Source organism: Copadichromis virginalis, linkage group LG1 (assembly GCF_057382275.1).
Source record: "Copadichromis virginalis isolate Kocher_CV1m ecotype Utaka linkage group LG1, C_Virginalis_male_GT1.1, whole genome shotgun sequence".
NCBI lineage: Eukaryota > Metazoa > Chordata > Actinopteri > Cichliformes > Cichlidae > Copadichromis > Copadichromis virginalis.
In genome coordinates, this window is record NC_140618.1 from 29,358,968 (window position 1) to 29,410,690 (window position 51,723).

Here is a 51,723-nt window from a genome sequence, read left to right on the forward strand (position 1 = left end):
GATAACATCCAAAAGAGTTACCGAACAAAAGGCTTCGAGTGTTGCTGTTCTTTAGATATCCTATCAGTGTTTGTCGCTTTTCTCTCGGTTATTGGCAGAGCAGTTTATTTACCCATCAACCGCCAGTTGTTCCTCAGTCTCAGCCTGGCAAACAGTGCTGAAGGTGATTAGTGTGGGAGAGACCCTCCAAGTCTCTCTGAGAGGGCAGCACAGCCCCAAACAGTCCACTGCATACTTTGAGCATACAGTCATTTTCTTTTTACTACACCGAAATCTACAAGTGACAGGGTGCTGAAATCTGAGGGAGCAGCGCTGCAGTTGTTGTTATAGGCTGTTTATTACCAGCTATTTTCACTGATTTTTCAGACACATCTGTGTGAATATCATTAAAACAGACACTGAAATGCAAAAAGGTTTCACTCTTTGTATTTAGCTCTTGTGAATTTGCTTTATATTGCATATAAGATTAAATGGAGATACAGTTTTAGAAAACTATCCAGATCTATTTGACCAATCAGGGGAAAATGTGCTGGCATAGTATAGGATGAAGAGCTCTTGTAAAGACTGATAGCGCCACCTTGTGGTGTGAAATATCCAGTGAAACATGGATGCAGTGAAACATCCTTTTGTTTTCTTTCAGTAAAGAAGAAATAATTAGATATTATATGCAAAATTTTAAATAAAATGAAAAATCATAATGACTTTTAAGAAACACACATTGTGTAAAAATGTTGATTTCTTTATATTTTCCAAGTGGAAAGTAAGTTAATGGATTTATTGAAAGATCTGCAACTATACATGGAAATATAGTACATAAGGTAAAAACTTAGACAGCCGTTTTGTCATTTCTTTAACCAGTCTTCAGGAATAGTTCTCCAGGCTTCTAGAAAGGCCTTCAAAGCTCTTCTCTGAATATGTAATAATGTGTTAAATAAATACGCTACAGTGTTTTTGATAATGCGATTAATGGTTTGATATTCACACCTTTTGACTAGGATCTGATGTTCTGGGGTTTTCTTTAAAGTTGGGCTCAATTCTGTCCACTTTAGTCCAAATCATTTGAGGCCACTTATTTGAAATGCAAGGGAATTTTTTTTCTCCATGTTTCTTTTTTATCTATCACAATCAAAAAGCTGGTAGTGTTTAAATTTAGTAAACTAATGAAACAGAGTAAAACTCCCAAGGCCAAACCTAATCATGTTCAATAAAACAGCCAGAATCTTTAAAATTGTTGCACAAAGTTGCAATTACCATGCTGATCCTAAACATGGAGTTTACGAAATAATAATAATACATTTTATTGGCTCTTGCTTTCAAGCTTCACCATGTGAGCTCAGCCCATGAAGTACAGAAGATGAATCATCCATAACATCAACTTTTCTTCTTCTTCTTTTACCTTCAGAACTGCTTTAATTCTTCATGGAACCGATTCAACAAGGTGCTGGAAAGATTCCTCAGGGAGTTTGATCCATATTGACCTGATAGGATGGCATGCCAATATGATTCAAAATCACTATATGTACATGTGGATGTGACGATTTGTCAGCTGCATATCCACAATGTGAATCTCCCAATCCACTAGAATCTCGGTGAGTCAGCTGGTCGTATTATTCTGAAATAATAAGATCAGCCCATCTGACAAAAATAACCACACCACATTCAAAGTTACTTAAATCATCTTTCTTTCCCATTCTGATCCTCAATTTAAACGTCATCGTCATCCTGGGAATGTCTACATGCATGACGAAGGGGTTGGTGACTGTATGTGTATAACAACTCATAATTATGCAGGGTATCTAAGGTTTTTGTAGTAAATGGGGGAAAAAAAGAAAATTTCAATACAACCAAGTTATTCAGTTAAATGTTATCGTGAATACAATGACATCTGAATGCTTTTAAATTGAACAATAATGTGGGCAATGTTGTGAGGAACTGTTTATTTTGTGGTACAATCCCTAGTCACTCGAAGCTAATTCCATTAGTTTGATATCTTTTTGTTGTGGCGTGAATTGACTGGAACTCTTGGATGGACTGCAACACGATTTCAAAACAAAGTTCTGTTATTCTGGTTAGAGGTTTAACGTCAAATAAATCACCAACAAAATCCGATTTAATCACTTGTGTAAAAGACCCAAAGATGTGTTTAACCACATGTAATGTGGACCTAAATGGGGCTTCTAGATACAAAGACCACTGCAGTTTCATATTCAGTATGCAACAAACAAGTGGGATGAAAAGTTATTTTTCTCAAGTTAAGCATGGAAAGTGGGAACGAAAACAAAAGAAAATCAAAACTAATGAGCACGAGACAAATATAGTATATAGAAAAGGATTTGGAAAGCCTGCCAACATTCTGGTTATTTCCTGCCAACACCAGAGACTGTGTTGAGACACTGAGTAAATAATAGCAAACTGCCTGAGAGCGAGACAGGATGTTCTGCAGGCCAAAGGCTGTTCTCAATACAGGCACAAGCAGTGACTTGAGAGTTTACTCAAACAAAAAACAAAACACACAGTAAATAATATAATGGGCAAATAATGCAAAATTGTCCCAACAGTTTGGAAAAATGATCTCACTGGAAATTATGTCCAGGGGTGCTCTTCTCTTGAGGCAGCTGAAAGTGTTTAAAGGTTTAAAAGTTCTTCTTCTTCTTTTTGTTGTTGCTAGGCCTCTCTGTGTTTCATCTCAAAAACCACTGCTAATTCAAGACCATGCATCTGGCAGTCTGTGAATGTTTGTGTGTTTGCAGGATCGGCTGTTTCAGGCACAGCTCGCTGCTTCCAGCAACAATGGGCATCTGATTCTCCATGTGGAATCGCACCAGGTGGCCAACGCTCAGAAACACCTGATCACGGGTCCGCACCTGGTCAATAAATGGAAAATATGCTTAAAAGTTGCTTTCTTTCTCTTCTTTAAACGATATTTGAAATCCACCAGCAGAGCTGTACCTGTCCATGTGGATCAACCAGCAGTAGGTGTCGCACAGTAGCTCCCTCCATACCGCTGAGTACATACTGACCAGCGGCAGAGCTGCTCTCTCTGACCAGGAAATCTCCGCTACAGGTGAGAAGCGACTCCGCCTGCTCTCTTCCCAACCTGTGATGAAACAAACAAAATTCCACGGGAGAGAATGACCTTGGAATTAGCAGCATTTTGACGCATCACTCATAGTCAAACAGATATTGATTACCAACCTGCCGTGGAACCATCCTTCTTCCTGGATCAGCTTCTGGACCCGCGTCTCAGTGAGCAGAGAGCGTTGTTCAGTATTGATCTCAGACTGCTCTAAATCTGATGGAGATTAGATAGAGGAAGAAAACAACAGTTGAAAAGCAACAGCTTTAAACCCCAATTGAAGCACTGCTCACTTTATTTGATTTTTATAACCAAGTTAAAGTAAAGTACAGTTTCCTCTGAATCATAGAGGCATAGAAGTCATAATTGTACTTGAGGGACACATGCATTATATGGACAAACTCGAAACTGGACTCGGATAACGCAGTTGATTTTCACCTGCAGGTGGAGCTGGAGTCTCATCTGTGATGGAGCAGTTCTCATAAAGGGAAACAGGCCGAGGGAAACAGACCTGCAATGGCACACCATGAGTCATACACACCAGACACATATTGTTGGCTGTGCACGTTTGAACGTGTGTGTGTGTTTAGGGGCAACTGCGCTGGTAACATTTTAGAGATGAGCAGTCATGACAGGAAATTATCATCTGGTAATTCTGGGAAGTGAAGAAAACTTGTGAGGTGATGTTTGGTGAGAAGTAGCTCAAGTGTTTCTCCTCTGGGATCAACCTTTGTGCTCAATAACAAGACCATAAAATGTGCTAGTGCACTGTGTGCCTGCTATCATATTTAATTATAACAACATCATTTCTATATTTCTTCACAAAAAAACCACGTTTTGGCTGCCATTTAAAAATGACCTTGTATAAGTTACAAAGTCTCCTGGAAAAGCATTTCAGCATTTACAGCGATTACTGCAAAGTAATCAGATCCAGCTTATCTGTTGGCTAAATGCTAAAACTTTTAGCCAATTGTATTGTATTGTATTGTATTGTATTGTATCTTTATTTGTTTCAGACATATAAAACAAAAAACAATATATACACACTACATATATTTTCATTTACAGATACGAATATATATGTAGATATACACACACACACACGTATGTGTTCAGATAAACAAAAAATATATAATGAAATAAAACAAAATCGTCTGACATAATGTAACAATGTTTGGTCTGAAAAGGAGTAGGAAGAAGTATGAACATACTTATTAATTCCTACCCCTGCTCAACATCTTATTGATCCCACCTAATTCACCTAATTCCCATCATCACATACTTCACACGATACACGAGGAGAACCTATATAAACTTGGCTACCGTGACTGATATAATTTGGATATAATTTGATATTTTTATACATACAATGGGTGATCATCTTTATCGGTATCATATTCTTCCAAAATCAGTTTTCGAAGTATTTTCATGAACTTACTAATTCCTGAGCATTGCTGTAGATCTATAGTAAAACTATTCCACAGTTTTACCCCATAAATAGTGACACAAAAGGTTTTAACCTTTGACCGTGCTTTAAGAATCCTTAGATTCAATTTCCCCCTCAATTCATAGTCTCCTTCTCTGTCATAGAACATCCTCTGTATATTTCCTGGTAACATATTGTATCTGGCCTTGTACATAATTTTTGCAGTTTTATATTTTATAAGATCCATAAACTTCAGTATTTTTAATTTCAAAAACATGATGTTAGTATGGTCTCTAAATCCTGCTTTATTAATCATCCTGATTGCTTTTTTTTGAATTTTACATATTGGTTGAAGTGCAGTTTTATATGTGTTTCCCCAAATTTCCACACAGTATTCCAAATATGGCAATATAAGTGAACAATAAAGTACCCGGAGTGATTTGGAAGGCAAAAAATATTTAACTTTACTTAGTACGGAGATGCTTCTTGACAGTTTGGCTTGTATATGCTTTATGTGAGGTTTCCAGCAGATTTTGTTATCTATTATCACACCCAGAAATTTTGTATCCGAAACTTGCTCTATTTCAACATTGTTTACTAATAATTTTGCTCCTGCATCTTTTTTACAATTTCCGAATAACATAAATGTAGTTTTTTCCAAATTTAATGATAGCTTATTTCTATCAAACCATGTTTTCAGTTTAATCATTTCTTGTGTGACAATTTCCAAAAGCTGCTGTAAGTTCTCTCCAGCACAAAAAATATTTGTATCATCTGCAAATAGAATAAACTGTAGTATATCTGATGTTCTGCATATATCATTGATATAGAGGATAAACAGCTTTGGTCCCAATACTGACCCCTGCGGAACTCCACAAACAATGTCCATACACTCTGATTGATATTCCCCAATTTTCACAAATTGCTGCCTGTCTCTCAAATAACTCTTTACCCATTCTAACACCACTCCTCTAATGCCGTAGTACTCCAGTTTATCAACTAATATGTCATGATTAATTGTGTCAAAAGCTTTTTTTAGGTCAATGAATACACTAACTATACATTGTCTTTTATCTATATTGTTGGTGATATTTTCGATCAGTTCCATTAATGCCAATGATGTTGATCTATTTGATCTGAAACCATACTGACTATCCGTTATTATTTTGTGTTTATCTATAAATTTGTCAAGTCTATTACTAAAGACTTTTTCCAGTATTTTTGAAAATTGAGAAAGTAGAGAGACAGGCCTATAATTTGTGAATTGGTGTCTGTCACCATTTTTAAACAGTGGTGTTACTTTAGCTGTTTTCATTTGTTTTGGGAATGCACCAGTTTGTAAGGACAAATTGCAAATGTGTGTTAAGGGTTTGGAAATGCCCTCTATCACTCTCTTAACGATTTCCATATCAATGTCGTCAGAGTCTGTAGAGTTTTTTGTTTGTGATTTCCCAACAATATCAATGATTTCCATTTCTTCCACCACCGTTAAGAACATTGAATGAGGATTGCGGTCAATGAGTCTAGTTTCTTTCTCTACAGAATCTGTTATATCAGGAATTGTTTCAGCCAAGTCTGGCCCAACACTTACAAAGAATTTATTGAACTCATTTACCACATCTCTCATATTAGTAATATTTCTATCATTATTTGCGAAATACGAAGGATAGTCTGCCTGCCCCGAGCCCTTTTTGATGATGGTATTTAATGTTTTCCAGATCCCTTTAATATTATTTTTATTCATAATCAGTAATTTTTCATAGTATTCCTTTTTACATGACCTTAAAATACTCGTTAATTTATTTTTATATTTCTTGTATTTATTTTCAGCTTCTGTGCTTCTGTTCATTATAAATTCTCTGTATAAGGTATTTTTCTTCTTACATGCATTTTGCAATCCTTTTGTAATCCATGGGCACTCTGCATATTTTTGTTTTTTACTATATTTCTTTACTGGGCAATGACTATTATATAACAGTTTAAATTTTCCTAAAAAAATCTCACTTAGCCAATGCTAAGTTTGTGAACTTAGTCCATAGATGTGATTATAGTCTACAGTACATCCTATACAATATAAGTTTAAATAATGCAGTCTCATGCATTGCAACATAATATGTTTCAAATTGTAATGTGACAAGCTATGACATAACACTATCAAAAACTAAACTGTATTCATGCTAGTCGACCACTTTAAAAATGCTGAAAAGCACCAAGAGATGTGGTTTTAAGCTTTTACAACAACAATGGGAACTTTTCTTTCTGAACAAATTGTGTTCAAGGTCCTGTCCTTATATACACAAACTCAAGTGACTGTAAATTATTAGTGCTTTGGTGTTACAGGTAAGTCTTACCCTGTGAATGTTAGCATCTTCTTTGCTCTCCTCTTCTGTGACCTGAAAGTCTTTTATTCCACCTGGGTCTCCTGGGTTCACATTGTAATAGTCACGGTGTTCACTGAATTCTCCTTCCCGGTTTGCCTTTTGGTTTATTATTAACTCTTCTGGGCACCATTTGTGACAGATTCTCAGTGCCGGTCTGAATATACACAGTGTTGAGGTATTGGTAGAAGGAAGGAAGGACAGAAAAGACAGATACATTTTAATATCAGATAAAGATACCCTGATATGCCTTCCCTTGCTAAACCATGAATTAACCGTAATTAATGACATTTTTTTGAAACCTGGGTTCAGTTTCACTTGCCCAGGCCTGATTACCGCCAGACCTGCTGAATCAACAAATCACCTAAATAGAACCTGTCTGACAAAGTGAAACAGGCTAAAAGATCTCAAAAACAACCGATAAACAAACTAATTTACATATATCCGGGTGAGATAGTGAGAGATAGTGGTGAACCTTCCCAGGAGTGGAAGGCACACAGGCTCATCTCACATTTGCCAATTAGCATCTTGATGACCCCCAAGACTTTTGGAAAAATATTCTGTGGCCCGATGAGATAAAGCTGAACTTTGTGGAAGGTTTGTGCCCCAAACATGTCGGTGGTAGTGTAGTGGTCTGAGGCTGCGTTGCTGCTTCAGGAGGACTTGCTGAAACTGCTGGAACCATGAATTCTGCTCTCTAGCAGAAATACCTGAAGGAGAACGTTTGGACATCAATTTGTGCCCTGAAGCTTAATGACGCTTTGGTTTTTTCAACAGACCATAAAGTCCAACGCCGAATGGTTCAAAAAAATATTGATGGGTTATTCAAAGTCTGGACTTTCATTAGGCCAAAATGATCTGATTGAGATACTTAAGCATAAATCATGCTTGTTTAACATGAACAGTATGTCTGAATTAAAACAATTCTTCTAAGAAGAGTGGGCCAAAATTCCTCCACACCTCAGTTATTCTAGTTATCACGAGTGCTTGATTGCAGTTCTTGTCGCCAAGGGTGGCACAACCTGTTATTAGATTTAGAGGGCAATTACTTTTTCACAAAGGCCCAGTAGGTTCAGGTAGTTTTTAGCCCTAATAAACCAAACGTATCATTTAAAAACTGCATTTTGTATTGATTATGGTTCTCTGTCTCATATTAAAATTTATTTGTTGATCTGAAGCATTTAAATGTAACAAATATGCAAACATCAGGACGGGGGCCAATACTTATGGCACTATATACAATCATACATATACACATATATTCAGCTATACTTATATGTACATATGAATTCACTCAGAGTCACTGACATAATAATAATAATAATAATAATAATAATAATAATAATAATAATAATAATAATGTATACTTTATTGATCCCCGTGGGGAAATTCCTCTCTGCATTTAACCCATACGCTCTGTGAAGCAGTGGGCAGCCATTGGGCGCCCGAGGAGCAGTGTGTAGGGATGGTAACTTGCTCAGGGGTACCTCAGGGTAGCTGTTCAGTGGATTTCGAACTCCCGACCTTCCGATCATGGGGCCACCACCACTATCCCTGCCCCATACAGTAAATACTGCATAATATTGTTTCTATATTTAATAGCAAATCCATAATATACTATAATATTTATGTATATATACACACATGCATATATATATATATATATATATATATATATATATATATATATATATATATATATATATATATATATATATATATATATTCACATATATACATGTAAGAGCTATAACCTGGAACTGGTGGACAGGACCGATGGTGTCTGGCTGAGAAGGTGGCGGAAGCGCGTCTCAAAGGCCTGACCGATGCTGTTGATAACCTCATTGGCTTGACCCTCGGGACACTCCAGGATGTGACAGGCTGCCATAGAGAGCAAAAGTCAAACATTATTTTCATAACAATCAGTAAATTGAAATTTGAGTGTAAGGCCAGCTCAAAGCAAACTCTCTCTCATACCTCTGTCATTGGCAAGGTCTTTAGCTACATAAGCAATGTAATCTGCCATGTCCTGTAAACAAATTGAGAGAGAAAAACACAATAAAAGGCATGATTATAAATTATAAATGCAAAAAATGACTCGATAGACTTTTTCCATGTGGAAAGCTCAATTTCAATTTATATTTTCACCCATTATTTTCAGTTAATGTTCATCCACGTGTACGCTTCGTCTGAAGAGTTCAGCCTAATACAAGAGCACAGTAAGCTGAATATGGTTCACCATAAAGCTTCTGTGTCAGACTGAATTTAATTCCCCTTTGCTATCTTTCATGTGCCCAAGCCAGCTGAGCAGAGGCTTAGAGCACACTACAAGATTAGTATGGTTAATTAATTAAAAACGGTGAGCTATAATCCCATCCACAGCTTTGCTGGTGTTGTCTTTCCCAGAGAGTAACTACCTTCTTATTTTCTCTCATCTTTAGTCAGTGTATATTTCTGCACATGATTTGTAGTGAATCTGTGTTTGAACTAAAAGGCCAACCAAAATGCAGTTTGACCTAGACAGCAGCTAATAACCACATGCCCTACAGACAGATCTGCATTGATTTTTATGTTCATTACACACATTTTTAGGGCACAGGAAATTTTCACTCAGGCCAAATAACTTGAATCCTGTCATGTGGATATATGTGCGCACAGAGGGAAACAAATTAAGAAGAATAGACCTGAGTAATTAGTCTGATAAGCGCTTGGCAAGGTGTAAAGATGATGAAGGCAGTTAGCTCTGATGAGTGCATAAGTCACAGCAAAGGATTTCATGATTTGTCGCCTTTAGCAATTAATTAGCACAAGAATTACATTCAAGAGTTTTACAATGAGCCAAATTAAGGGTAAAACCGTAAACAGACACATTTATTAAATGACTCAGACTTGAAAGAGTAATCCTTAAGAGAAAACTCACAAGCAGTCACATGATTAATCACTGCTACAGTTCTAGCAGAAATAACCCATCAAATAAAATCTTTTCTTTATATTTGCCAGCTCTTTTATATAGTACCAACAAGCTTTAAACACTTAAGGAGGTGGTTGTCAAACTTTTCTGGAAGGCTTCGCTTCTGAAACAGGCAAAACATTCACGTGACACACTCCCAAGAATGAAGAATCCAAATTAAATTGAACAAAATAAAGGTCAGTATACCCCCAGCACACTCTGAATGCTGGGGATAATATACTGTTGAATATCAGAGGTTCTTTGCATAAATCATATTCATTAAAATTAATCACAAGGGAATGTTTAGACATTTTTGCCAAAGTCTGAAGTTTCATTTGTAGCATGCTTTCAGATGCTGACCTTGTACCACTAATTAAAAGAGCAGAATGATCAAGAGTTGAGGCAGGAAATGATTTAATCCTCCATAAATGGTAGTACACCAATGCAATAATCAGACTAAATCAAATTACTCACTGTGTGTGTGATTGTGCTCTTGCTACCCTGTTTGTGTCCCTATCTGATCATCAACGTGTACAAGGGGAAAGATTTGAGAATATGAACATACTGAATCTCCACCGGAGGCAAATGAAATGGTCTGCATGGGGTGGTGGGCAATCTTCTGTGAAAGAGAAAAGAGGAAATGATACAATAGCAGATAGGTTTGCCAGTAAACCTGACATGAGGCTGTTTTGATGGGGTTTAACATGCTGACACTGTCACCTGTAAGGACGAGGCAGCGATTAGAGTCATACTGTCGGTGGAGACAGTGAGGATGATCCTTCTTCCAGAAAACTGCAGGTTTGTCTGACCCAGAACAGAAGACAGTCCCTTGCAAACAGGCTAATGATGACAAAAACCACTGTTATTCCAGCTGAACGTGGCAGAAAGAGAGAGTGTGTGAGTATGAGTGTGTGCCTGTCTGTGTACACAAGCTTTACCCTTTTAGCTTTCACTGCTGTTTTGAGCAATGTCCTCGCACAAAGTCTGCTGATTGCCTCTCTGCACACAAACACATAGACACAGATCAGCATGTACATAAGCACATGCACACAGTAACACAGAGATACCTTTGTATGTGATCTGGTGTGCCCTGCGGACATGTGATGTGCATGTGAGAGGAAGAAAACTACACTACAGAAAGCACATATACATGCACTGCTGGAAGAATGTAACCAAATATACTTACTCAAATGCAATACTTTATTACTTTAGTTTTGGAGTACATTTAGTACACACAACCAAAAAAAACCCAACATATTACACAAAAGGTATCCTTTTATCTGCATGTCGCTGTGAGTATTTGATTCAAAAGCCAAACATGACTTAGTACTTGGTGGAGAAACCCTTGTTGGCATGCACACTGATAAGACATTTCGTGTAGTTGGTCACTAAGTTTGCACACATGCTCAGCATTTCTCTTCCCCCAATCTCAGCACTTTCTCCCAGTCCTTCTCTGAATCATCTAAATGTTCACTTAATACGAGCCTGTTCATGTGCCTTGTTAAGCATGTGCTGCAAGACTTCAATCCACTGCATATCGCAGTGTGTTCCTAACAGTGTTCTTGGTGACTGCGGTCCCAAGTGTCTTAGGATTATTAACAAGCTCCTCCAGTGTAGTTTTGAGCTGATTCGCCATCTTTCTCAGGATCATCCTCACCCTGTGAGGTAAGATCTTGCATGGAGCTGCAGACCAGAGGCAACTGATGGTCATTTTAAACTTCTTCCATTTCTGAATAATCGCAGCAAGAGTTGTCACCTTCACACTGAGCTTCTTGCTGATGGTCTTGTACCCCATTCCATCTTTGTGCTGGTCTAAAATCTTGTCCCTGATGTCCATTGACAGGTATTTGGTCTTGTCCGTAACAAGATGAGATCAGGAGTATCCGTAATTGATTGTAATCTGTGTGTTACATGTGCACACAGCTAATCGTAGGAGCAAGAATTCTGGCTGGGTGATTAAATACTTATTTCACTCAATTACATGCAAGTCAATTAATAACTTTTTCTGAATTTTTGGTTAATATTCTGTGGTAAACATGTACTTCAACAAAAGACAGGAACATAGGGTAATGTATATAAGTGGAAGAAGATGAATACAGGTGGACTACATCTTATGCAAAAGCTGCAACCTGAAAGAGATAGGAGACTGCAGGGTGGTGGCAGGAGAGAATGTGCCAGGCAGCATTGGTTAGTAGTCTGAATGATTACTTTGGAAATCAAGAAAAAGCGTTTGTGAAGACAGAGCCAAGGATTAAATGAGAAAGAAAGAAAGAAGAATGTTGAAAGAGTTGGTCGGTTGAGAAGAGGTACCAGATGACAGGAAATGGAACAGCTGTAGTACTTAGGGAAAGTCCAAAAAAGGTCTTTGGTGTATTCTCTGGATGGAGGATAGAGGACGAGGAGACCTGGTGGTGGAATGAGGAAGTACAGGAAAATATTCCAAGGAATAGATTAGCAAAGAAAAAGTGGGATATCGGGGAAATAAGAAAGTGGACAGCAGCACTGGGAGGAAAGAGAGAAGTAAAAAAAGGCAAAGGAAAAGGCTTATACTGAGTTGTATGCAAGATTCAAAAACTTGTATAAATTGGCAGAGGCAGAGAGATGGAGCTGGAAAGGATGTGCAGCAGGTTAGACAGCGAGACAGTGGTCAGGTGTGCAGCTGGAGGGAAAAACGGGTTCAAGGTTGGGATGGGATTACATCAGGGATCAGCTCTGAGACCTGAGGTTGCAGTGATGACGCACAGGTTGACAGATGAGGTCAGGCAGGAGTCTCTGTGGACTACACTGTTTCCAGACAACATTGTGATGTGTACTGAGAGTAGAGGGCAGGTATAGCGGATATACTGGATATTGAAGATAGAGCTGCAGGCAGGAGGAAAAGAGGAAGACTGCAGAGAAGTTTCAGGGATGTAGTGAAGGAGGACATGCAGATTGGTATGACAAAGGAGGATGGAGGGTGAGATGGAGGCAGGTGATCTGCGCTCCATCTTAAATGAGCTTTGGCTTAAAGAAGGTACAGTAGCGGCCTTTATGGATCTTTTTTTTTTAACTGCTTTTGTTTGTTTCTTAGTTTGTTTTTAATTGTATGGCATATTTTCAATTTGCATTTGTGGACCAGGACACAAACTGTCTACACTAGCAGTGAGTTTCAGCTGCCCACACATGGATTTCCACTATAAAATCTGTGTATTGTCTATTTTTAATGCAGTGCTGCCTGAGGTCTTGAAGATCACACCCTTTCAATATTGGTTTTTGGCCTTGTCCTTCGCCAATGTCTCTCTGGATTCTTGGAATCTTTTAATGATATGATGAAATCTTCCAATTCTTTGCAATTTTGCATTTAGAAACATTATTAAATTGTTGTGCTGCTTGCCATTGCCCACGTGGTCTTTTACAGTGTTACGAAATCCTCCTCATCTTTATTTTTAAGAAGTCTAACTAGTTGCAAGATGTTGTTTTTGTTAATTTGCTTTTAGCTTTTTACAAATTCAGTTTTCTTGTAACTTATAAATCCTTCTTTTAAGGATAACTTGCAATAATCACTGTAGTGAAGAAAAAATTACAGAAGAACAACAAAAAAAAAAACATAACTAGAATAGCTGATCACAAACTTCCATCTGCAGTGTTAAAGCAGTAACACTTCAAAATATTCCTGGTATGTTTCTTTTTTTAAATCAAGTCAATCTGAGCTGAGATTGTATCTCTGACGCTTGGGTCAGCGAGGGCAAAGCAAAAAAACACCCCCACGCGCACGAATGGAACATCCCACTACCTAGGAAGCAATGCTGATTTCCAGGAAGACCGTTTTTCTTCTTGAAAACACATTGTAAGAATTGGATTGAGGTTTGTCTCCCTCTCTCTCTTTTAATAAGACTGAGGGATCATTAGGAGGAAATTCATCTAATTGGATTTTCTGCTCCATCATTCAACAGCGCTTCTGTAAACAGAGAGGGCTGTGTTATGGCATCCTGCACTAGGATTTCAATATCAAATGATGAGGAGAAAGCCCCGTTTATGAAATATTATACATTTAATTTGATTTCCCTCTTTGAAACATTTTTGAAATAAGCTACACATGGTTAGCTTGGCAAATATATGTTAAATGAGTTCAGGATAAAGCAATTTTGCTCACTTTTTTTCCTCATCTGTGTGCAAGCGAAACAGCACCTAATCCATATATGGCATTCCCCTGCAGTCAGGATTATGTTGCATGTATTATACGTTCATGTATTATATCATTAGATGTATATATTCGTATTTGTGTTTGTTTGTGTTTGTTAGAAAGGGGTGCAGAGAGGACCTCCTACCGTGTAACTTGCATTCTTGTATCAAAGTCAAGGGTTCTCATGGACTGGGTCACTTCCACACTACCCATGTACTAGAAAAACACACAGAAAAAAAAACAATGGAAAAATATATTATAATAATAATACTAGTAATAAAAGTCTCAGGAACATCCAACAGAGTCCTGAGGACTCTGAGGTGCGCACTTTCAACAACAATTAAAATATATTAAAGAAACACAACACTCTTACAGGAGTCTGGTCACTTTTCATGAATTTTCTGTTATTGCATCCTCACTTTTAGTTTTTATGATGGAAGAAAATGATTCTGCAGAAAAGGTGAAAAGTTCATGAGCTGATTTGCGGCAGACAACATAGATTTACACATAGCTGTAACGAGTCAAGAGGAATGGAAATAACTGGGCCTTCGAGAAGGTTCCAGAAAGCTGATAGAGAGAGAAAGTGGTTTTATGCATTGTGTTTAAGTCATTTAAGTTCCATCCATGTGCGTTCTTAGAGTTTTGTGGCTGGGAATGGGAATTTTGTTTTTAAAAAAAAGTGTAATAGAACACGTGAGACGGGATGGAAATGCTAGTTTGAAAACAATCAATAAATTAGATACGCAGAGCAGAAATTTAAAGTTCATATCCAAATTATGTCATTGTTTTCCTGAAATCGGTTTAACTTCTTAAGGAATGTATTCTGAAACACACTGGAGTTGTTGTTTTTGTTTGTCTGTTGGTTATATATAACCATGCTATTAAAATAAAGGTATTTTAGTTATTCAGAAGAAAGTACCCCAGGGTTCTTTAAGTGATGCTTAAAGAGATTTCACAGGACACTGAAAAACTAACTCCACCTTAACTGCTTCCACTGGCATTAAGAAGGTAAGCAGGTGGTGCTAATCAAATGCGCTTAATTAAATGATCATCTGGAAGTGTGACCACCACTAAAAAACCAGACATTTTGGTAGTTTGCTGGTCTGGAGTATTCAGCTATGTTAACACTATGTCACTCCAGGGAGTGGATGTCCCAGCAAACCTAAGAGCTACATCTCAGGTTCTACAGATCTCAGTTAGGATGTGAAACGTTAAAGTTCATGACAGTACAATTAGAAAAGGACTGAACAAGTTTGTTCTGAGTGATTGCCAAGAGAAAGCCTCTTCTCTCTAAAAATAAAATGGCAGCGTGGCTTAGGTTTGCAAAGTTCCATCTGCAAAAACCGCAAGACATTAGGGACAATGGCCAGACAAGTCCAAAGCAGAAATGTGTGGCCATGATGCACAACGACTGTCAAAAATCAAACACAGCATATCAGCAAACACAGCTCATACCTACTGTCAAGCACAGCTGTGGAGGGGTGAAGATTTGGGTTTGTTTTGCAGCCAAAGTACCGGAACACCTTGCAGTCACTGAGTCAACCATAAACTCCTCTGTATAGCAACATATTTAGGAGTCAAATATGAGGCCATCTGTGCAACAGCTAAAGTTTGGACAAAATTGGGTGAAGTAACAGAACAATGATCTCAAGGACAGCAGCAAATCTACAACAGAATTGCTGAAAAAGAAAAGACTAAAAGTGCTGCAACAACCAAAAGTCCAGAATGCAACACAACAGAAAATGCTGTATTGGAAACTTAAGAGAGCTGTGCATGAACGAATGCCAACAAACCTCAATGAACTGAAGCAACCTTACAAAGAAGAGTGGGTCAAAATCCTTCCACAACAAAGACTGATAAAATCATACAAAACAAAACAAAACAAGAAGACCTCTGAAAGCATAAACCTCTGCTAAGGCAGCTCACTCTCTGTGCAGTATTTACTTTAAAGGGAATGTTGTACTCTGTGTATATTTATATTTGTTCTTAGTTTAAGAAGTTTGTAGTTTCTTCCATTTTAAAGGGAATTTTTCTTCCTGTACATGCTCGTTGTTGGAGTTTTCTCTGTATTATTGTAGGGTCTTTACCTTACAAATAACATTATAAATAACATTTAAAAATTAAAACTGAATGACAGGCACACAGTCCTTGGCGGAGGTAGTGATTTGCTACTTTGAGTTATTACTGCCCAAAACTAACCTTTAAAATCTTTGTAGCAAATTCTGATTGGAATACCCAAGAAATAAGTAAGTCTCAAGCTTACAAAAGCAAAAGCAAGATGGCAGTTTTAAGCAAAGCAAGTGAGCAGAAAGTAAAAGCTGTGACTACATTTTAATGTGCGACCTGTCAGCAGATTCTAACCATGCGACAAGTAGCCAGTACAATCTTTACAGTCTTACTTTAGCTTATTAGAATGCCAGACAACTCAGAGTTGAGGTAAATGTTGACATGTGTCTGACTGTAACTGAATTTATCAGACTATATAGATGTGAGGAAGACAGAGAAGCAACCAGGCAATATTCAGGCCATGTGCTCAAATACACTATGACGAGTCCCACTTCTACTGGGCAGGAAATTCAGTATCGCAGACCTCATAGGCTGGAGGCAGGATGAGTAAGTCCATTGATAAAAACCAGACTTAAATCAATATATGTATACATGGGTGGGTTGAGCGGGCAGAAGAAACATATGTGTGTGCTTGTTTATAGAGGTCAATCAGACAGTCCATTCTCATTTCCACCAGTGGTCAGCTCACAGGCCTGTGTGGACACACCTCTGCCATCGGGACAAGATGGGTTCTGTTCTAGGACAGCATGCTGATACTAGATATATTCACACACATGCATTCACACACATAGCAGGACTGAACTAGAGGGAAGCAGAGAGCTAGGATGAGTCACTACTGCCTACATAGGAGGCTCTAACTGAGGAGGGGAGTGACTGTGAGTGTGACGGTGTGGATAGAGCAGAGAGTGTATGCATATGTGTATTTTCCATGTTCACGTGTGTGTATTTATTTTGGCCGTGGCACTAAGTAAACAGTAATTTAACACTGCTGAAATCTGGCATATCTTTAGGTCATGACGACTTGCATAGTACAGAGAAAAGGAGCTTGCACAGCATTTTGGTAATTTCTACACACAAAGAATTTTACACACATTAACAAAATTAAGAATATGAATTACTTGGGCAAGTAAAATGTTGGTTTACTCTATCTGATCATGCACATGTGCAGGGTCAGGTACCTTGATGTGATGGTGAACTGCTCTGCTTCCTGTCCCCACCACTGTACGATCACCTTTTGCAGAGGAAATCTTCACACAGCACAGACCACCTCTGTGATGTGAGCAGGGAGGATATCCAGGGGTCCAAGGAAGGCTTGCCATCCGTTGTAGGGTGATAGGTCTTTTTGTGCAGAGCAAAGCAGGGTGAATTAGATTTTGGCCCGTGGATAGGGGAGCGTTGAGGGAAGCGTGAGTGCAAAATCTCTCATTACTTCCTGAACCCCACTCTGTTCTGGACAAGGGTTTGTCAGTAGGGGCACTGATGCTTCTGCCTCTGGCTGTGTCTGTCTGTCCTTTTAGGCCTTGCCGGGAAATAGGGCTTTGCAGTCGGATGTTGGCCATGCGGGGGATGAAATCCCTCAGGGTGGATGGTCCGTGGTGTGTAGTAATCCCAAGTCCCAGCTGACTGAATTCAGAGTCTAAGCAGAGGTCCTGCTTCAGGGGCAACATTCCCTGGGGGTTCTCCTCCAGAGATGTTGGAGAATCGTTGCGCAGTCGACTGTATTTAGTACGCTTCAGCATACCTGTAGAAGATGAAAAAGAAAGTGTCAGAATCAAATCAGCCGCACTGTGATTTTCATTGTACTGATTAAGCGACCTGCCTGGTAGGAGTCCCGTCTGTGATTTCAACCTGGATAAGGTTTGCTCTCTCATAATCAGGAAACAGAGCAAAGGAGAACGCTGAAATAAATGTAAAAAAAAAAAAGGAAACTTGAAAATTCAGGTCACCATTAAGGAATTTTAACTAAAGATTTTGGTAAAAGGAGATGAAGAAATAACATCAGGTTTCAGGAGCGTCTGAAAACTATCTTTGTGTCGGGTGCGCTCTGTCGTCAGATCATTTAAAGGGAATCCTGCTGTGCAGATTCAACTCACCACTGTAGGACTCTGGGATGTCCTGTTAAGTCTAGAGTCCAGTCTGCTCCACTCTAGTCATGCAGAGTACAGCCCCATCCTACTGACCCACACACTTTCTCAGTCAGTTGCCAGGCTCCCAGCTTCACCTTCACATCAACTTTCCTCCCCTCTGTCTTTTCTTTCTGAGGCGCAGCAGGATTGTGCAGCGTGTATGAATGAACTTTCTCTTTTTTTATGAATGAGATCTCGCTCACTTCCCCTGTCTCTCTCATGACGCTGCATGCAGATGAATGTGTGAATGGAGCAGAGGAGAGATTGACAGACGGCCCCCAAAGGCTCTCTTTCTCCTCCCTCACCCATAAACTACCATCCAATCACAGGCAGGCAGGGTGACTCATGCTGTGCACATACACACACACACACACACACACACACACTCACACTCAGTATTACACTGAAGCAGTGCTCCATTCCTTTCTTCTAACATGACTTCCACCTTAGAGATGTTTTAAATAAATTATCATTAATTTGGCTTACTTTGGAAAATAACATTTTATCACTGGTACCATGACTGACATGATTTACACAATAAAATGTACCCCATAGTGACTGTATTGTTCAAATTAACACACAGGAGGAAGAGGATTTAACTGAAGCATTTGCATTTCCCTTTGATCCCGATCAGAACAATATTCCAGGCGCCATTTAAACAGTGTTTTACATACTGGTGTTATTCCTGATTGAAAGATTGTCTTTCAGATTGCAGCGGTGCAGCCATACTCTCAAATTCCACAGTAAAAGCATTTTAAACCATGGAGCTTTACCTTTTTCCATAAAATAATAATTACACACCACTAGCTATTGTCAAAGAGTATGCAATATTGAAATCTGAGTGATGTCTACGGCAGAGTTTTGTCCCTTCCTAGTGGCCGTTTATTAAAACTACAATCTATATGATGTTGCTACCACTTTTTTCAGTAATCAGCTGGTCTGTTAACTATAAACTTGGAGCTGCTTTGTTTGGTAGCTCTGTTCAACTGCACATTTACGGCAACCACCACGCTGCAGCAAATCAGTGTAGCTCTAGGGTTTGGAGAGAATGATCTTAAAAAGAGAAAATCAGAATCAGAATACTTTGTTTTCTAGGGGAAATACCCAGCGAACGGCAGTTCAGTGGGAGAAAATACTTATGTCAGAGGAGAAGGGCCAGACTGCTTTGGGCTGAGAAAAATTCAAATTACTACTCATTACAACCAAGGTAAGCAGAAGAGCATCTCTGAATGCACAACATATTGAATCCTGAAGCAGCAGCAGCAGCTAACATGTCCATCCCTTTACGACCACAAGAGCAAAATCAGTTTTATTATGAAACTCATAGCGGATTAATTCTGTTGTTCCTTTTCAGCTCTTGTGCAGTGTTTTTTGATTCATTTGGCATTCATTTGAACTTTTAACTAATCTAATTTCTAGACTTGTTCATCTTTTATTGGTTTAAAACTTAGTGTTTGGTTCTTTTAACCTTGTTATTGTGATCATTTTTCTTTCTTTGTGGGGATCTTCAGGCTGCATGTGTTTATGAAAGAACACACATTTGGCTCTTTATAAATAAACCCAAATTAGGTTAACAAAGGAGAGAAGATGAGGCACCAGTCAGAAGATTTTCTTAAACAACATTTTAATGATGTTAATCATCAGTCCATAGGTTAAGAGTGACAACAGGGTAATGAGAAACAGCCTCTAACAATGCTGTTAATGATGTACAGTCTTAAGGAGACCATCTTAAATATCCATGTAAAGATGAGAAACACGCTGAAAAAAGTACTTCATTGAACCATTTTTTTTCTTTGTTCACATTAGTTACAAGACCTTTACCAGTACTGTATTTACATAGTGCAAAAAACACATTTGCTGTCAAATAACATACTTTAAACACTTTGATGGAAGTCATACCAAAAAAAATGCCTACACAGCGTACCTTGAATCAAACTAGAAATACTTTCAAAATCCCAAGTATGATATTCAGTACACCGTCGCGTCCCATCTCCACATTGCATACAGCCTGATGTACTGCATCACTGTCGACGGGCCAACACCTCTCCATGATTCACGATCGAATACTTTTATCTAATTGGATTCCAACTATTACAATGTTTAACCCACCAAATGGCTTGAAGAACAGGATGATTGTATTTTTTAATACAATGCAAAATCAAAATCTCCTTTGTACAATTATATTTACAAAGGCATGTGCATGACTTGGTGATGACTTATTTAACTAGCGGTAGTGAAGCACTGAGGATTTTAGTTTTAATCAAATGTTGTTTGGGGGGGGGGGGGGGGGGGGGGGGGGCAAAGACAAATTTCTTTAGTTCACACGTTTGTCTTCCAGCATCCAGTTTCCCAATTATTTCATGAAGCTGTAAACTACACACACAGGCTCAGTGCTTTACTATTGAGAAAGTAACAACCAAGTTGTGTCTCATAATTTACTAGGGAAAATGTACTTTCGGGATTGATTAAAGATCTCAGTGTTGATGATAATGATGCTGGGAACCTTGGTAAGAGACGGCTTGAGAGCCCCGCCATCAGAGAACACGAGTGAGTGGAAAAAAAACAGGAGCATTTTTCTTTGTTTTGTTTTTTTTATGAAGCATGGACAGCATCTAGGAACTAGGACTCCATTCAGAGGAAAACAAACCCCAAATAATTTGACAATAGGCAAGATCAATATGACAAAACATTACATATTGTAGTAGAACCACCTAGACAAGGTTATATTCACAAAGCTTGATTTGCTTCTTAGAAGTTAAGTAATTTAAATCATCTGAATACAGAATGAGACACTTATTTATTTAAACATTAAAAAACACAGACAACTGATGCGCGGGAGAGGTTTTGGTACAAAGACAGAACCCCTGACACTGTAATATTCGGTGATGAAAGCTAATTGCCAACTAAGAAACTAAACTAAAGAAACCAACTAAAGAAACGCCCTCTCTCTTTCTTTTCCTCCTGGAGCAGCGAGGTGAAATTAAACACACAAACACACACATTATTTACATAGCTAAAGCCAAAGGACAGAGCAAAATAAATGCAAACTGTGCCTCCAAAGCGCACACGCAAACACACAAATACTTGCAGAGCTGAAAACCCTCCGAGCTCTGAATAAAGTTAAGATGTGAGTTGAAAGGTTCCAACCTTCCTCCTCTGTGAGCTGCAGACACCAGCTCAACGTCACTGAGCGCTCATCGCTCGCTCCCACAAATGTTCCTGACTCTGAAAGAGTTCAGCTGTGGAGGAGGGAACGCTCCACCCTATATTCAAGTGTTGCAGGTTATGGGGCCAAAAAAAAAAAAATGAAAAGAAAAATAAAGAGGGCATCCTTTTAAAATCATCAGATGAGTTTTGGTGTGAATCTATAACCCTCAGACTTTGTTAGCTGTTTGGTCTGTGACTCTGTGTGGTTTTACGTTGGTCAGTTTCTCTGTAATGTGTGAGTGTGTGTGTGTGTGTGTGTGTGTGTGTGTGTGTGTGTGTGTGTGAGTGAGAGAGCATTGGTCAGCTGGGTGGATACCTGAGATTATGACTTGTGTCAGGGGCTAGACACAAAGGAGGAGGGCTGCTGGTTGCTGTGAAGAGGGATGTGTGAGAAGGAGGGAATGTACGTGTGTAAGTGATTTCAACCAGTGGGCTTTTTAGCCTCCGCTTGTTCTTTGCCTTCCATCTTTGTCTTTGTGATCTCTGCTGAATCAAGGTCCTCATCATCCTCACTCTGTACCCTCTCTTCTCCATCCTCTTCCTCCTCCTCTTCAGTACTTTCTTGGCTCTTTCCCAGCTGGAGGTTTTCCAGGGTCTTGGACACCCAGGATTCAATGCGGCTGCTCAGAGTGGGCACTTCTACAGAAATGGGTTCAGGAGTGTAGTCCTCCTCCTCATCCTCCTCTTCCTCAGCCTCCTCCAACATCCCAGGAACCAGGGTGGAAGTGGTGGAAGTGATGGATGAGTTCAGCGGCCCCCTGCAGCTTCCATCCAACGAGCCTGTCTCTGTGCTCTGCTGAGAGGCCAGCTCCAGCCTGTCGTCAGCTCGGACCTCATCTCTCTCTGGAGCCGGAGCCCTGGGCTGGGGAACGGTAGCGCCAAGAGGGGCGGTGTTGTTGGTAACTGGCGGGGCCTGACTGTCTCTCTGGGTGCCTGTTAAGGGTGAAGGGCGACTCAGCTCGCTGTCTACAGGCTCTGGGGCATCAGAAGTCTCCATCATGCTCCTCCAATTGGTCTCTGAAGGAAAAATACAACCACACGGTCCATTTTCTCAGATCACCAACATTACAGGTGAGGAAAGTAACTCAATAAACTACACACTACACAATAGCTTAAAAACATTACACCAGTGGTCCCCAACCTTTCACATGTTTGAGTTGTTAATACTTCCAAATAGAACTATCTGAATTTTATTCAGGAAAAAAAGTCTAAATTAATGAAAAGTCGAAGAAAACAACCATATTTCTCTAAACCTTAGTGTTGCCTACCTTGTTTCCCCATTAATTATCTCACCATCCCCAGGATTTATCCACAGAAAATTCTGTTCGACCTTTAAACCTAGGTTTGTAACAACTAATATACTGTACATTTAGATAAACAGAACTCTACTCCAACCAGCTACTACTGCCAAAGAGGTTCTTTGATAACACTGATAACATAAAACAAATAGTAAAGAAACAGAAACAGGGCTTACCATATTCCTTTTCATTAACCTCTGAGATGGGCTCAGAGAAGATGGAGCAAAAGGAGATGGCTGAAGCAGCAGAGTGGTTGCGGGAATGCCCCATGTGATGAGGGACCTTCTTGTCATTCTTCAGAGCCTCCTCAGCCTGCTCCTGCTCCAGAGCGGACACCATGTCCTTGTAGGCCTTCCTAGCCTCTTCGGTTAAAGAAACTAAATGGTTGAAGAGTCCCTGAGAAAGGCATTTAAAAAAAACAACAAACAAACAAACAAAAAGATACAGAGAGCTCATCATCATCACCAACTTGGGCAGATTATGTGGATAAAGGTTTAAAATGACATGAGTGTCCTACCTCAGCTCCAGAATAGTTGAAAATGCCCACAACACTAACGGGCACCAGCTTGTTGACACAGCGTCCGAGAGCTTTTCTGCCCAAGGCGAACACAAACGGGATCTCCTGCTCCCTGGCCATCGCAATTACATTGTATAAAGCTTCATCCAAACCACCTGCAGCACAGAAAAACAATCAGTGACTCAAATGTATCACACTCGGGAAGAAGAGAAAACTAAACAAAACAAAAAACCAACACACACACACGCACGCACGCACGCACGCGCACACACACACACACACACACACACACACACACACACACACACACACACACACCCACCCCCCCATTTGGAGCTCCCACAGTGACATGAGTGACGATCACGGGTTAATACGGGTTAATCTTTAAAGCTCACAAAACAATTTCAACAACCGCCAGATAGCTAAAACAGCAAACAATTAAAGAGCAGGTAAACAGACTCTGCGCAAAAACGTATACACAAAGCGCAGACTCCCCCGGTCACACAACGGCACATACGCGGACATGCCGTCGGGTGGTGAAAGACGATATCTCACAGATTCCCAAACTGCACGTTTTGTTACTCTCTGACCAAAATTCACTGATCCAGCAGCAGAAGAAAACAAAAACTACGCGTCATGTTTGAAAAACATTGTCATGTATTCCCTCTTACTTTTGCCATTTTACTTCCACCATGATAACAATCACACTTCCTCCTCTCTCTCACTTGACTTCAAGACCAGATTCCCATCAAAGATCTGTTTGCTTTTTATGGTCAAGTCTACTTTTGTGTTCAGTGTTGGGTTTTTGTTTTTTCCTCCCCGACAAGAAAGCCTAATTTCTGCTGTTCAGTACTGAAGAAATGTAAACTTTTACAAATTATGCCAAATCACAAAGCACTTTGCTGTGTCTCTAATAAAACCTCTGTAACTTTGCTCTGCTTCACTTCCTTCCGTTTTTGATCTACTGCAGAATATTTTCAAGGTGCTTATCTGCTATAAAAAGCCTGGCCAGGAAAATCTCCTTCATATTTTTTGGTTTTATCCTCAATTACTCTGACACAAAGGCATCTGCTGTGATGCTTGCACCTCTGATTAAGTCTAACAAGTGTCAGCTCTGCTTTTGTACATACAAACTCAGTGTAAACGATCTAATTGCAAAGAAATAGTCAAATAATTTGGAATTAAATATTTTTAATTTACAAGGTTTAGATAGTACAAGTCCAAGACAAATGCTCATAATTCTGATTTTTCTGACTGTCCGAGTCAAAATCGAATAGAATAAAATGAAATCGAGACCTTGTGAATCAGAATTGAATTAGTTGTAGAAATCAGTGATGGTAACCTGCCCTAATTAGATCTCAAAAAATCTAATTAATCTAAAGCAGATAAACCGGCTTTCATATAATAATAACTGCAGAGCTTGCCCAGTATGGCCAGCAGGAAATGACATATCTTGTGGCCATGCATTACTAACATGTGGCTATGTGCATTTGATCTTATGGTCACACATTACCACATTACTTGTGGTAATGCAATAGTACCTCTAATATCTCGTGGCAACAAAATAACCACATTGGCCTAGCAAACACAGGTACTGCATTCCCCTTCTTGAATCCATTTTTGGTTGAGCTTCGTCATTGCTCAGTGTGTGAGCTGTTTAGTGCTAAATAAGTAGTATAGTTTTTTTATTTAGCTTTTTTTTATCATTTATTTTTTTTGTTGTTCCTGAAAATGACTCTATTAGGCCACAAACAGTGAATTAAAACAGGCTGGAGAGCTAAAATATGAAAACTGCTGTAATGGTCCTTAAAAACAGACATTTCTCTGTTAGCTGCAACATGTGACTGATTTCTAATTGCAACATAAATATATTAACAAATAATCATATGAACTCAAACCTATTGGCAGCTCAGCTGGTCAGACCTTAGACAATATGACCCAATATGGCTTGATGCTGGAGGTAGTACTGCAATAATCACCTTTGGCCTGAATCTTCTCACAGTTGGGAGAGATGATGACACACTTAATCTTATGAAGCTTCATGTGCTTGGTGACCTCTCTGAGACCCATGACCAGGCGACGCTTGGATTTAGCCTTGGTCGGATCCTTCTGGTAGACTCGCTCCTGGAAGCGAACCAGTTCCTGTAGCAGCAAAGTCACGCTCTCATCGATCTCTTTGCTCAGCACTTGGTTACAGTACCTGCAGAAGAGGGAGGGAGAAAGAAAGAAAATGAAAATGACAATAAAATGCTAAACATTCTTTTAATTGTAACAGTTAATTGAAGAGTGTCTTATGGCTAACAAAAAAGGACTAGGAGATATCTACTTGGGACTGACTTATGTCCTACAAGGCTTTAAATGACTTTCAAAGTTTATGCAGCTCTTCATGACAGCTTTGTTTGCCTCTTTGTTCATAATGCTTATGCTACTATACTTTGCTACTGGAAGTTCTACTGGTGTGGTCTGGGGAACAAGTGTCCTGGGGGTCATAGCTGAGAGGAGGAGTGTGGCTACAGAGGCCTTTTGAAGACTTAAAAGCTAAATCTGTTCTAGACGAGTGGGTTGGCACAATAGGCCCACATCAGGGGCCAGAGAGGGACAATGCTGTATTTGTGACTGCTGGCATACATTTTTGCAGAGAGAGGACAATGCGCTCGGCATCTGTGCCATACTCTACAATTCTTTATTGTACAGATCCGCCCTTAAAAACACCCGATAACATTCAGAGTATGCGTCTTACAAGCAGAGGCTCTGTGATTTTTGAGTGGGGCAAGTATTTGCTTTACTAACCAGTTTTGTTACCACACTGGGTTTTTGCAGACATTCCAGGCATTTCTTACTAAAGGTCTGCCCCATTCGATAGTCACAGTTTTTCAGTTCACGCGGGGTAATAGTGAGCACTTACTCTCTGAAACGTCGGCTGTGGATCTTTGTGATGGCATTTGAAGCCATGGGACTTCCGATACCCGAGCTGGCAGGAGAACCTTGGGACACTGGGGTGATGCTGTAAGGAGAGTTCTGACTGGCTGGGGAAAGGGATGTATCACTGGGCACACTCAGACCATTTTCTGGATCACAAAAAACAGACCACAAATAAGAATGAGGAACTTTATAACGGATTAAAAAAAGAAAAGCGTGGGTACTGAATTACTTCACTTCTTGGTAATGACACTGACCTTCCTGAGAAGCAGGCTCTTGTGTAAGATCATCAGTAAAATGTAGACACTCATCCCCATGTTCGTCATGACTTGATGACTCTTGTTCTGCACATGGCTTCCCTTTCTTCCCCTCACGTTCCTTCAAAATAATCTACATAAACAAAGAGAAAAAATAATGTCTAACACAAAGGTACTTAAAGAGAATTTTAATATACTTTCTTAAATTATTAACCTTCTTGAGGGCTGTTGGTCGTTTGACTTTGGGGATCTCTCTCTCCTTCCCTCTCTTTATACGAGGTGCAGTGGAGTCCAAGGGATTTTGCGGGGTCGAGTGCGACTGCTGATGACCCCTCAACATAGACGGCACACTGGTAAAGCCTGAGCTGTGGAAGGGAGTAGTTGTTCCAACTGCAGACAAAGAGAATGAAATCTAAGTATATGTAGATGTGTGTGAACATAGGGGTCGTGATGTTTGGTTCAAGGCTGCATGACAAATCAAATTTTTATCTTGATCACGATTTTTGCTTCCTGCAATTACATGAACATGAGCAGGTGGGCAACATTTAAATTCCATGTTTTGCCAATTAAAAAAATGCAAAGCAAATTAAGTGCTGCCTAACTTCGACCACATGCCAATCACAGCTGCTCCCCACTGTGTGCAGCTTGAAGTTTCCTGCACTTTATGCACAGCAGAAGGCAAAGAGCTTGTAACTCAAAGCAGCCAGTTGCTACATAGTTGTTAAATGGAGTACTTCAGATTTATCCTGCAAGCTGCCTGAAAACACACGACAAACTGCAGTAGAATTAATGCCAAAGATCCATGTCCACTAAGAACAGTTACAAATGCTTTAGGAAAAACGTTTCCTCTCGTGCAGTTAGTTTTTTCAAAGTAGCAAAACCCATGCTGTATGCAAAACGTCACAGGATATAAAAGGGATCTCATAGCTGTTGAATGCTTTGCTGCATATGTTCACATCCATCGTGTGGGTATAATTAATGGAATGAAAGAGTTCATCTTACTTTCCTGCTAAGATTCATTTAGAAAGATCAACAGGAATACACTGTAATGGTGAAAGCAGTGTCCTGACTTCATTCTAAAGGTTTTTTTTTTTTTTCTTCTAAGAGATGCTCTTGAACAAAATAATTGTAAATATAATTTTGGCCATAGTTGTGCAGCCCTGGTTTGTCTGGACACAGAGGTAACAGTCAGTTACTGTTACCAAGCCAGCAACACAAATTCTGCAGCATTAGGCAACAATCACTACAAATCTACAGAGCACAACCTACTACAAGCCTCAAAGTAAAGAGCTTACTTTTGATAGATTTAGCTTAAATCCTTATTTCCAATTTGTATTGTAGGTTTTAAGCCACTTTTTAACATATGATTAACTTTCCCGATACCTGTAAAAGACAGTGGCTTGGTATTGGTGAGTTGCCTGGCTTTCATAGCCTGCTGTTGCTTCTCCAAAGCTGCCAGCATGTCTCCCAGGTCAAGCTCCACAGAGGTTTTGCTCTTTTTCCCTGCTGCTTTGATAAAAGCTTCCTGTCAGATGACAAGAGACAAAAAGTACATAGAATTTTTAAAAGGTTAATTACAACTGAAGAATACCAGGTTTGTGTGCTAAAAATAATAATATAATATTTTAAGGCCATGAAGTGGTGAGTTCCAGCCTGTTCCAGCCCAGGGAACATAAGCAGAGTTCATACCTGTAGTTTCTTCTGCTCCATGCTGATTTCAGAATATTCCTGTGCAGTGGCCAAGGCAGCAGCAAGAGCCTTTTTCCTCTGGCTTTTGGCCCTCTTGGGAACAGAAGTGGTGATGGGGATGGGTGTCTGTACAATGTTGATAGGGGAGTTTTCTGGCAGATTTTCCAGCTGTTATGAAAGTAGATGCACACATTAGCAAAGATGCAAAGATTTCCCAATACAATATTTGGTGATTTGGCTGCATTGATACACAACCATCAGGGGACAACAACAACAAAATATCCAGCTGTCAGAAAACAATTTTTCCATCCTGTGTGTGATTTGGTACATCTTAACTGCACTCTCAATTTCCCCTCAATCATGTACAACTTCAATTATCAACTACATTTACACACTGAAAGACATAATTGTGTCACAACTGAGTGATGGTGAGTAGGAGGATACACTCCAAATGTTTGTACTTATTTAAGGAGGTGATGTGCACTGACACTAGTTAGATAAAGAAATCTTGCTGGACACTTTGCTATATACACAAAGTATGAAGTAATAGTTAGCCATTATATCAAAACGTTTGCATTTCCTATTTTTTTTAAATAAAAAATAAAATAAATTGCTTATATAAATCACATTTAACTATTAATGTAGAAAAAATAGAATGGCACATCTGTTCATGTTTTATGTCAGGGATGGTATCACTGCCTGATACAGGGAGTGCAGAATTATTAGGCAAGTTGTATTTTTGAGGAATAATTTTATTATTGAACAACAACCATGTTCTCAATGAACCCAAAAAACTCATTAATATCAAAGCTGAATGTTTTTGGAAGTAGTTTTTAGTTTGTTTTTAGTTTTAGCTATTTTAGGGGGATATCTGTGTGTGCAGGTGACTATTACTGTGCAGAATTATTAGACAACTTAACAAAAAACAAATATATACCCATTTCAATTATTTATTTTTACCAGTGAAACCAATATAACATCTCCACATTCACAAATACATATTTCTGACATTCAAAAACAAAACAAAACAAATCAGCGACCAATATAGCCACCTTTCTTTGCAAGGACACTCAAAAGCCTGCCATCCATGGATTCTGTCAGTGTTTTGATCTGTTCACCATCAACATTGCGTGCAGCAGCAACCACAGCCTCCCAGACACTGTTCAGAGAGGTGTACTGTTTTCCCTCCTTGTAAAGCTCACATTTGATGATGGACCACAGGTTCTCAATGGGGTTCAGATCAGGTGAACAAGGTGGCCATGTCATTAGTTTTTCTTCTTTTATACCCTTTCTTGCCAGCCACGCTGTGGAGTACTTGGACGCGTGTGATGGAGCATTGTCCTGCATGAAAATCATGTTTTTCTTGAAGGATGCAGACTTCTTCCTGTACCACTGCTTGAAGAAGGTGTCTTCCAGAAACTGGCAGTAGGACTGGGAGTTGAGCTTGACTCCATCCTCAACCCGAAAAGGCCCCACAAGCTCATCTTTGATGATACCAGCCCAAACCAGTACTCCACCTCCACCTTGCTGGCGTCTGAGTCGGACTGGAGCTCTCTGCCCTTTACCAATCCAGCCACGGGCCCATCCATCTGGCCCATCAAGACTCACTCTCATTTCATCAGTCCATAAAACCTTAGAAAAATCAGTCTTGAGATATTTCTTGGCCCAGTCTTGACGTTTCAGCTTGTGTGTCTTGTTCAGTGGTGGTCGTCTTTCAGCCTTTCTTACCTTGGCCATGTCTCTGAGTATTGCACACCTTGTGCTTTTGGGCACTCCAGTGATGTTGCAGCTCTGAAATATGGCCAAACTGGTGGCAAGTGGCATCTTGGCAGCTGCACGCTTGACTTTTCTCAGTTCATGGGCAGTTATTTTGCGCCTTGGTTTTTCCACACGCTTCTTGCGACCCTGTTGACTATTTTGAATGAAACGCTTGATTGTTCGATGATCACGCTTCAGAAGCTTTGCAATTTTGAGACTGCTGCATCCCTCTGCAAGATATCTCACTATTTTTGACTTTTCTGAGCCTGTCAAGTCCTTCTTTTGACCCATTTTGCCAAAGGAAAGGACGTTGCCTAATAATTATGCACACCTGATATAGGGTGTTGATGTCATTAGACCACACCCCTTCTCATTACAGAGTTGCACATCACCTAATATGCTTAATTGGTAGTAGGCTTTCGAGCCTATACAGCTTGGAGTAAGACAACATGCATGAAGAGAATGATGTGGACAAAATACTCATTTGCCTAATAATTCTGCACTCCCTATATAAGAAGGACACATACACAGCCCTTATATTCAAATGATGGCACAGAGAACTGTGTTCAAAAGGGGTTTTGCCTTACCAGGTTTTTGGGCAGCTTAGGTTGCGTATGTGTCTGAGCTGGAGTTGATTCTGGTTTGTTGCTGCGCTGAGCGGCCCCACCAGAAGCAAGATCTGGAAACTCATCTTCATCCTAGCAAATCCACAGAAATCCATTTGGCACAAAATTCAAATTCTCTAAAAAAAAAAAAGACATGTCATGGTAACAGTACTGAGATATTCACAGATAACACTCGCTCACCTCAAAGTAGAGGGGCTCTGGAGTGAGGTCTGTGCCTGTGACTGCTACTGGCGGATGTCTTTGTTCCGACTGGTTGAGTGGCATACGCCCTTGACACCCACTGTGGTAATCCTGAAAGGCAGAAACAGAGAGTGAACACACCAGTCAGACAGGGTACCACTGATATTCAACAAGTTTCTCAACCCCGGTCTATTTGTGTAGCTAGTATCAAAGGAGGGGAACTTGTTGGGAAAGGAGGCCAGAGCAAAAATAGCAAAATAAACTAATTCACACATATAGCTGACTCAGTATTTCAAGGCATCTAAAAATGGCAACAACAAAAAGAAGAATGCTAATGATTTATGTAATTTTTAAACATGACAATTATTTCTCTTTAAAGTACATTATGCTGAACAAGTCTGTCTCTGCTCCACTGGGATCTATTTTACCTGTGAGAAGTTTCTCTGCTCGGGATTCTTCCTCTGATCTGCTCTGTGAAACTGACCGTTTCTGTCCACCCAGGACTTTGAGGTAGCCTGAGATGCTACATTTACCCAGGTACCTGCTAGTAAATATAAAGGGGGGGGGGAGTATTTCTCATACAAAAGGAGCACCTCCATCCTTTTTAATACAATAACTACAGGATACGTAATAGATATCAGTATAAAACACAAAGTGAAATTGAGCTCAGAAAATATCTTAGACCACACTTACCAGTCATTACACCAGCCTCTACTCCCTATAACACACACAGACAAAAGGACAAAAAAAAGCTGAGCCATTTGTGTGTTTCACTACGTGGGCAAATAAATTTAAAGACTAGTACAGCTCCCTCATTGGTGTCAGCTCTGCTATGTACTTAAATTGGCTCTATTATAACTATAATAGCAAACATGAAAAAGAAAAAATAGACTAAAAGAGAAATTTGGAAATGTGGCACTTTATACTACATTATACTTTTATTATACTTTTTCCAAGTATAACAAAAACAAATCCTCTGATTCAAAGTGCCCTCAGCACCTTTACTGTAAAATTGTAAATTAATTTAAGCTACATCTGATGAAAAATGTACATGCTACCTATCACTTTCGCTCATTAGTCCTTAGGCTTATGCAGCTTCTAGGCTGTGTGTTGCTCTAAAGCAATCATTTAAGTTCCACTCTAAGTACACATCAGAACATATTTTGACAGATATCACATTACTAAAGCTAGAGACACTGTAACTGACCTTTCGGTGTGACTTTAAAATTATTCAACTTCCTCTTCCCATCTTACATCTGTACAGCTTTGTTTATTTTATCCTTCACATGATTAGAGTTAAAAATATCCTTTGCTGATAAAATATATATTTCAAAGGTAAGTTTATTGGTTTTGGAGGACTTTGTCAGTAGGCAACATACCATGGGTGCTGCTGCGTTCTCTGCTGTTCTTTGCATCGCCCCGGTTCCCTGGTTATGTTTGGGGCTACAGTAGCCGCTATCACTGTCTATATCGGCTTCACTTGCACCAGTCTCGTTGTAGCTTTCAGCTGGATGGGAAGCCCGTCTTCTCTTTGTTCGGTTTTTCCACAGCAGAGGACTTACTCGCTCGGCAGCACAACGCCCTGATACCTCACCTGGGAAATCTGAGGACAAGGTAGAGGAAACTTAGACCGTCAAATGTAATAAAACTTCAGTCAACTTTACTCCGACCATCAATGTGACATTTTATTATTATATGGTTGTAAAATCCCAGCTGTGGAGTCAAACTATTTAAACAGGCTTGTTAGCTCACTCAAGCAAAAGAAATATTGCTGACATACTTGTCTGCGAAAGGTTAACCTCTCTAACTAGAAAATCAGCATTCCACTTTTTTTTGTTTTTATTTTTTCTTTAGAAGCACAGACATCACCAACATCAACCTGTAGGACTAGACCCAGCTCTTACTGGTATTGTGTCCTACTTCCTCGCTGACAGGAAAGAGTCTTGTTGTTACGTAAAGCAATTAACTCTAACAAAGTCTGGAATGTGTTCAACTTCAGCTTCCTTCAAGCGATAGGAAAAAAGGAACATGACTGACCGTAGTCATATTTGAACTCAGATTATTCAGTCTTCAGACTTAAAAGTCTTTCTTATTTGACATTGTTTATTGTTACATAAATCCTGCATACAGCCTGAGTGCTAGGAATTAAACATATCTTTAATTATAGCCACAGTATTCGTACCGGTCTGCTGTGCTGCATCCACCAACATTACGGTTTTAGTCCTGCCATCCGGCCCTAAGGTGCACACCTCCTTCTGTACAGCTACACTCCTGGTTGGAGGCCGACGACCTCTTGTAGGCTGGCACACACCCAAATGTTGCTGTAGAACAAAGAAAGGGCATTCTCACAAAGTTGATAGAGATAAATGGGGGCAAACGTTTTAGTGTGGAATAACATCAGTAGAACAAAATCCAAATAAAGCTGTTGATCTTCTGCACCTTTGGGAGAACATTAGACCGGACCATGCCTCTCCCCCGCTGACTGGTCATTCCATATGCTGGCCCCAGTGCCATGGGTCTTTCACTGACATCTGCAGACACAGGACTGACCACTCCAGCTTGTACTGGACCTGGATAGGTGCCAGGGAAGGGCTGGTAGAAGCCCATCACAGGTGGGCATGGCGCAGGCATGATTTGGTAGTAAGCGTAGTCATTAGAGACAGGCGGCTGGGGAGAAGACAAGATTGGGTAGGCCAGGTATGGACCACCAGGGGTAGGATTAGGCTGCTGCCAGCGCAGCTCTCCTCCATTATACATGGGATGTTGCCTGTGGAGCAGCAGAAAAATGACATGTTGGATTATTACCAATATTACACCCTTTCAACTAAACGCAACCATGAAAATCAAGCATGTCTTCTCCACCACAGGGTTTTTGTGGAAAGCTGTCTAAAGCCAGCTAAAAATTTTCTGTAACAACTTAAACAGAACAATACTCCCTTCCCTGAGCACACTAAACAACAACATACAGTACACCACAGAACATTGCATGTTAGCTAAATATCGGCAAATACTGAAATTTTTTTATATACCAATGCATCTCTACTTTGTGGAATTTGTTTCCAGTGTTTAAAACGTGTCTTCGTTTTTTTTTTTTTAAACATGTAGCACTGCTGGGACAACTGATTAATATGTCCTCTACAAAATAAGAGGGCTATAATGGAAAGGTTATCATATGTAATGCTGGTTTGTAAGAGGGTACATGCACAAAATACACAAATGGTGATAACGATCCAGTTGACATTTTCACAGCCAGCCTGCTATAGTGGGCATTTCCTTGCATTCAAATTGTAGAGAAGGAAACAAAAGAACGGATGTTCGCAGGATATAACAGATCACTCAGGACAAAGAAAGAGGGACTGGAAACACAGATTACCCCTCGATATAAACTCTCTAAAGCTATGGAGGTTTCCATTCATAATTAAACAGTCTTACATTACAGAGCAATGTAATGGTTCAGAATCAGCGCATTGTTTCAAGGATCTGATCAGCATCTCGTTTTGTGAAGCACAACATTGGGAATGAAATGTGTGTTTTTTTCAATGACTTTAGTGACAAAGAATAAATGAGTTACTCCAAAAATAGAAGTAGTGGCGAACAGTTTAGAAGAGAGCAGATTGTTCTTATGCAGTTCAAAAGTCACCAGACTTCCCACAATGCTACAGGGTGTGATATTTCAACACTAGCAACACTGGAAAAATCCATAATTATCCTGAACTGGAACCACCAGTCCCATCAGCTCAGAGACAAGAGTTGGGGTTTCAGCCTTAAAGGTTTCAACCATACCCAAATGTCCCCTCATTTTGGGAGAGTAACACTACCTGTTGGGTTGGTTCTCCTGGACAAAAGGGTAGCAGGTGATGAGGTAGCTTGGAATGGGAGTACTTTCCACCCCTCCACTGCCTCCGCCCCCTCCTCCACCTGCCTCGCCAGAAAGACTCATGCTGACTAGTGATCCGTCAAGACCTTTCTTCTGTGGGATGAACGGTTCCACTTCAGGTGAAAGCTTCACATTCTGCACAGAGATGAATGAAGAAAGATTAATGACAGATGCTGAACAAAGGCAGACAATATTTGGCTCCATGAGAAGACGGAAACATATCTCCACCTAAGATCTATTTTTCAAATTCTAACTAGTCACTGAGCCAGCTGATCACATTTTCCACACATGTAACTAAAGAGAGCAATGAATAACATTATTGTACTGTTATTGCAACCCCACACCTACTTGAGATAGCTGTAGAATGAAGCAACAGGTCATAACAATATAATCATGAAAACCCTTCTATGTTCTCTGCCCGGGCAGGTTTGTGATGATTGATAAGCTATCGCTCTCATGTTAAAAAAAATTCTAGCTAATGGAAACACTTTACAACCTTAATTCTAAAAACACTGCAAAACAACACTGACAGGGGACAATTTATACCCAGGAACATTAATACTATAGCAGCAAACATCCAAAAGAGACAAAGTGCAATTCACTGACTACCAGCAGACTGACCAGTGTTATGTGTTTTGTAGTAATCATAAACTATGCCACACATTTCCTCATACAGTTTCTGTTGGTTTACAGTCTTAAAGAGCTAAAAAACAAAACAAACAAACAGGAGGGCCTTAACACAAGGACATAAAACTTCATTGAGATCAGATATGACTTAACACCCAACTGGAAGGGAGACATACACAGAACACTTGCCGTTTATATGGTCGACTGAAGCCAAGAGGAGTTTGGAATATTTTTATGACACATTTATGTCATTTATAATGGGTGTTACCTAACTAGCAATTTCTATTCATTTTTATTTTTAGGGCAATCGCAATCATACATTCAAAGATAATGTTTGAGGCCTTGAACGTTACAATAATTTAAAAAAAAATTAAGCAAAATATAAGTTAAAAGTTCAGTTCCAAACTCTCCTCAAAATGTTTCCTTTGCCATTTGTCTAGAAGTAATTTGCATTCAAAGTAGAAGTCAAAAACTTTACTTAATATCATGTCACCAAAGACGCTTTACAGCTTATTACATGCTCCTTAAATGCTTGTCTGACGAAATAAACAAACAAGAGGTCCTGGTGAAAAATAAGCAAAACACTAATGCCCTGAGGCCCCCCAAAAAAGACTTGATTTGAAATACATTTGATTAATATTAACAAAATGCAAAATATTAAGTAAAGCACTACGGACCAAATATAACTACCCCTCTTGTGCGTCATTAGTTTTTCCTTTATTGTTTACAAGAGCCGGACACACCTCTGAGACCGTGGTCTAAGTTGCCATTTTGCAAAGGATGAAGAGAGGTGACAGAGTTCAGAGTACAAAGATGGCCCCTCACTTCTGTGAAACTGTGGTCGGGATGCATGAATGGAGTATCAGTGCAGCCAGGGGATGTCACAGACAGCTATTGTCTCCCACTGCTATTGTCTGTGGGTAGTTACCACCTTTTCTTATGTAACCTATGGAGCTCATTAAATCTAAAGAGCGTTATGGTAAATGGAGCCTGCTCTGCCAGTTTGGTGACGATCACACAGCCATAAATGAAAGATTCTGAAACTCCCAGACCCCCAGAGAACGGTAGCAATGTCCATGACCAGAACGATACTTCCCCCAGAGTTGAGAACTACAGCAGTAGTTCTAAATGTATGCAGTTGCATACTATGGCTGACAGGACGATGTTACAGGATTAAGTTTGAGAGGATAAAGTAGGGACAGTACGACAGGATAAGCTAATTATCAGCCAAGCCACAATATGGAGGCCTTGTGTGCACTCTGGGTGAATCTTGCATTTTGAACAGTAGTAGAGAATCCAGCTAACAATGTGAAGGAAGACATAGCTGGTCAGAATTCATAGCTTGATTTAACCTCGTTTTTGAGATGGTTAATGCGTCAGCTGTGATTGAAAAAAAAGGGCAATGAGGTCAGACCCAGATGTGCATCCCTTGGGGATGATGGACTGGGGGGCTACTGATCTCACAAGCCTTTGTTTGTGCAAGCATTTATTCTCACACCAGCTGCTGTCAAACACCGGCAAACAGCATGCGATTGTGTGCTGAAACCAGGGTGGACAGCGAGAATGTTACACATAAATTGAGAAGAACATCATCAGCATTGTCACATGCATTTTCTTAGAAAAAAGGATCGCATTTGACCTGTCTCATCCAGAAAAATCACCAGGAGGGAGCGATTTTGATGCCAGGTTATTTTGAGAGACTGGCAACAAAAGCCTCCGAACAGAAAAGTCAACTTTCTGCATAGCTAACAGCGTCAGAGGAATGACAGACATGCAGAAGAACCAGACATTCCTCTGCTGACGACCCATGAAACCTCTCCGCCTCTCCGATGACAACAGCAAACATGCAAACATACCCACCTGACTGAAACCTTTTTCTGAAGTCTCGAAGAAATTACGATCACAATTACACAGTTAATTTTAAAAAAAAAAGTACTGCTACCGCCCACCTATCGCTCTGACTAAAATGACAAGCACCCTCAAAGAACAGCAAAGGTGTTAGCTTTAGTTAGCAAGCCGTGCTAACATTTAAGCAAGTCTGTCCATAACCACTGGAGTACTGCCACAGATATATTCCCAAGACAAAAAAAAATGACCAGAAACAAAAATGCTGGAACAATAGAGAACAAACACACCGTGTGCTACCTTAAAAAAAATCGCCCTTAACGCTTTAAATGCCGTTAGCCGTTTTACTATTAGCTTCCTAGCCAAATAAGAGGAGTGCTTTTATTGCTGTCGCTTGACAAAACACCGAAGCTCATTGTAGCTTTAGTACGAATAATGACACCAAAAAGCTCATTTACGCAACGAAGCCATTTGAATTACACTATCGCTTTAAGAGCAATGCAAAAAGGATCCGAATTTTTGGGGCCTCGATATAAACTAACGTTATTTATCAATTTCTAAAGGCTAAAGCGTTAGCAGCACTCCAAAAAAACCCCACACCAATTTGAAATAAACTGTACCTTGTTGTCACTCGCGTCCATGTCAGTCACCGACGCCGCGCCAGACCGTCATCGACCACAGTGTGGACGTCAGGATTGAAGTATTTTTAATTTCTTCATTGTAAATATTAATAACCAACAGTCACTCACACCCAGTTTCTAAGCAGACCCCCACCGTTAACTGCTGCTGCTGCGTCAGCTAGCTGCGCTCTCAGCAGAGTAGCTGGTGTCGAGGAGCGGACTGCTGTCAGGGGGAAAATGGGTGTCACCTGGAACGGAAGCCGCTGAGGTCCAAAAAGTTTCAAGCGACTGGAAACCGTTTTACGTCACGAGCGCACAAAAAAATCTTCAAAGGGGAAGTCAAAGTAACACGAAAGAAAATGCTAATGAATCTCAATGCTAACAGTTTCAAAACCTTTATTTATTCAATTCTACTTGATCAAATTCCCAAAGCACAAAGTTTGTAGCTAGTCAAAGGCAGCTGAACTCATTTAGTGCTGAGAGAAATCTTTATTACCAACAGGCAACAGCATACATTAAAATACTGTGTACAGGTTTTCATACACATTTGGAGGTTTTGTTTCACAACTTAAGCAACTTTGTGTTGCACATGAAAGGATTTGCCAATTAGGAACACGGAAAACAAAAACAAGTGCCAGTGATTTCCTTTTATCAGCACAAAACAACACACTCTGAACACTGTCTTAAGAGTGCTGGAGGTCTTCTTGATATTGACGCATTCTCAAAGCCTGTGCTGTGCCTCTTGACTCAGAGGATAAACTTGAAGGAGCACAGTAGCATAACTTTATGGATGTATTCAAACATGCCATTTCTCCTTGTCTCTTGATTTTACAGGCCATCATGTGAGCTTGCTAACAATGGCTTGGTTCAAGGAGTTCAGCTGATTTGTCCATTTGTCTAAAGCTGTGTAACGAGCCCCTCCTCTTTTCTGGTAGTCCAGTTCTAGTAGTTGGTTCACCTGGTCAATTCGTCCATGGATTGTGCTGTGAAGGAAAAGGAAAGAAAAGTATCAGTGTGTTTACAAGACTTCCACTTGATTTTATATAGGAGTTCAGTGGATTTTTAAAAAGTGCAGCACTAAAATGCAATTTTTATTTTTAAAAATACCATTACCATGTGATACAATAAAAACACATAAGAAAATACAGAACACAAGACCAATCAGCGAGTGTAACTCCCCAACGAAGAGCAACTGCTATACTTAAATTTTTTGCTTTTAATACAATATGATGACATCACCCTGTTATGGCATCACTGTGACATTTTGTAGCGCATGAGAAAAAAAATAAAACAGTTTTTTGTACAGCCCTCTCCATGCCTTGTCATGACTACCCTATATGGTTTCTTGAATTTTTTTTCTTTCCAAAGTCAACAATGACCTTGGGGCGCTAACAAGGTCCGTCAAGGTTCAAATACTTAAGCCAACATAGGTACTAATATCCTCCAAGACCCAGAATATTGTTGTTAATTGTGAGTAATATAACGTTTTTACTGATTTTCACATTGAACTTGATTTCCACCTAAATTAAATCAGCTCATTATTGGAATCTAACATCACCCAAAATCTGATATCTTGCAAACTGTGGACACTAGATTACTAACAAATAGACAAACAGAGGAACAAGCAGAAGGAAGCGATTACATACGCCCTCCTTTCAGAGGCAGAATAACTGAGAAGACAAAGAAGCAAAACATAAAGATTTTAGTTTTTGAAACCATATTTAGGAAAAGAAAATAATAACTGTGGTTTTTCTTTTCCTGATACTTTCAATCTTGTAGCAAAACCTTGCAGATGACAACAAGAAAATGACTAAAAGTAAAAACACGCTGTGTGTTGTTTTCACATCTTGGCATGTCATTTACACAAGCATTTACGTAAGGTCACTGTTACAGTAAGACTGTAAATTAAACTGAAGATCTAACTGAAACTGTCTATTCATACCCGCCTTACTCCCTTATTGGCCAAAGGATGCAAAATATGAGGAAGTACATCTATCTACAGGAAGGATCTTTTTTCTGCTCAATTTCTCAGCACACATGTGAGAAGCTTACTTATCCAAGATGCACTGCACCAGCAAACTCTCCACGTCGCACACATCAATGTTCAGCTCCTGAAACACAAAGGAAGAAGTGAAGACCGATCCACTCAGATGCACGCCAACAAGTATACCTAAACATTCTGAATTATTAATAATTCCCCTACTTATGTGAAGATTATCAGTTTATCAGACACTTTAGCTCTCTTTTCTGTTTTAAACCAAACGTTGCTAATCAAGGTTGAAATAAACAGGGGAAATAAACCTACAATGTACATTTCAGTTCTTTTTTTTGTTTGAATTCACATTTTTACATATTATACCACAGAACCATACTATTTTAGTACTTCTTTCTGGAGATCCATTAATGTGATTATATACCTGTTGACTTCCATATGCTGATTTCATCAGGATAAAGTTATGTTGATGCCAAAACAGTATTTTATTTACTTCTGTTATACTTGATTCCATTAATCTTTAAAGACTGAAAGTACAGTGACAGACTGGGAAGGGAAACCAAATTTTCCTTTCAGTCAGAAACGTATGCCTCTCACCAAATCAGCTCCTTTCATCTGTGCCGGAATGACAGCTGCACATTCCAAGGCAATGATGTTAAACTAAAAGTAATGGAGCTTTTTTTTACACCTGAGTCACATTTACACCTTTCTTCCCATAGTGTATACACTGTGTTCAGTTTTGAAAGCGAAGACTGCTAGACTGATAATAAAGAATGTGACGTATAACCAGAATCAACAACATTTCAACATGAGATTCTGTCTGAACACCATCTTTGTTCTGTACTCCACATTCAGCCTTTTGGTCTTGAATTTGAGTGAATGCTTTTCAGTAGAACCCATTTAAGGTCTAAAAAAAATTCAAATGAGCATAAATGGTTATCTAAAGAGGAAAGACTACAGACAGAGTCAATGTATGGGACAACTTTATTGCCCTTGGTCTTACCTTTGATATGAAAGGGATGTGTATTCTTGTGTACGGTTTGATGAGTTTAATAAGTACTTGAGTTCTAATATTGCGCAGGAGTTCTGCAACAGAACATCACATAATCAGATACACTTTTCAAACTCATTCACTGAGCACGTGGACTGAAGTCACGTTCACCACTCACCCTCTATGTGCTCTCTGATGAAAGGGTCGTCCATTATGTTACTGTGATTTGTTTTCAGGATTTTCTCAAATTCAGTGATGTCATTGTTCTGGTAGGCGCTGAAAGGGAAAACAGTCACTGTTGTTTTACTGTATTTATGGTGTCCCCGTGACCCACACACAAACTCTCATCCTGAAAGCTGTCAAACACATTGCGAAAATGTTACATTTTTATGTAAACACCATTCTTATTGCAGTTTTGAGCGTGCATTCCGAGCTTCTTGTTTATGTAATAAGTCTTAAATTTAATCGTAGAACACAAAATTGTGCCTGTTGTTTATGCAAACATGCAGACTAAAGAGTGTAAAAGAGGAAGCAGAAGACCAGTAAAAGTTTCAGGAAGACAAAAAAAATATGGGCTGATCATTTATAAAAATCCTCTTACTGCTTTGCGAGCTGCTATGAATAAGCCTACTACCACTAATTTTGTTAATATATCACTGTTCAGGCTATTAAAAACGATTACAACTAGCATGCAATTGCACAACTTAAATTATTAACCCACACACCCTAAGTAAACCTGAATAGAACGTGGGATTTCCGAGAAATGATTTTTATACATGATGTGCCTGGGACTGATGGCAATCTCTGCCAGTTAAAAGTCTCTTTTTGTGTTAAAGCTTGTTCTCTCCTTACAGACACGGTTTAGTGACGGAGCTGGAGACAGTGTGCAAGCAACAACCACACAGTGATCATAGAGATCATTATGTAATAAAAACAATCTGGCCCTTAGCAGATAAATACAACTACTAAGGATCAGGTAGGTAAATATCACCTCAGATGAACTACAAAACAATACGTTCTACATTGTCATTATTTATTTAACAAAAACTAAATCAAAATGCAGAAGCAATGTCTGAGAAAAACTAAATACATCCTTACTATTTCCATAGAAATCCAGAAGGTAAGTAGGAGCACGTGCTGTGAATCAAATATGCTTGATTAACTGATTATTAGCAAGTGTGACCACTTCTATGAAAGCAGATGTTTTGGCAGTTTGGAGCATTTGGGTGTGTGTTAACACAATGCCAAGGATGAAAGGCATCATCAATGATCTTTTGTGTTGCTGCTCATCATATTGGGAAGGTTTCTAAGGCAATTTCCAAACAATATGAAGTCTGCCATACCACTGTTTTCACAAGTGGAAAAAATTCAAGACAAGTGTTTTCAAGAGTGAACATCCCAACAGGGTCAGACTGTGGAATGCTCAGAGATTTTGCAAAAAACATCCACGAGCTAGATCTCAGACTCTACAGGCCTCAGTTAACACGTTAAATGTCAAGGTTCGTGACAGTATAATGAGGAAAAGACTGAACAAGTATGGCTTGTTTGGAAGATCTGCGAGGATAAAACATCATCTCTTTATAAAGAACATGACAGCATAGCTTAGGTTTGCAAAAGTGAATCTGAGCAAACCACAAGACTTATGGAACAATATCCTTTGGCTAGAGGAGGCTAAGGTGGAGACCATAGCAGAAAGCAAAACCTTTTAAGAAAACCAAACACAGCATATCAGGAAAAACACCTCATATCAACTGTCAAGTTCTGCATTTTGCCCTATTTTTTGTTAAATAAACGACGACACAGTATAATATGTCATACTTTGTAGTTCATCTGATGTTCTATTTAACTCATTTTAAGACCCGTTCAGGACTAGATTATTCTTATTACTTGTATGTAATAACTTATAGCCCTTGTTAACTAGTACTGACTTAGGGTTTTCCATTAGGTGGTAGTACCTGTACCAGGTACTTTTTTTTTAAAAAACCTATTCAGCCAGGGTTCCAACTGATCTGAGGCAATCCAAAGATGCGACATCAACAGACTAGCCACCGATTGCCTAGTCAGTGATATCGCTTAATGAGGCGCGACAGCATCTCGTTTATGAAAATCAAACCAGACATTTTTGAAACCCCACAACACGAGAAAAGGCTAAAAAATAAAACAACACCATGGTCCCCGTGTCTGACAAAAAGCAATACACCAACCAGAATATATACCATCACTGTTGCTGTGGTATTCCTGTTGCATACAAATGTCATCGAGGGACTTTCAGCTAAAGGAAAATGACCAAAACAGAGTAGAGTCTAGTTGCATTGAGTCGATCTGAGTAAGTACTAGCGGAAAAGGTGTTTTTTGGATTAAACAACACCTGCACTATTTTTTATGTTTAACAATTTGTGCGCTTAACTAACTTTGTGATGCATGCTGTACTATTAGTGAATAGAATATGAATGCATGCTTACCTTACTAAGTTTGTCATCGCTAGGATCTCTGGGTCATTTTTGTATGGTTTGGCCTTGGGGGGGAAAAAAAGGACTTATTTGCAGCTTAAGCATAAAACATTATTCATTCATTAACAATGCATACGAATGTTACACGCACAAATCTGTGACTGATCAGTATTTAAAAATTTAGCCTTGCCTCAGATCATGCATACAAACAAATGAACCCGATAACAATATTAGCAGTTCGCACGTTTCATGAATGCTTCAGTAATTCTGCATGTGCACTTTTTTTCGTGTAAAAACAGTTCAACTTACAAATTAATGAATAAAATCCACTGGATGCCTTTTCAAAATAACAACAACAACAACAACAACAACAACAAACCCTGCAAAAACATATGGCAACCAGCTAATCTGTGTGTTGTTTATATTACTAGATACACTCTATCACCATTTACGGAAAGCAACCTTACAAAAAATTATAAAACAACTAATTCCCACCTCTTGAGAGTCAAAGGGGTTAATTCCAGACTTCATAAGCATGTTTGCTAAGACCAGATACTTCAGGCATGTCGTCCTTCGTGGGCTTCCAGACTCGTCGTAGTTTTTAAAGGCCTCAAAGAAGTCTGTGTGAGCTTTCTCAAATTCACCCTCCCTCAGATGCATCTTCCCACCACACTCTGGCCAGGACCACAACAAAAACAAAAAAGCAAAAACCACAAGTTATGCAGCAAAAAGCTTGACAATATATAGTGTAGCAGTTGCACATTAAACTATGCAACTGCTCTGTGAGCTACGCCTTCATACCTCTAATAACTCCCATTATGAGTGGATGAGGAATGGCAGATTTAATATGAAGGGACTGCTCATACAAGGCTTTCAATTTCTTGTTGTTTTTCTGTGCTGTGTACATTTGGATCTCTAGAGCATAGATCTCCAACAGCTGCGTGCCTTTCTTTAGGTCATCCTCGCCATCATCTGTCTGTAGTTCATAAAAAAAAAAAAAAAAAAAAGAGAGAAGCAACCATTTATTAAATAATTACTATTGTGAAATATACATACGCTTCTAACATACCAGCAGCTTCATGATAACAAAAGTAGTGAATAAAGACTTATTTGAACTCTTAATTAAGAAATGGATATTATCTCAGCCTGAAGTAACCGGGCAACCACGTTGCATTTAATTAGATCTACAAGACAATGCTGTGATAAAACCAAAGACACATATTCCATATTCTGCAAAATAAAGATTAACAGAACAAATTACCTGACAGGACTGGTGTAGTTGTCTAAGGATCTTTTGCAGTTTCCCATATTCTTCTCTTTCCAAGTACAGTTTCCCCAACTGAATTAAAAAATAAAGTCTGAACATTTATTTTACTAGAGAATTATTTAAGACTACCTGGAATCAATGGGAAATCGTTGTATACCTTTGTATTAGTTTTGAACCACAGTCTGTCATTTTTTGCATCCTTCAAAGCCTCCAGTGTGGTTTCATAGAATTCCTGGAGCAAGTCCATCTAGTGACAAGAGAAGTAGATTTTAGAAAACACTGAACACGGTAAACGCTTCAAGTCCCCAAAACATATGCATGTCAAACAGTCTATCCACACCTGTTTGGAGGTAGAGATGTAGTCCAGAATGGAGTTGATGGACTTCTCTGAGTAGTTTCTGGTAACAGCACTTCTTATGTACGTGAGAAGCTGCTTGTACCTGTTCATCATCTCTGGAAAGTTTGTCTACAGAGTTGAGAAACACATTAAACCACCTCTCAATAATTTGTGGGGTAAGTGTAAAAGAAAATGGTGAAAGGTTTTACAAAGTATACCAGCTTAAAATTGATTTTGATCATCTGTTTAAGTGCTTTGAACCCCCATTCTCCTTTCTCTCCTTCTAGTTCCAGCACCTGAACACACCAAAGTCAACATACGTTAGTAAATTCCATTTTTAAGTAACTTAAATAGAGAGCTACAGAGAAGAAATTATTGTTCTGGCGTATGACTCCACCTTCTGGAAACTGCTAAGCGCTGCTTTGGGATCATCTTCCTTCAAGGCTTTGGAGTTATAGTACTGGTTCTCCAAGTCCACATTTGGCTCTGAATTGCTGTCCTCTGAGTATTCCTAAGTTTAAGTATACAAGAATGTAAAAACTTAGATCGCAAAAGTCACTTCAAACGTATAAAACACATGTTCACCACAAACTCTCAGCAAGTTAACGCAAAAACTAAGCATGCCAGACCGCCTGTGAAAATATTCTATTAATATTAACCATGAGCTAATGTTAGCTATTGTCATGCTTGCTAGCTAGCCAGTTGACTTGATTTTCCTGACTGCAGTTCAAATCCAAATGACAGCTGGATACGCTTTAAACTACGTGTTTAAAGTATATTAATATCAGTTAGCAGCATATCAGCCAAAACCAACTATGGATAGCCAGCTAGGAAGCTAACTTTATTCATTCGCTGTCAACTTGGTGCTAGCCAGCAGGCTAACTAAAGCGCTAACATTAGCTAGCATGTACTGTCGGGACTTGTGTCAGCGCTCAGCGTACAAACGTTAACAATATTCAAGCAAGCAGAATAATTTTATTTATAAATACCAGGTCGTAATCTTCTTCATCATCGCACATAAAATCATCTTCCATGTCAGACATCTTGCTGGTGTTCCTTGTTGTTATTCACAGACAGACTACTGTAGCCCGGCCTGTGCTGTGTTTTGCAGCAGTGAGGTGATGGGTCGGGGCGGTAAGACGCAGGGTACACTTCCGTCTATAGATGGCGCTGTTGGATCACGACTGATACGTGAGGTTTCACGTGGACGTCATAACGTGACATGACAGTAAGATAATTTTTATAACAATGCTTTTGACTTGTTGACTAGATTTACTGTTAGTGGAAGAATAGTACATTTACTCAAGTACTATGGTTAAACTGAAGTGTTTTGATTTCAAAGGCAAACCTTGTCACTAAGAATATGAAATTTATTATTTTAGATTTAAAAAAATCTAATTGGCCTTTAAGCGCACTAACATTGTACTAATACTAATGTAGTATTTGAAAAAATGTACTTTTTTCAAATAAGTACAATGTATAATGTACTTTTTTTCAGCTAGTTAACATCCACTTAAATTCTATCTGTGTTTGTTAGATTTCAGTTAGCTCTGTGAATCAAGTTCACGGCAACAGGATTTCGTGACTCCTCAACACTCTTGGCTGCCACACAAAGAGCCCGTTGGCAGCATGTCTTCCCGCTTTAGCCTCTCTGTCTCACTCTGGGGGTCATTCCACATTGAACCATGTGAAAGATTTTATTTCTGAACTGATTTAGTTCAAGTTGCAAACATTTACGCAATCATCTTCCTGTGTCATCAAGTTATGTGTCATAAGTTTATTTAAAAAAAAAAATCCTGATGAGTGTGGGTGAAAAACTAAAGTCGATCATCCTGCGCAGTCAGGTTGGCCATAATATTTACAATGTCCAGACATGAATCACTAACATCAATACCAGAGGAAAGAAAGTTAAAGTCACAGACTGACTAAGTTTTAAAGTATCAAAAAGGTTCATATTTATACTCCATATGCAAATGTATGTGTATTAATGTTCCATAGGGCGACCGTAGCTCAGGGGGTTGGGAAGCGTATCTGTAACCGGAAGGTCGCCGGTTCGATCCGCGGGCTCTCTGTCCTGGTCGTTGTGTCCTTGGGCAAGACACTTTACCCTACCGCCTACCAAGGCTGGACTGGGACAAAAAATCGGCCCGGGCATTTTGACTAGAGACCGGCCCACCAGGATAAAGATTGAAATGTGACGTCATTCAGGGATAAAACCGCAAAGGATTCTGGGAACTTGTGGCAAGAGGTACTAGCGCACGCAGGCTTTCAATTGAACTCAGTTACACAGGGATAAAAAGAAACCCAAAAAATGGCAAGAAGCTGTTGTATTATTAACTGCAATAGCCGGTCGCATGACAGCCACGGGAAGCCGATGGGTAAAGAGATCGTTTTTTTTTTATCGGATTACGTCGTTGAAGTGAAAATTTTTAAGCCATGTTTCCGAAGTAAGAGCCGACGGATGGTCTGGATATACCAAATATAACATCTCAGAACACTCCAGCTCACATGTTAGTCTGCTCCAAGCATTCCCACAAAGGTCAGAGTTTTGTAGTAGTTAATGCGTCATTTTTCTTAACATAATTGGTGATATAGGTTACAAGCAAGTCTGGCGCTGAACAGAAATTGTCGCGCTATGCTCCTTTGTTTATTGTGCATAAATAGTGAATTGTCCTGACACAATATTGCGTTTCGCTTCTGTTATAACCATGGTACACTGACAAAACCATATACTTTTATTCACAAGATAAAACAGTTGTTTTGTATCACTAATTGTCCATTGCGATTACAACATACAATATTATTGTCACTGCTACATTTCTGTAATGCTACTGTAACCGGTTTCTGCTTCATCCCGCTGCAACAGTTCGGCCCAAACAGACTCCTCGACTCTGCGTTGTGTAGTGTTTTTAAAAAGACAAGGAGTCTCTGATCGATCGTTGCCACTTTATTTCCTGAATGGAAACAACGGTGTATTATCAGTGCACAGGCTCGCCACACACCACTCCGCACAGCACACTACGGCAGAACATCTCATTAGCATTCCGCTTTAGCATGCAGTTTCACACATTAATAAACAAATGAAAAGTACATAAAACTGGTGTTGGACATGTGTCCACTAAGCACTTATTACACTCGGTGCTCGTCAGCTAATCAAACATGTTTTATGTGTCTGTACTACTTAGCTATATTGTGTGCGGAACAATACAACTCACCTCTCGTATGGCTATGGCAGACTGGCAGCGATTACTGCAGCCAGCCACACCGAGAGGGGGGGCGCTGTTTCCCCATTACACTGATATTTGTGGCAAGTGGAATAATACCACATAAACACTGTTACACTACCAGAAATTATTTCCACTACTAATTAATTACCGTTGAGCTCAAAGGTCCTATTAATAAACTGTTAATGAATGTGTATTTATGAAGACGATTTGTGAGACTGGTAAACTTATGATATGTACAATAGTCTTTCGTTCTACACTGTGCGTTTCAAGGTCCTGTACCCATCCGTCGGTAAACTGTACCTGGGCTTGTTGCAGTGACCTGAAGTTACTAAACTTCATGAGTGTATGCACTCACTCCAAGAACCGTATAATTATAAATCTGAGCGTGGTGAAAGTTGGGCAGCACGCTGACGTCTTTTGTCCACTCTTTCACTCCTTTGATTTTTTCCTCGTATCTTTTCTTTGTCTTTTCGTCGAGTCTGTCTTTGTACGGACCGGCATTGTTCTCCTTTTGTTTTGTACATTCCTTTTTTGTGCGGCAAAGAAAAAAAAGAAGGTATTGGAACCGGAGAATGAACGTTTTGCGGTGCTGCAAATGTTTGCATTTGATGCGGTACTTGGATTGTTTTGCCACGAGTTCCCGGCATGCAATGCGCGAAAATCACGTGATTGCTAAACAAGGGGGAGGGTGCATCCAGCCTCCTCGGCTGTAATTGGTCCAGCCCAGAGTCGATCATGACCAATTGGCCAATCCAACACCTTCCATTATATATACCCTTCCTAAAAAAAAAAATAATAAATAAAAAAAATCCATCGGCCCATAAAAACAAAAAATCGCCAGCGGCCCACCGGGCAAATGCCCGGTATGCCCGATGGCCAGTCCAGCTATGCCGCCTACTGGTGTTGGCCAGAGGGGCCGATGGCGCGATATGGCAGCCTCGCTTCTGTCAGTCTGCCCCAGGGCAGCTGTGGCTACAACCGTAGCTTGCCTCCACCAGTGTGTGAATGAATAGTGGTATTGTAAAGCGCTTTGGGTGCCTTGAAAAGCGCTATATAAATCCAATCCATTATTATTATAGTTGGGTACTATCCCCAGTCATTTATCATGGAAGGCAGTCATTGCATTTTCTATATAATGTAATTCTGCAAATTTTTAAATAGAAAGAAAAATATTCTAATTGGTATGGACATGTATGCATTTGATGCAATACAGTTTGGGTGCACCTCTTTATTGCATGCATGAAATGCGTCATTCCAGCATCAGTGGTGTGTGTGTCTTTTGTCTGTCATCATTTCATTAATTGCACTAGGTTAGCATCAACACAAAAGCTTCACAAATAAGCAGTGTTTCTCTGCACAAATCAACAATTCCAGAAAAGTTGTGGGTCTGAGATAAAAGACACATGGGTGCTAACATGCCCTGTTTTGTAATCACGTCACCCACACGCCTTCTCAAATTAGATGGCATCTTCACATACCTAAAGTGCAATGTTATGGCCACAGGCTAAGTAATGTTGTAACACAGTGACGGTCTCTAAAAACTGCATGACCCAGCTGTGGTGAGGACATGTTATAGTATTTGAAGGGCAAAGCTCATTCTACTACACTTCAAGGTCCAACTTAATGGATGCCAGGCATCCTCTGCACACGGCCATTAACAACCAGAAGTCTGTTCAGTGACAGGTTGCTTCTCCCAAAGACAAGAACTAACAGACTTAAAAACTCCTTTGTCCCACACGCCATCAGACTGTTTAACTCCTCTCTGGAGGGGAGAGGGAGGGGAAACAGGAGGACAAAGGAGGGGGGAACAACTAAGCTGTAGTGCCTCTTCACCTCACTGTGCAATACCTTTTGTGCAATACTTTTGTAAATAGTCAACGGTGCAATAGACTCAATACTTGAAATGTGCAATTCACTTGTATTTTTATTTTTATTCCTATTTACTCTATTTATCCCCTTCGTATATTTTATTTATATTGTCTCTGTATTTATATATATGTGTGTGTGTGTATATATATATATATATATATATATATATATATATATATATATATATATATATATATATATATATATAATATTCTGTAACTCTGTAACTTCTGTCGGTGCTGTGCTTTTTTGGAAATCGAATTTCCCAGAGGAACCCACCCGAGGGATTAATAAAGTTCTATCTAATCTAATCTAATGCCAAAGACTTTATTTATCTAATTGAGTCAGGCAGACGGTATAATAAACACAAGTTCATCATGATGTTTAACCTTTCCATGCAAATCTGCAAAGCTTATTCAGCAATCCAGAAGTGTGGTATTAAACCTTATAAACACACATAAGCATCCCTTCTTATTTTCAGTAACTGTTTAGGATTAATTGTTAAAATTAGTACAATGATATTATTCCCTTGGTATCAATGTATACACTACAGTTCATAAGCCGTTTAATTTTTTTATGCCAAAAAGTGTTTTATGTTGAGCCTAATAACCTTTGCAGAGTTAATTTAATCACATTCACGACAGTCTAGTAAACATTAGAAAAGTCTTTAATACATCTCCATCATGGCACGTGACAGCAAACGCCTATGTACCTTTCTGTCTCTTTTACTCCTTCTCTCCTCCAGCAGGCTGCCTCTTTTATATACTTTTGCCAACAGAAGAACCTAACACATTAGGCCATTGTTGTCCCTATGCCAACTCCCTTGTAGATGATTACTCACGTATTAAAACAAATGCACAAACAATCACACCCCAGCAGTATGCAGGGTTGCAAACCTTGTGCAGTCTACCCTTAGGCGATCATAGCGGCTCGTACTTTTAAACTCGAGCAAGATGCGTGACTAGCCTGCTTGTTTTTCTCTTTTTACTTTTTGGTAGATGTTTTCATTTTTACAAGGTATGTAGAAGCATGTCTTAATTTTATGCAACGGCTTCCATCATTTGGGGGTGTTATTTCAAATCCAACTTCCAAAGAGCTGCAAAGTCACTGCAGCCAAGTCTACACACACTCCTTATGCTTCACACGCTAACATAGTGTGTTATGTATTTGCTTTGTGTGGCCTATAGGAGATGGGTGAGCTTGAAAGTGTTGGGTTATATATATGTGGGAGTGTTATATAAATTTACAGAGGTTTCAAAAATACTATTCACTAATCACTTTATTCTGCGTTAGGTGAGTTCATGAAACAACACAAGATTTAAACTAAATATTTAAACTTCTGCTAATTAGAGTATTGGTAGTTTCAATCCTGGCTGCTCCAGTGTGTGTGCCAAAGTATTCTTGGGTCCTTGTTGCTCTCTGATGCATCCATTGGTGTGTGAATGTTAGTTAGAAAATGCATAGAAATAAGTTGCTTGTATCAACAGGTGAATGAGACACGTTATATAAAGAGCTTTCAGTGCTCAAGCAGAAAAGCAAAATATAAGAACCAGTCCATTTAATATTGGCCTTTGTCATGTGTTGGCTGTGCTGAAGCAGGAAGTTGGACCCAAATGCAGGAATCAGGAGGCATGGTGTGAACTCAAAAACAGCTTTATTGCTGTGTTCTCAAAATACAATTACTCAAAAAACTAGCAAACTCAGAGGAAGACATAGAAAACACAAAACAAACACTCGAGCAGCATAAGGGCAGGTAAGATGACAACGTGACAAATAACAGAGGGAAACTGAGGACTGTTGGGGTTTTCTATGAGAGAGAAGACAAATATGCTTAAATGTTAAGTTTTCACAATTTATTATCAAAACGTTTCAAATTTCAAATTAGCTTTATATGGCTCCATGGACTTCCTCTCTCTGTCTCAGAGACAAAAGCTGCCACGCCCAGGTAGTATACACTTATTGTGGGTCACAGAAACTGAATGTT

At 39.4% G+C, this 51,723-nt stretch overlaps 3 protein-coding genes across 4 annotated transcripts; all 3 read right to left on the reverse strand.

The window, feature by feature from the left end:
- Nucleotides 1-2,088: 2,088 nt before the first annotated feature.
- LOC146718981 (SHC-transforming protein 1-like) lies at nt 2,089-18,423 on the reverse strand. 2 transcript variants are annotated; one of them, XM_085458267.1, is made up of 14 exons: nt 18,153-18,423; nt 17,879-17,957; nt 17,238-17,800; nt 14,138-14,208; nt 10,769-10,829; nt 10,551-10,670; nt 10,396-10,449; nt 8,858-8,909; nt 8,635-8,761; nt 6,854-7,037; nt 3,515-3,587; nt 3,196-3,292; nt 2,950-3,097; nt 2,089-2,864 (listed from the first exon to the last, which is right to left on the reverse strand). In XM_085458267.1, exons 2-14 carry the CDS (start codon nt 17,928-17,930, stop codon nt 2,700-2,702), a joined length of 1,767 nt encoding a protein of 588 aa, XP_085314393.1. In that variant the 5' UTR covers nt 17,931-17,957; nt 18,153-18,423; the 3' UTR covers nt 2,089-2,699. The 2 variants fall into 2 exon arrangements, with proteins under 2 accessions (XP_085314393.1, XP_085314402.1); XM_085458276.1 differs by lacking the exon at nt 18,153-18,423 and having other exon boundaries at nt 17,875-17,930.
- A 3,161-nt stretch (nt 18,424-21,584) lies between these two features.
- secisbp2l (SECIS binding protein 2-like) lies at nt 21,585-37,850 on the reverse strand. The gene is made up of 18 exons (XM_085458289.1): nt 37,606-37,850; nt 34,455-34,648; nt 33,076-33,403; nt 32,819-32,957; nt 32,016-32,239; nt 31,330-31,354; nt 31,065-31,180; nt 30,637-30,747; nt 30,418-30,528; nt 28,073-28,240; nt 27,767-27,908; nt 26,598-26,773; nt 26,384-26,516; nt 26,113-26,275; nt 25,187-25,407; nt 23,208-23,362; nt 22,867-23,086; nt 21,585-22,409 (listed from the first exon to the last, which is right to left on the reverse strand). The coding sequence occupies exons 1-18, from the start codon at nt 37,624-37,626 to the stop codon at nt 21,814-21,816; spliced, it is 3,243 nt and encodes a 1,080-aa protein (XP_085314415.1). The 5' UTR covers nt 37,627-37,850; the 3' UTR covers nt 21,585-21,813.
- A 134-nt stretch (nt 37,851-37,984) lies between these two features.
- Nucleotides 37,985-45,806, reverse strand: cops2 (COP9 signalosome subunit 2). Its single transcript, XM_085458301.1, has 13 exons — nt 45,633-45,806; nt 45,041-45,154; nt 44,862-44,939; nt 44,647-44,772; nt 44,464-44,553; nt 44,301-44,378; nt 43,841-44,015; nt 43,535-43,713; nt 43,052-43,104; nt 40,768-40,865; nt 40,602-40,684; nt 39,658-39,716; nt 37,985-38,588 (listed from the first exon to the last, which is right to left on the reverse strand). Exons 1-13 carry the CDS (start codon nt 45,684-45,686, stop codon nt 38,444-38,446), a joined length of 1,332 nt encoding a protein of 443 aa, XP_085314427.1. The 5' UTR covers nt 45,687-45,806; the 3' UTR covers nt 37,985-38,443.
- Nucleotides 45,807-51,723: the final 5,917 nt, after the last annotated feature.

Excerpts from the sequence above, each read along its gene's own strand:
- LOC146718981 (XM_085458267.1), bottom strand. The coding sequence starts at position 17,930 with ATGAGAGAGCAAACCTTATCCAGGTTGAAATCACAGACGGGACTCCTA. Across the intron at positions 17,801-17,878 it reads ACAGACGGGACTCCTACCAG|GTATGCTGAAGCGTACTAAA; the intron begins GCAGGTCGCTTA and ends CATCTTCTACAG. Across the intron at positions 8,910-10,395 it reads TTGCCTCCGGTGGAGATTCA|GACATGGCAGATTACATTGC; the intron begins GTATGTTCATAT and ends ATTTGTTTACAG.
- secisbp2l (XM_085458289.1), bottom strand. The coding sequence starts at position 37,626 with ATGGACGCGAGTGACAACAAG. Across the intron at positions 27,909-28,072 it reads TGGAGCAGAAGAAACTACAG|GAAGCTTTTATCAAAGCAGC; the intron begins GTATGAACTCTG and ends GTCATCTGACAG. Across the intron at positions 23,363-25,186 it reads TGAGAAGATTCAGGCCAAAG|GTGGTTTGGATGAAGCTTTA; the intron begins GTGATTATTGCA and ends TCTGTGCTGCAG.
- cops2 (XM_085458301.1), bottom strand. The coding sequence starts at position 45,686 with ATGTCTGACATGGAAGATGATTTTATGTGCGATGATGAAGAAGATTAC. Across the intron at positions 44,554-44,646 it reads ACATCTCTACCTCCAAACAG|ATGGACTTGCTCCAGGAATT; the intron begins GTGTGGATAGAC and ends TCTTGTCACTAG. Across the intron at positions 40,866-43,051 it reads GCGATGACAAACTTAGTAAG|CGCCTACCAGAACAATGACA; the intron begins GTAAGCATGCAT and ends TTTCCCTTTCAG.